The 66,348-nt window shown below is 43.8% G+C and overlaps 3 protein-coding genes across 4 annotated transcripts; 1 reads left to right on the top strand and 2 right to left on the bottom strand.

Annotated features, from left to right (window-relative positions):
* Positions 1-20,884: 20,884 nt before the first annotated feature.
* Positions 20,885-32,016, bottom strand: LOC138766023 (cytochrome P450 2C8-like). The gene is made up of 9 exons (XM_069943298.1): positions 31,763-32,016; positions 29,663-29,825; positions 29,193-29,342; positions 28,614-28,774; positions 25,508-25,684; positions 24,855-24,996; positions 23,668-23,855; positions 23,379-23,520; positions 20,885-21,959 (listed from the first exon to the last, which is right to left on the bottom strand). Exons 1-9 carry the CDS (start codon positions 31,940-31,942, stop codon positions 21,775-21,777), a joined length of 1,488 nt encoding a protein of 495 aa, XP_069799399.1. The 5' UTR covers positions 31,943-32,016; the 3' UTR covers positions 20,885-21,774.
* A 2,107-nt stretch (positions 32,017-34,123) lies between these two features.
* LOC138766022 (cytochrome P450 2A4-like) lies at positions 34,124-48,199 on the bottom strand. Its single transcript, XM_069943297.1, has 9 exons — positions 47,970-48,199; positions 45,043-45,205; positions 44,471-44,620; positions 42,686-42,846; positions 38,848-39,024; positions 37,817-37,958; positions 36,396-36,583; positions 35,604-35,745; positions 34,124-34,375 (listed from the first exon to the last, which is right to left on the bottom strand). The coding sequence occupies exons 1-9, from the start codon at positions 48,147-48,149 to the stop codon at positions 34,191-34,193; spliced, it is 1,488 nt and encodes a 495-aa protein (XP_069799398.1). The 5' UTR covers positions 48,150-48,199; the 3' UTR covers positions 34,124-34,190.
* A 4,104-nt stretch (positions 48,200-52,303) lies between these two features.
* Positions 52,304-63,535, top strand: ALKBH6 (alkB homolog 6). 2 transcript variants are annotated; one of them, XM_069986626.1, is made up of 7 exons: positions 52,304-52,367; positions 53,957-54,016; positions 56,163-56,231; positions 57,389-57,449; positions 61,644-61,795; positions 61,871-61,987; positions 62,858-63,535. In XM_069986626.1, the coding sequence occupies exons 2-7, from the start codon at positions 53,966-53,968 to the stop codon at positions 63,122-63,124; spliced, it is 717 nt and encodes a 238-aa protein (XP_069842727.1). In that variant the 5' UTR covers positions 52,304-52,367; positions 53,957-53,965; the 3' UTR covers positions 63,125-63,535. The 2 variants fall into 2 exon arrangements, with proteins under 2 accessions (XP_069842727.1, XP_069842728.1); XM_069986627.1 differs by lacking the exon at positions 52,304-52,367 and having other exon boundaries at positions 61,610-61,795.
* The last annotated feature ends 2,813 nt before the right edge of the window (positions 63,536-66,348 follow it).

Here is a 66,348-nt window from a genome sequence, read left to right as displayed (position 1 = left end):
CTTTTATACTCTGCTTCGCAAAAATATCTAAATATATAAACATACATCTTATTTATATTTCTACCATATACTTCTAATTATCACTAAGTAGCATCATTTTCTCTACGTTTACATGTTTATGGACCATAAATTCTTATCTCTTCTTCAAGGCGTCCAGTTGCCTCTAAAAAGGTGTCAGAATTGTACGTTAAGTCGTAAAACATATCATGTGAGGTCAGTGACCCTTGTCGAGCGATACACATTTTGGGTATAAACACACACACCGTATTTGCGATACACAGCAAATACACAACAAATACGCAGCAGATTAGATCTAAATAACTGAACACAGCATCAAATCTGCACCATCAAATCTGCTGTAGATCTGCTGCGTATTTGCTGCGTATCTGCTGCGTATACGGTGTGTGTGTTTGTACCCATAATTACGTTTTCATCATTTTTGTCTACTTCTACAAAAGTTTACTTTTCTATCTAAGATGTCCTAAAGAGACAACATGGCTGCCGAGGCCTATATAGTCTAACAATGCCTAAAATGGCTGAAAGAGACAACATGGCTGTCAAGGCCTAAATACAGTCTCTAGCAGTTCATAAGAAGGCTGAAAGAGACAACACGGCTGCCAAGGCCTAAATACAGTCTCTAGCGCTTTTGTAAGATGGCTGAAAGAGACAACATGGCTGCCGAGGCCTAAATACATGGGTACTACAAATTGACACTCTTTAATTTAGACTTACCCAATGCTAAAATGCAAATACTTAAAAGAATAAAGACAATTAGACCTGGATGGAGTTAACACTTGGCCACGGCCTCTTTATTAAAACACATCTTAAATTCATACAGCCATCCAAACCGCTGTAAAGCAGCTCCAGTTAAGTTATTAGTGTTAAAAGGTAACCATAAATATAACTAATACATAAAGTGTCCACTGAAAGAGCAACATTACGCCGCCATTAAGCCAGGCCTGTTTGGCCCCACTCCACTAACAGCAATTTCAATGGCGGCCTGCAGATTCAAATTAAACAGGTCCAGCCCTACAGCTGATAGATGTATGAAATCAGAATGATAAAAGCTGAGGAAACCTGCCCCCAGGTCCAGAGGCCGAAAGGCAAAACTCCCAATACAGGGCATAAATTTGGCAATGCTCCTATTTATCCTCTTATGAATTTTAAATCCTGAGAATGCAACCAGACTGAATGATCTCAGATGATCATTGCCCCCCAGATGAATTATTATAATGCCAGGAGAGAGGCAATGAACATCCATAAACATTATGTTGTCAAGCAATTGAGACCACCGCTGCCCTTTAACACCAAACCAGCAAACCTTTATGAGGGACGATATATCAGTGTCCTATAGGTCAATTTAATGACAAGGGATAAAACAAGGCTAGGTAACCATCCACATACAGCTGTTTCAGGGTGTTGCCCCTCATCAGTGTGGAGCAGGGTTCTGGCTAGGTGGGAGCAATGCCTAGTAGAGCCATAGGAGAAACAGATTGCTGAACTCAGGGAGACCAGCCAAATGACAACACTGCCACAACATTGACTTATAGGGCCACTTAATATGGTGGTTTTGGTGGTTTCCTAACAGGAGCTACCCCTTGGCTGGGTCCTTCCCGGAGGGATATCTGGCTAGTCCTGTGTTTTGAGACTCTTCAATGAGGCTCCATGGGCTCTTCTTTTGCATATTCATGTTTCCCAGGGGGCAATGCACCTAGGACTTCAGTGCATTGAGCGCTTTCACTAGCAGCCAGCAGTGTTGTCATTTGCCCCATGCATGGCTGCTTTCTGCAGGTCAGGCTAGGTTCACGCTTGTGTCGGTGCTCAGTTCGCCGTGCTCCATTGCAACATTCATTTACTTTGCAGGATCTAAGAGGACAAAAAAAATTCTGTAAGCTGTCAGCTCAAATCCTGCAGAATAAATGGACACCAGGTAGAAACCAAATCTGTTAGTGTCCATTCTTGAACAGACCTTCCAGCTCCATTTTGTGATGCTGAACAGGGCCCTGGTGCAAGTGTGAACCTAGCCTAGACTAACAAAATGGTGACCACTGTGCACAGAATAACTATCAGGCGGGGCATGGGTATAAATACTTTTGTTGGAATATTGCATGTTCATTCTGTTTATTACAACAACTAAATTACTGTGAAGTATTGTATGTATTCAGATATAGTGTTATGTTGTTGATAAAGCTTTGTTAATAAAAAAAAAAAGGTAATGGTGCAGAGAGAGAGAGAGAGAGAGAGACAGGAAGTGTGGCCGGGGTTTTCCTGCTGCTGGTCTTCAAGCATGGAGAAGAGACACAAGCTGACATGTTGAGATTCTGATAATGCTGACAGTTCATATGTATTCTCTTGTTGGATTCTTCCTTGAATAAATCTCTGTTGTTCATCATTCTGTGTCCTAGAACGCTGGGCGCTGAACACTGATCCACTGCCAACAACTTTTCTATCATTTGATTCCATATTTTCATGTAAAAAACTGCCATGATTAAGATGATTAAGGGTATATTCACACGGACGGGCTCGCAGCGAGAATCTCGCTGCGAGCCCGGCAGGTCCTGTCAGTTCCCATACACTACATACTTGCTGCGGTCTAAACGACCGCAGCGAGTATGTAATTCTGCCGCCCTTAACCCCTTCTGCTCCCGCCCGGCTCCCCAGCTGTAAGCATACATTACCTGTCCTTGCTGCACGGGTCCGGCGTCCTGCTCTCCCGTCCGGCCAATTAGTGTGTTTCCCAGCCGCAGCCACTGATTGGCCGGGCGGGAGAGCAGGACGCCGGACCCGTGCAGCAAGGACAGGTAAAGTATGCTTACAGCGGGGGAGCCGGGCGGGAGCAGAAGGGGTTAAGGGCGGTATAATTACATACTCGCTGCGGTCGTTTAGACCGCAGCAAGTATGTAGTGTATGGGAACTGCCAGGACCTGCCGGGCTCGCAGCGAGAATCTCGCTGCGAGCCCGTTCGTGTGAATATACCCTAAGAGTAAGCATGTGAGTCCTCTTGCCTTGTCCATAAATCTGTCAGTCACTTTGTTGGTTTTCTCTACAAAAACTGACTAAAATCATAGGAAAATCTATATGTCTGAGCTCAGCATTTCCTGGCATATCTGCTTTTAAATTGTCACTGCCATTTAATTTTTTTTTTAGTACAGGCGATTTAATTTAAAAAAACTTTAGAATTGGGTTTATTAGCCGAAAAATGCATTTTTATCATGAAAAAGCACTTTGAAGCTCTCCCCCCTGTCTTCATGGTTTTCGTATGGACAGGGGAGCGGTTCAGGGAGATAAGGCACCAAAACAGGACAACAAAGAGTTAATTTACAACTCCATCACCGGGCTATCTAAAGTCAGCACTGACTGTCTGACCTCTGAATACTGGCTTTCACACAGGTCCGCTGTGTAATCCTTTGTTCTCTGCTGGCGACTAATCTCCCTCCTCCCGTCTCCCATCTCCATAGATTAGACAGGGTTCGATTGATGTAAAAAAGTCGAGATTACCTGATAATGAGCAGTGAATGAGAGAGAGGGAGGGGGAAGGACCTGGGAAAAGGCTTTTTGAATGCAGATAATGGAATATTTGTCTAATAAACTAAATTACAAAGTTTCTTAAAGTGTCACTGTCGTGAAATTTTTTTTTGCAGAAATCAATAGTCCAGGCGATTTTAAGAAACTTTGTAATTGGGTTTATTATCAGAAAAATGCATTTTTATCATGAAAAAGCTGTTTGAAGCTCTCCCCCCTGTCTTCATTGTTCTCCTATGGAGAGAGCTAAACAAAAGACCAAAACAGGACAACAAAGAGTTAATCTACAAATATCTCACCCGTTATCTTCTTGGACAGTCATCAGTGACCTGTCTGAGCTCGGATTACAGCTGTCACCCAGCTCCGTGCCTGTAATCCTCTGTTATCTGCTTTCTGCTGCCGGCTAACTCCCTCCTTCCTCCTCCCCCCTCCCCTCTCCCTAGACCAGACAGGGTACGTCTCATGCAACAAGTCACAATTTTCAGATTTTTTGGAGTGGATGAAAAAGAGGAAGGAGGGGGGGACCTGGGAAAAGGCTTTTTACATGCAGATAATGGCAGATTTGGCTAATAAACCCAATTACAAAGTTTCTTAAAATCGCCTGGACTATTGATTTCTGCAAAAAAAAAAAAATACGACAGTGACTCTTTAACCCTTTAAGGACATGGCCCATTTTCGTTTTTACGTTTTCGGTTTTTCCTCCTTGTGTTTAAAAGGTCATAGCACTTGCATTTTTCCACCTAGAAACCCACATGACCCCTTATTTCTTGCGTCACTAATTGTACTTTGCAATTACAGGCTGAATTGTTGCATAAAGTACACTGCGAAACCAGAAAAAAATTCAAAGTGTGGTGAAATTTAAAAAAAAAACGCATTTCTTTTATTTGGGGGAAATGTGTTTTTACGCCATTCGCCCTGGGGTAAAACTGACTTGTTATGCATGTTCCTCAAGTCGTTACGATTAAAACGATATATAACATGTATAACTTATATTGTATCTAATGGCCTGTAAAAAATTCAAACCGTTGTTAACCAATATACATTCCTTAAAATCGCTCCATTCCCAGGCTTATAGCGCTTTTATCCTTTGGTCTATGGGGCTGTGCGAGGTGTCATTTTTTGCGCCATGATGTGATCTTTCTATCGGTACCTTGATTGCGCATATATGACTTTTTGATCGCTTTTTATTACATTTTTTCTGGATTTGATGCGACCAAAAATGCGCAATTTTGCACTTTGGGATTTTTTTGCGCTGACGCCGTTTACCGTACGAGATCAGGAATGTGATTAATTAATAGTTCGGGCGATTACGCACGCGGCGATACCAAACATGTTTATTTATTTATTTATTTGTTTACTTTTATTTAAAACCTGGGAAAAGGGGGGTGATTCAGACTTTTATTAGGGGAGGGGGATTTTTACTATTAACAACACTTTTTTTTTTTTTTTTACACATATACTAGAAGCCCCCATGGGGGACTTCTAGTATATACACTTTGATCTCTCATAGAGATCTCTGCAGCATAGATATGCTGCAGAGATCCATGAGATCGGCACTCGTTTGCTTTCGGCTGCTGCAGCCGGAAACAAACGAGTGCCGAGCCGAGGACGGCGCCATCTTGGACGCGTCCCCGGCCGGCATCAGTAACGGAGATCGCTCCTCCGGGACAAGGTCCCGGAGGAGCGATCTCCCCCACTAGACACCAGGGAAACGTTGCCTCCGGTAATCGGAGGCAGCTGTCAACTTTGACAGCTGCCTCCGATTAGCTAATTAGCGGGCACGGCGATCGGACCGTGCCCGCTAATAGCGGCGGTCCCGGGCTACACGCGGCACCCGGGATCGCGGCACTTCAAAGCGGGGCCGCCGCGCGGCCCCGCTTTGAAGTGCTAATGAGGACATAGGACGTACCGGTACGTCCTATGTCCTTAAGAGGTTAAAGTCACCTGTACTATTGATTTCTGCAAAACTAAACAAAAAAACTGTGACACTTTAAAGGAGATGAGCTTAAAAAGAATATACTAGGGAACACTCAAATAACACATCCTAGATCTGAATGAATGAAATATTCTCAGTGAATACTTTGTTCTGTACAAAATCACACAAAATCACACAAAAATCATCAATGGATTTGGAGTCCACACAAAATTAAAGTTAAAAACACACTCCAGGCTGATCCAACTTTGACGTAATGTCCTTAAAACAAGTCAAAATGAGGCTGAGTATTGTGTGTGGCCTCCACGTGCCTGTATAACCTCCCTACAATGCCTGGGCATGCACCTGATGAGGTGGTGGATGGTGTCCTGAGGGATCTCCTCCCAGACCTGGACTAAAGCATCCGCCAACCCCTGGACAGTCTGTGGTGCAACGTGATGTTGGTGGATGGAGAAAGACATGATGTCCCAGATGTGCTCAATCAGATTCAGGTCTGGGGAACCGGCGGCCAGTCCATAGCTTCACTGCCTTCATCTTGCAGAAACGTCTGACACACTCCAGCCACATAAGGTCTAGCATTGTCCTGCATTAGGAGGAGCCCAGGGCCAACCGCACCCAGGCCCGCTTCTGCCATGAGGCGGAATGAGCCTTCCGCCTCAGGCGGCAGATTTTGCGGTCTGGCAGGGGGCGGCATTATGTCCCCCCTGCTGTCATTTTTGTTAAGTATCGCTTAACAAAAATGACAGCGCCCGCTCACCTGTCCCGTCGCCCGTGCTCTCAGCTGTCTCCACATCCCGTCAGGTCTCGCGACGTCACCCTGCAGCTGTCATCGACCTCCAGGCTGTCATGAGTGCCCGGGGTCGGTGGGGGACACGCTGGCGCGACCTGATCACCCCACTCACTCACCACAGCCTGGAGGTCCGTGACAGCTGCAGGGTGACGTCGCCGGACCTGACGGGATGTGGAGACAGCGGAGAGCGCGGGCTGGCTGCAGCGTGGGACAGGTGAGCGGCTGGTTGGGGGGGGACGGGTGCGCAATGCCGGCCATCACTCAGGGGGCGGCCGTCTGAGGTTTGTCTCAGGCGGCAGAGACCGCACCAACATATGGTCTTACAAGGGGTCTGAGGATCTCATCTCAGTACCTTATGGCAGTCAGGCTACCTCTGGTGAGCACATGGAGGGCTGTGCGTCCCTTCAAAGAAATGCCACCCCAAACTAATACTGACCCACTGCCAAACCGGTCATACTGAAGGATGTTGCAGGCAGCAGATCGCTCTCCACGGCGTCTCCAGACTCTGTAACGTCTGTCACATGTGCTCAGTGTGAACCTACTTTCATCTGTGAAGAGCACAGGGTGCCAATGTTCTCTGGCAAATGCCAAGCATCCAGCACGGTGTTGGGCTGTGAGCACAACCCCCATCTGTGAACGTCGGGCCCTCATACCATCCTCATGGAGTTGGTTTCTAACCGTTTGTGCAGACACATGCACATTTGTGGCCTGCTGGAGGTCATTTTGCAGGGCTTTGGCAATGCTCCTCCTGTTCCTCCTTGCACAAAGGACGGAGGTAGCAGTCCTGCTGCTGGGTTTTTGCCCTCCTACAGCCTCCTCAACGTCTCCTGATGTATTGGCCTGTCTCCTGGTAGCGGCTTCAGCCTCTGGACACTACGCTGACAGACATAGCAATCCTTCTTGCCACAGTTCACACTGATGTGCCATCCAGGATGAGCTGCACTACCTGAGCCACTTGTTGGTTGTCTCATGCTACCATAAGTGTGAAAGCACCCCCAACATTCAAAAGTGACATCAGCCAGAAAGCATAGATACTGAGAAGTGGTCTATGGTCCCCACCTGCAGAACCACTTCTTTATTTAGTGTGTATAGCTAATTGCATTTGAAATTGATCGTCAATCAGTGTTGCTTCCTAAGTGGACAGTTTGATTTCACAGAAGTTTAATTTATTTATAGTTATAGTGAGTTGTTTATGTGTTCCCTTTATTTTTTTGAGCAGTGAATATCAAGATTCCATATAACTGAGACGTTATTTCTGATGTCACTAAAGTGTTACATAAGATGAGGTCACAATGCAATAGCTACATAGAACCAACATACTAGCTACTCTGATGATGTCACATTCAGATATGTGATGATGTCACAAAGAGCTCTTTCCTATAAAAGCAGGGGAGGCCCTAGCCTCAGTTCTTTCTATTGTGTGCTCAGGGCTGTTTCTGTCTCAGGCGGCAGATTCTGCGGTCCTGGAAGGGTCGGCATAATCAGGGCCGGGACAAAGGGTAGGCCAGGGTAGGCGATGGCCTAGGGCGCCATCTAGTGGTAAATTATAGGGGGCGCAATTGCAGTCTAATTTTTTTTTTCACTACAGGCTACTGTATTCTGCCTTCTGGTGGCTGCCCCCGCGCGCTCACATACCACCAGCGCCCTCATATCCCCCTCACCTGCAGCAGCATCAGCTCTGAAGCTACTGCAGGCTCCAGCCCTGCGCTTCCAGCAGCAACCCCCCCGTGGAACTCATATGCCGACGGGAGGGCCGGCCTCCGGCTGCTAGCAACGCCCTCTGCAGCCACAACATCCAAACCAGCCCCCTAACCTCACATGTCACTGGGCGGACCAGGCTCTAGTCCCGCGGCGGCAGTCATATCCGCTCCTCCTCCTGACTCCTATTCCGGATCAATGAGCTTCTCAGTACTGTCACATGATCTCTCCAGAGTCAAGTAGGTGAGGAGTGCAGCTGAGCAGTAAGGTAAGCTTAGCTGCCTCATGATCAGGATGTGGGGGCTACTATGATAGAGGGGGGTAAGCTGTCACCACCCAGGGCCGGAGTTAGGGGGGGAGCAAACAGGGCAATTGCCGAGGGCCCCCATCCTGTGTCACAGACAGGAGCACACAGACAGCGTCCTGCAGCGCCTGGCAGTGATCCCTGGCTACAGCTTATTGCTGCTATTAGGGGTCACACACACAGGCTGCAGGATGCCGGGCCCTGGAGTGTGCTGGATCCCCTCCCCCTCCCTCCTGCATCATGTGATTTCCTTGTCTTCCTGTTGAGACTGGTGTGGCAGTCGGGACGATGGAGGAGAAGGCTTCAGAGTGAGGATCCCAGCCTGCTGCTGCCATGGACCAGGACTACTACTCCCAGCATGCTGCTAGATGGAGTAAGTATACTGTACATGTAGTGTGTGTATAATGGATGAATGTAGTGTGTTACATGTCATGTGTGTAGTGTGTGGACTGGATGGTTTGGATTTGTATGTGTTTTCATGGATGTGTTATTGTGTGTGTGTGTATATATATATATATATATATATATATATATATAGTATGTGTATTAGCACTGCTGAGACTCCACTGTCCAGCAGAATTGTAGAGGTGAATAGACTGTGTATAGGAGCTGCAGCCATTCTCTGGCCTCATCAGTCCTATGTAATTGCTGCCGGTGACCGCTGATTGGCTGCAGCTCCTATGTATAGTGTATGATTATGTCACTATTGGGTAGTATTGAGTCCTTAGGTGGCCACTGTATGGCAGTAATATTGGTCTATATACAGTGTATATAGAGTCATTATGCGGCGGTCACTCTATGGCAGAAATATTGGTCTGTATATAATGTGTATAGTGTCATTATGCAGTGGTCACTCTTTGGCGGTAATATAGGTCAGTATATAGTGTATAGAGTCATTACCGCTATAGAGTGACCGCCATATAATGACTCTATATATACACTATATACAGACCAATATTATTGCCCTGGAGTGACTGCCACATAATATATGTCTGTATATAGTGTATATAAAGTTATTATGTGGTGGTCACTCTATGGCACTAATATTGGTCTGTTTATAGTGTATATAGTCATTATGTGGTGGTCAGTCTATGGCAGTAATATTAGTCTGTATATAGTATCATTATGCGGTGATCATTCTATTGCGGTAATATTGGTCTGTATATAGTGTATAAATAGAGTCATTATATGGTGGTCAGTCTATGGCGGTAATATTGGTCTGTATATAGTGTATATATAGAGTCATTATGTGGCGGTCATGGTGTGGTGCTAATATTGGCCTGTATATAATGTTATTATGCGGTGGTCACTCTGTGGCAGTAATATTGGCCTATACATAGTGTTTTCTTCAATAACAGTATGGAGGTAATATTTGATTTTTTTTTTTTTAAACTATGCATATAAATAGTTTAGTGTACAGTCTCCACACCCCACCCCACATAGTATAGCCCCCAGAGTGTATAGCCCCAGGCTATACACTGTGGGGGCTATACTATGTGGGGGAGGGGTTGAAGACTACACACTAAGGGCCCTATTACACCAACAGATTATCTGACTGATTTTTTTTTTTTTTTTTTTTAGCCAAAGCCAGGAATGGACTAAAAACAGGGAACAGGTATTAAAGGAAAGACTGAGATCTCGCCTCTTTTCACATCCATTCCTGGCTTTGGCTTAAAAATATCTGTCAGATAATTTGGTGTAATAGGGCCTATGTGGGGGCAGTCAGGAAGTTACACTGTGGAGGCTATAGTGATGCACGATGCACCGAAATATCGATACTACTATTGATATTCCGGGCAAGAAACCGGTTCGGTAACAGGATTTCCTTCCTAATAGTGCAGCTTAACATAAAGTATAGCACAGAGAACACGGCTGGCGGCTAGCTGAGCTTCAGTCATGTTCTCTGTCCTGCCCCAGCCCCCTAGTGTCACCTCCTCGGCCCTGCACACTGTCCGCTCCCAGCAGCGCCAAAATCAAATAGCCGGCACACAGCGATCGTTTGTGCCGGCTATTTTACAGTGTAGATGCTGTTGTCACACCTGACAGCGGCAATTAACCCACCCCCGGGTGGATGTTGTAATGCACAAGAAGTATCGAAATGGTATTTTAACAAAGAAAAAAAAAAATTCCGGGGGGGGGGGGGGGGGGGGGGCGCCATTTGGCTTCTCTGCCTAGGGCACCAAAACTCCTTGTCCCGCCCTGGGCATAATGTTCCCCCTGCTGTCATTTTAGTTAAGTTTCACGTAACAAAAATGACAACAGGCACTCACCTATTTGTTCTCCCGGGCTCCGTCTGCAATGTCAAGCGGCAGCTGTCATCACAGTGGTCAGGTTGCACAGTGGTCAGGGGGTTTGGAGTGGTTCCAGGCTGCACAAGGGGGCACGGCGCTAGTGATGGGGCAAACCTCAGGCGGCAGACAGCCCAGAATCGGCTTTCTGTGTGCTGTATTCACAACTTGTGTTGCAGAGCGATTGTTAGAGAGATTTTCTTGTGTTCGCAGGTTTTAGTCTGCCAACATGTCTTCAACTGCCCCATTGCTGGAGGAGATGAAGAAAGGAGCAATAGGGGATCCTCTATACTATCTGGATGATATAGAAGGGACATATACAGACCCAATCAGACAGTACATAGTAACATACTACCAATTTATACAAGAGAAGGCAGGGTCCTGATTACAAGAGCTTACAACCTATATTTAACTCTCCATTGACTTCACATGTATTTATACTAAATAACTTGTTTTTTGGTCCTGACAGGAGGGCTTCCATATATTCAGAGCACCTTCAAGATGAATGACAGCATATCTGGCTTATTAAATGCAGGTATATTACAACATCAAGTCATGTTCTGCATGGCACCTGAAATCGGCTATTGTGCGAACTAAGCCAATATCCCAGAGATGGCGGTCAGCATATTCAATGGAATCTGATGACATCACAGAGGCAGACAAATGTGACATCATCAGGTGCTGGTCTGACTGGATTCATCCGTGTTATAGTTCACAGAATGGCCAATGGTAAATCTTTACTGTTCATAAACATAAAAACAAGTGATAGGGATGGGAGGGGGGTTATATAATTCATCAGTAACAATGTCTGAGTAATAATTTGTTATAGTAACGCATCCTGTCACCTCTTATCTCCCCCTCTCCTTTACTGTTCATCGCCAGCTATCGCCTACAACAGGAAATACTTTCTATGTGCTGGAGTGACCCTCTGGGCAGGCTTGACCTTGGGCCTGTCATTTATTCCCAGTGAGGTAAATTCTATGAAAATTGTATTGGCAGAAACCTACATTTTAGTGAATGAGTCTTCTTCACATACAAACATAAACCCAGTAAATATAATGCATTAATGTGTCGTTCTCGATCATTGACAGCAGAAAATGTCACTAATTGTAAACTATGTTTGTTTTTTTACAGTATTTCTTGATGCTGCTCCTGACACGTGGGTCGGTTGGGGCTGGAGAAGCCATTTTCTGTACCATTGCCCCCACCATTATTGCCGACCTATTAGCATCAAATCTTCGGAGCATTGCACTTACAGTATTTTACCTGTAGATACCATTGGGCTGGTAAGTGTTCTCTGTATAGGTATTGGCTCTTTTTAGCACCTATGACAAGACATTATAGGGCTGGAGAGCCAACTATAGACATATAAGAAATTATAATCACTTCATTTCTCTTACAGCGGACTTGGAAACATTGTTGGGCCTAAAATAACAATTGCTGGAGGGGGGAATTACCAGGCACAGAGTCACTACCCCTGCTTTGGGCTAATCGCAACCCTCCTGATAATCTTTTTTATGAAAGAACCTAAAAAAGGAGCCTCTGATAGTAAGACCGACATCAGCCTCCCCAGCTCCAAGAACACAGCCAGTCATGCACACTTTTCCCCATTAACTGCATCGGGGATCGCCGAAGCTCTCCCGAACAGCTGAGCGTCTCATCGGAGAAGCTCGGAGACGCTTGGCTGCCGGGAAAGCTTCGGAAGAATGACAGAGGCTCCGAAAGTACCCGAAGGCTCTGTCATTCTTCCGAAGCTCTCTCGGCAGCCGAGCATCTCTGAGCTTCTCCAATGAGACGCTCGGCTGCTCGGGAGAGCTTTGGGGATCCCCGGAGCAGTCAGTGTACCTCACACTGTCTGCGCCGGGAACGGGACAGGAGGCACGCGGAGGCCAGGAACGGGCCCCAGGTGAGTTAACTTTGTTTTTTTTTTAAATTTAGCTGCAGTTAACCCCTGCCCGACTTTCAATCTTCTTGAGAGTATAAACCCACACACCGTATACGCAGCAAATACGCAACAAATACGCAGCAGATGTGATGGTGAAGATTTGATGCTGTGTTCAGTTATCTAGATCTAATCTGCTGCGTATTTGCTGCGTATTTGCTGCGTATCGCAGTAGTAAATACGCTGCATATACGGTGTGTGGGTTTATACCCTGAAAGTCAGGGGTCGTTTTATACGCCCAGTCGCCATATACGCCGGAAAATACGGTATATCCTGCGCCCTAACTGTCTGATCGCCCATAATTTACCCCTCCTATAACACCCGCCCCCCAGTAGGTGAAGAACCTCCACTTCACATATATTTTTTTCATATCATAGTGTGTGTATAGCACACGTAACACCATTTTATAAGTTATGTTGCAGCATAAACACTTTCATATGCTTGTCCTTGATGCTAAAAGTATTTTTTAATACTAAAAATGTCCAGCAGAACCTTCATAGCTAAGCAGGCATACGCCATGCTGTGCTTTAGCACTTCAGATAGCGAGACAAATACTGCATTTCCAGACTGTGACAACAGCAGTTCAGAGGAGTCAGTTAGTAGACCCCTGTGGAAGTGTCAGGCCCTGGCCTCCTTTTCTCATCAAATACCCCCATTTATTGCAACTCTAGGAATCAATAGGATTATCAAAAATTTTAATCCTATTGATTTGTTTTTTATTTGTTTTTGGGGGCGATCAAGTCCTGGAGTTAATTGTCCAGCAGACAAATCTGTATGCCCTTCATTTTATTACCCAAAACCCCACATCCACATATTCCACTTCGTGGAGGCCCACAAGTTACCCTGAATTCTAAAAATTTTAAGAATTGACACTTTTAATGGGGGTGGTAAAAACAAAACATCAATACGGTCATACTGGACTTGCCGGGCTGTCCATAGTACCCCTGTGCTTGCAGCAGTCATGTCACGAACCCGCTATGAGACATTAATGCGTTTCATGCATTTCATTGACCACATGCCGACCACAATTCATGCAGACACCTCAGTGGTGATAAGGTGTGTGTGTGGGGGGGGGGGGAGTCACCACTGAGAGAGGAAAACATGTCTTTGTCTGTGAATATAATCATTTCATAGGCGTTGTGGACCTTGTAGACCAGGTGTTGCAGTTATATAGACTGCAACCTACAATACCTTTGTTGTGTACCAGAATTCACAGGGGGCGCTCACATTTTTGCAGTTTTAGAAGGAGGGGATTGAGTGTTTCCTGCTTGACTCCCCTGCCCCTCAGCAGTGCTTTGAGTCTGAGGATGTGCTCAGACTCACAGAGCGCCACTTCCAACACCCCACCCTGTCACTGCGACCCAGTTATCACCAAAAAAGGTGCCGAGTTTGTTCCAAGCACGGAACGAGGAGCAATTCACGCTTTAATTGCCACATGTGCCCATCCTAACCCGGCCTCTGTACTTACCCCTGTTTCAAAACCTATCACACTTTGGCCCACTATTAAATTTATTTCAGAAATGCCAAAAAGGGTGGGAGGAAGGTTTCTTTTTAGGGAGTCAATTTCTTTATCATTTCTGTTTTATGTTGCGGTGTCTTCTTTCAGGAGAGGTATTATTTTTTTCTTTCACACTGGGAAAGGAAAGGGCCAAGAAAGGTGGAAGGGAGGGTTTCATTTTAGGGAGTCAATTTCTTTATCATTTCTGTTTTATTTTGTGGTGTATTCTTTCAGAAGAGGTATTATCTTCTTTGTCCAAATGGCATTTCATAATTTTAAATAATTATTGGGCTTTGTAAAAAAAAAAAACTATCCACTTCTACTAGACTACAAGTGCTGTCCACACAATCCTTGTACTGTCATCAGTAATCTGATCCCACTCTGCGTTTCATGTACTTCAGTAATAGCTCACAGTTGCCCCAAGAAGTGACCCAGGCTATGATTGCCTACATAATTGAAACCATTGATCACCCTCCTAAAGGAATATTTCCTAAATTCTTAGGGCCATATTCCACCGGACGATTATCGTTCAGATTATTGTTAAATCGTTCGAATCTAAACGATAATCGTTCGGTTGAAATGCAGTTAACGATTAACGACCGAACGAGAAATCGTTGATCGCTTTATAAGACCTGGACCTATTTTTATCATTGCTCGTTCGCAAAATGTGCATTGAATTTGCATTGACTAATGGCCCTATTCCACGGAACGATTATCGTTCGTTTTCGGACGATATCGACCGCTACGGACGATAATCGTTACGTGGAATAGAGTGCAACGATCAGCCGACATCGTTCATGTCGGCTGATCGTTGCAGTCGGTTGTTTTTCAACATGTTGAAAAACAAGCGACTGATATAGCAGCGATCTGCTGCCGTCGCTCCGTTGAATAGGAGCATCGGCAGCAGATGCTGCTATATCCTATGGGCTGCCCGGACGATCTAGCGATCCCCCGGGCAGCCCCCCCGCAGCTCCCCGCCGCCCCCTCCCGCACTCACCCGCTCGCTGCAGCCGCGATGAATAGCGGCGGCAGCGAGCGGCGAACGAGGAGCAAACGAGCGCTGACAGCGCTCGTTTGCTCCTCCAACGACCCGTGGAATACGGGCTTAAGACATTGTTTGGTCGTTCGCAATAGATACGAACGCAATAGCGAATAAATAGCGAAGAAAAAACGATCGCAATTACGATCATAAGTAACGATAATCGTTCAATGGAAATGAGTGAACGTTTTCAGGTCTTTCGCAATAGCGGTCGTTTGAGATCGTTAATCGTTAACGATTATGCAAACGATAATCGTCCGGTGGAATAGGGCCCTTACACCCCTAATGTCTGTGTACCTTTTTGATGGCAGCCAATTGTGCATATTTTAGTTTTACAATTAAAGGCAACTTTAGGCTATGTTCACACTGCGTATGAGTCCGTCCGTAGTTTGTACGCCGCCGTACATGTCCGGCTGAAACTACGGGCGTGGGAAAAATCGACATGCGGCCGGATGCGTACGAACCGCGAACATACGCCCGTAGTACAGTTATGCTTCCCTAGCTTGATTCGAAGCGATCTGAAACAGGTCATTTACTTGGAAATCTTCGCCCAGCCCAATAAAACTCACAGAACCTTTTGGATCGAAAAATCAAGTTCAATTTGGCTGAAATAAGTACTCCGTACGGGACCGCAAGGAAATCCATGGGCGTGAGTTGGAACATTTCCGTCCTCAAACAATGGTCTTGTTCATTTTTCACGGCGCCGTATACGATCCGGCCGTAAGCTCATACGTATTGCATACTCATATGCATAGTGCGGGCGTATATCGTATACTTTCAAGCGAACGCATCAACCTCAAAACTACGTGCGTATATTCGCGGTTCGCACTACGGACGGAAAGATACGTAGTGTGAACATAGCCTTACACTGGAAAAGTCTTTTAACTGTTCTTGTGACTATGTCCACCAATAGAAGCCTGTTATTTCCATTCCTATTACTGTACGTAGCTTTATTTTTGAAGGATATCTAATAATAAAGCTGTTCAATATCAATACACTATGGCCTTAACCTCGTAATGACTGCCCAAACGCCTTTTCACGGCTGTCATTAAGGGTCCTTTCTAAGGGTCATTAAAGGGGTAGTCCACCCAAAAAAATTTCTTTCAAATCAACTGGTGCCATAAAGTGCCAGAGATTTGTAATTCACTTCTATTAAAAAATCTTAAGTCTTCCAGTACTTATTAGCTGCTGTATGTCCAGCAGGAAGTGGTGTTTTCTTTCCTGTCTGACCCAGTGCTCTCTGTTGCCTCCTCTGTCCATGTCAGGAACTGTCCAAAGCAGGAGCAAATCCCCATAGAAAACCCCTCCTGCTCTCCAGACTGGAAATAATACAACTTCCTGTTGGGCATACAGCAGCTGATAAGTACTGGAAGGCTTGGAATTTTTAATAGAAGTAAATTACAAATCTCTGTCCCTTCATGGCAGCAGTTGATTTGAAAGAAATTTTTTTTGGGTGGACTACCCCTTTAAGGCTCCATTCTAAGCCGCCGCCTTTTTTACAGCGGGCCTAGAATAATTGATTGTGGGGGCCCTGTGCAGCGATCTCAGGAGCCCGGCTGTCAGTACGACATACTGTATAACTCTTCACATGCTGCGGTAACATTGTGATTGGTTGCTAGGGGCAACTGCTCTGCACAGGCTTTGATAAATCTCCCCCTGTACTGTAAAGATGAACAGTGTTAGGTCAGTGCTACTGCAGTGTGTAATATGGAGAGGAGAGAGGCTGCTTCACCTCATGTCAGTCACCATTCTATCTAATTCCTGCGGAGCTATACTTGCAACAATACTGAAGTGTGTATGTAATCCAGAACTACAACTCCTAACATGTACATGTATGCTTGCGTTTGTAGTCCTACAACAGATAAAAGATTTTAAAAAATAGTTTATTTGGTAATATACGTAATTGGCAGACACTGAGCCACCATGCTGCTAAAAAGACACTTGTAGGAAGACAGACATTTCCCTGTCTGTGGGTGGAGCTAAATTCAGAGAGGAGGTGGAGCTATAGGCTTGCAGAGCTGTGATGTCACTGCTGACCCCCATGACCTGGAAGTTCTTTATGTAAACAAATCCAAATCCAAAAAGCAGCAACAGAGGACGGACACAGAGGCGAAAAACAGAGAAAACAACTAATGGAAAAGTACAGATTACAAATATTCCCTTTTCCAATAAGAAAAAAATGTTGGACAACCTCTTTAACCAGGCCCAGACTGGTAATCTGGCAAGCTGGGCTGGCCGGATTACCAGTCCGTGGGCCGCCCGGGCTGCATAGTAAAAAAAAAAAACAATTAAAAAAATATCACCACAGCGGCCCGCTCCTGCCGCCCACCCGCTGCTGCAGCCGGCCCCAATTACCACAGGGGATTACTATATGGGGCTGCATATTGGGGGGGATTACTATATGGGACTGCATATTGGGGGGGATTACTATAGTGGGACTGCATATGGGGGAGGGATTACTATATGGGACTGCATATTGAGGGGGATTACTATATGGGACTGCATATGGGGGGATTACTATAGTGGGACTGCATATGGGGGGGGGGGGCTGTTACTACAGTGGGATTCCCTATACTTATACTATATCTACTATATGGTGGTACAAGAGGGCATATATTATATGGAGGCACAGAGGGGTCTATACTGTATGAAGCCACAGAGAGGGTCTGTACTATATGGCGGCACAGAGAAGACTTGTTTGCCATATGGGGACACAGGGCGGCCTGACTACTATGTGCAGGCACATACTGGGCGTAGCCGCTTATATGGGGGCATAGAGGGGGGCACTGTTACATTATGGAGCAATACATGGGGACTTTGTATGGAGATGAGGATGATTGTGGAGCAAGGACCTAAAATGTCTGTCTGGCAGATCCTGTGGATACGAGTCATGGCTGGAGAAGTCTTCATGACGTTTGGAGAAAGATGGAAGAAAAGAAAAAAAGGGAACAACTTTGACAATGAGAACCGTCACTTGCAGTTCTTACAGGGAAGACGCCTCCTGTGAGTCAGTGCACTGTAGTCAGTTATACGTCTGCAGAACCTCCTGTATACACCTGTATATACCGCTATTCAGTCACTGCACTATAGTCACTAATAAGTCTATGGAACCTGCATACAGCTGGATCTACCTCTGTATGGTCACTGCTCAGGGAGAATATTGCTCTTTATATAGTGACAGTATAGTGGTATAATCCACTCGCTGTATGCTGAGGGTAGTGCTCATGATGTGGGGGTATTACTTGTCCTATATATACACTGATATTATTGGTAATACAGTATCAGTATAGTGATCTTAGTTACTATAAAATGGCAATGGTGTGGTCATGGTGTGGAGATATAGTTACATGTATACTGGTAGTATCAGTCTCTGTATTCCGAGTTTGCTCACTAACAGTTTGGCGGTAACATGTATGGTGATATTTGCTTCCTGTATACTGGTGTGATCCATTGAGAATTTTAAGCTGCTCATTTAGTCATTTTAAATAAATACGTAAATATGCAACATCGAATCCACAGCAGATGACATTATATCTTTACTTTTAAGTGTTCACATATTTAAGAAAGTAGAGAGGGATATGGCTAGCTGAAGCAGAATTCACTACAGAATGAGTCACCGCTATCCATGATTTCTGGGAGAATGTTGTATGTGGGCTGCTGGGACTGGAGTGCCAGGGCTGATTTTAAGTTCCAGTCCGGCCCTGTCTTTAACCCCTTCCCTTCCGGACCATTTTTCTCCTTCGCACTTTTCTTTTGCCCTTCACTTGACTTTTTTTTACTCACAGATCCACACGAGCCCTTATTTTTTTGTACTGTGCAATGACAGACTTAATCTTTTCATAAAATATGGTGCAAAACCAGGAAAAAATTATTTGAGCAGTGAAATTGAAAAAAAAGCTAGTTTTTTTTTCTTCCCATTTTGGGGGGTTTCGTGTCTACGCCGTTCACCCTATGGTAAAACAGACTGACTGTTATATACGATTACAAGGATATGCAACTTGTATCACTTTCATTTTATCTGATGGCTTTTACACATTAAAACCTTATTAAAAAAAATAAATGTGCTGAAAATTGCTCTATTACCATCATTATAGCTCTTTCGTTTTTTGGTCGACGGGGCTGTGTGAGGTGTCATTTTTTTGTGCCATGATCTGTACTTTCCAACAGTACCTTGCTAGTATATATGTCACTTTTGATCATTTTTATTACAATTTATCCAAATTTGATGTGACAAAAAATGTGCATGTTTGCATTTGTTTGCGCTTACGTCGTTTACCGTGCTAGATCAGCTATGCAGTATACAGTATATATACTGCAATAATCAATGCGATCAGTGCTAGATTGCTCTGGGCTGTCAGAGCACTGAGCCGGGATCAGCAACATTGTGTCGCTGAGACCTGGCCAGGTAAGATGAAGGAATTGCCCCTCCGTGATCGCATCATAGGGTGGCGATCCCTCTTCCACCAGACACCATGGATAGCTTCTTGCAGCCATTTAAATGGAGCTGTCAGCTTTGACAGCTGCATCTAAATGGCTAATCAGCCAGGAATGGTGATCCTGATAGCAGCAGGGAACTATGCGCTGCAGAGCGAGGTCACTGCGTGACCCACCCCTCTCTGAACTCCCCCACCTGCTGCAGGACATGCCGGCATGTCCTTATGCAGGAAGGGGTTAACATGTCCCTGTCGTTATAACTTTTAAAATCTAAATCAACAGTAGATGTGATATAAAGCAAGTTTGCAATTTACATACTTTTTTTTTTTATCATGCTTTAAAACAAAGCTGTACTTATTTGTATCCAAGTCCAGTCTCCTGAAGGCAGCTGTTAAGCCTTGTGCTGGTGAAAAAAAGAGAGGCCAAACGTAGATAGTCCTTGCCAGTACAAAGTGTCACGGCTAAATGTGTCCATCAATCAAATGTGAACATGCAGATGACCTGGACTTGCTGTGTTTAGCCTCTTTTTTTCAAACAGCACAAGGCTAAAAATCTGCCTTTAGGAGACTGGACCTGGATACAAGTAAGTATAGCTTTGTTATGAAGTGTGATACCAAAAAATAAAAATGGAAAGAAAACTGGAAGAATTGATTTTAAAATAAATTGATTTTTAAATAAAAGTAATACACATATCTGTATAAATTTCTGGCATCAGTTCATTTGTACTAGAGTGGCCGTAAAATGAATCTGTGTGTGCACTATCTGCTGTCTTACTATTGATAGAATACCTTCAAAGATTACCACACACCAGTAATATGAAATAGCCTTTATTTATTCATAATACAAATGGACAATAAGAACTAAGAACAGTAAAATAGCGGTGAGGCTACATGCAATGATGCAACAAGGGAGGTACCTAAACTATGATTTAAAGTGACTCTGTACCCACAATCTGACCCCCCCCCCCCCCCAAACCACTTCTACCTTCAGATAGCTGCTTTTAATCCAAGATCTGTCCTGGGGTCCGATCAGCAGGGGATGCAGTTATTGTCATAAAAACACCTTTTAATCCGGCAGCGCTGTGTCTAACGGCCGGGGCTTACATTTGTATATGCATTAGGCTGGCACACCCTCTCTGTCCTTCCTCCCCACCCTCCTCATCATTTGGATTGCTCCAGGCAGATTGCTTCCTATTCCCCACCTGTGTGTCTAATGAACATGGGCTGGATCGTTAATACACCTGTGCAAAGCTCAAACAGGAGGGTGGGGAGGAAGGACGGAGAGGTGGTGCCAGCCTAATGCATATACAAATGTAAGCCCCGGCCATTAGACACAGCGATGTAGGCTGTAGGAATAAAAGTTGTTTTTAGGACAATAACTGCATCCCCTGCCGAACATAACCCAGGACAGATCTTGGATTAAAAGCAGCTATCCAAAGGTACAAGTGGTTTGGGGGGGGAAAGATTGTGGGTACAGAGTCGCTTTAAAAATACCTATATAATGGCAAAAACAGTACTTAAAGGGGTATTCATGTGGAAGAATCCCTGTCATCATAGGATCTTTAAAAAGAACCTCTCACCGGGGATGCAGGCACAGAGCCCACCCAACCCCTCCCAGTTTATATCACTGAGGTAATCTCTAATGTGATTAAAATTGGCTTTCCTAAAGTTTAGTCCTAAGCATTTTATTATAGCATAAATCAAAACTTATTACGTTGTGTTCACTATTACCTAAGTGACCCACCACCTCTACCTTTGATAATCTGTAAGGCCTATTGGGTAAAGGGGTTATCCAGCGCTACAAAAACATGGCCACTTTTCCCCCTACTCTGGTCTGAACTGAGTTTCAAACCCCCACCCAAACTGTTGACAACAGTAGGGGGAAAGTGGCCATGTTTTTGTAGCGCTGGATAACCCCTTTAAAATTAGGTCCAGAAGTGCCCCCATTCTTGTTGGTACCTGCACTAGTTCAAAAAAGGTAGTTATCTTTTTATTTTTCCAAAAATCTGCTTCCTTTGTTGGACCTGCAGGTTTCTGCTTTCCAGCCTAAAATGGGGTCGTTAAAATACCCCAAAATAATGACTTCATTCTGCTTTTTTGCCTCATCTATTTGTAATATTAGAAGATTTTCAGCTGCTTCCATTATGAAAATGAAAATGAAAGTAACACCTTAAACTGATACAGGCCAAACACATTAAAAAAAACCCTTAATTTTGTGTCTTTGTAGTCTGTTTTCAGTCATTGTCCTCCAACCATTAGAGCCTTCTTCTTATTTTGTAAGTTTTACAACTTCTCGGTTTTCTTTATGCAAAATGTTTGTCCTCAACTCAGATACGAGGAACAACATTCATCTGATATGAATAAGGTCTTCCAGCATTGGTCTTGGGCTCCGGCCTTATGCTCAGATTCTTTCTGTCTACGGTTGGCTCCAAGGTAAACTTTTGCAGTATAGTGGTTAAAAAAAGGAAGAGCTCCATGCGAGCCAGACCTTCTCCAATACACAAGCGCTTGCCTAAGAAGACAAAAGACAGGGCTCATTTATTGCGGGATGAGGTGATGTTTTAAGTCATACCATTATTGGTTATTTGCAGCATTTTGTTCACCTTTTGTGAATTATTTGTACTCAGTGTTCTAAGACTCCTTGATTAAGTGAACCACTGACTTGAGGAAACGCCATCTTATCAAGGTGGTATGAAAGTTATTTTGCATATCCTTTCTTCCCACAATTCCCAGTGGAGCAGGAATGGCCTTTAAGTCTCTACATGTCTTTATGATGCTCTCCTTAGGGAGAATTAGTGTCCCTTTGATTCTTTAATTCATGTTACTAATCATTCCAAACCCAGTCTAGATCCACCAGCCATATCAAATCAGAATGACCTCAAATATGTTCAGTCACCAAACCCTAGAAAGCCATGATTAAGGCTGCGGTGTAGCAGCCGAAACGCGTAGGCTTCAGTTGCATGCCGCACGTGTGTACGGTGACGGAGATACAATAAACAACGCACTTGATTCCACCTTGCCGGGAGCTGGACTCGTTTCTTTTCCGCATCTACTCAGGACACCTGTTGGAGTGTGAGCCCGTGCTGTGAAGCTCGGTGGATGGGGTAAGCTGGTTTTTTTCCGTTCATGAAAGCTCAACTACAGACATAGTTTACATATAAAGTTGACCAGTTAGGCTAGGTTCACACTGCGTTTTCAGCATCCGTTTAACGGATCCGGGTTTTTTTTACGTCCACAAAAATAGGGTCAGCAACGTTTTTTGGTCCGTTTTGGTCCGCCAAAAAAAAAACGGATCCGTTTTTTTTTATAATGGAAGTCAATGGAAAAACGGATGCACACAAATGAATCCGTTTTTTGCAATCCGTTTTTCATGCGTTTTTTGCAAAAAACGGATGTGTTAAAACGGATGCTGAAAACGCAGTGTGAACCTAGCCTAAGCAACAAAAAAATAACAACGAACAGATAGACACACATACAAAAAAACAGAGCCACACTATAGTGTAGTATCTTTAATGGATCAAGAGACAGGTGTAATTCATTAAATGAAAACTAACCTGGTTAGGTTGTGCTAAACTAGGCACAACTCTATGAAGCATTTGTATTGAGCAGAAGTACCGTAGCCCGGCTTGTGATCCCACAATTGTCATCCATCACAATGCAATTGCCCAGAATACCCCAACTTACATCCACCAGTTGGATCAACCTTTCAGCCTTGGCGCAGGAATACGGATTCTTGCTGCTAATAAAAGCACCCCTTTATTGCACACTCCAATAAAATGTACAGTAGAAAAGAGCGACGCGTTTCAATGTCGATCCAGCGTCTTTATCAAGCTTATCCAACAAGAGTCCCTATCCCTGCGTCAAGGCTGAAAGGTTGATCCAATTGGTGGATGTAAGCTGGTGCAACAATAAAATAATAATAATCTCTTACCTGCAGAGAACGGCATGAACGCATCACTTTTCTTAAAGGAACCCTTCTCATTAAGAAAGTGTCCAGGATCAAACTCATCTGGGTTTTTGAATTGTGCGGGATCTTTTAGGACAGAGGTCAGGACTGGAATAACCATGGTTCCCTACAAGTAAATGTAATAAAATACATAGATGTAGAAATTGGATAAGGATTAATCAACTTCAAATTAACAATTTTATTTACTCATCTCTAATAGGAATGCATGGAAACCTAAGACGGCCAACAGATTGAGAGGAGCAGCATACTGAACCTTAGGAATGTGATATCCTCTGAAGGTTGTGTCCTTGCTGGCGGCATGAGGGACTCCTCCAGGGACAATATCAGCAAATCTCTGGATCTCATGGATTACAGCTTCTGTATAGGGCATTTTAGTCTTGTCTTCTATTGATGGACAGAGATCTCGGCCTATCACATCGTCAATCTCTGCATGGATCTTTTCTGAAATGTAGTAAAACAAAACACAGAATATAAGTTTATCACTATAATATACAGTATATCAGAGATACTGTAGGTTTCAAATCTTACCACTGCCTTATATACCCTTCCCCTCTGCTAAGACCTGTGGGGAAGATTTACCATTATGATTATTTCCTTATTATAAAACTATATGCATTTGACCATAATTTTGAAGTATGTCACTGCCCCTTTTATGAGACTTCACATCTGAGTACCAGAATCATTACCGAAAACCTGCCAACAATAATGGCTGATATTTGGGGACAGAGAAGTAACTTCACATGCCTGGCTTTCAATGCAAAAATTGTGATGGGACCCCTTAGGGCCGTATTACACGGCCCGATGTCTAGTGTCAGCAAGCACTGATCTGCTAGATCGACACTCGCTCACTGAGCCTATTACACGGCTCAATAATTGTGCAGCAAGGGCTGAATATATATATGTATATATAGTTAGCGATGTCCGTGCAGCCCATATACATATACATACCTCTTCACACTCCTGGTGTTCTCATAGCTTCTGCCCACAGCCGCCGCTGGAAGTTCACAGTCGGTCTCTGAAGTGACAGGCCGCTCAGCCAATCACTGGCCATGACGTTGTCCCATCTCAGCTGGGTGATTGGCTGAGGGGCCTGTCATTGCAGAGACCAGCTCTGAAGTTCCAGCATTGGCTACGGGCAAAAGCAAGAAGAACACAGTGAGCATGGACAGGTATGTATTATTATTATTTTTTTTTACAGTTTTCAGCTCTTGGCCATGCATCGCCATTACATGTAGTGATGCGCAGTCAGTGGCCGATGATTGTTTCTTCAGCTGATCGCTGTCTTTATTACACAGCCTGATTTGGAAGAATATCGCTCAGAGTAATAGGGCCTTTACCTACTATCTACTATTTATAATACTGGCATCCCCTTATGTGTCAGAACTTTAGGACCCCTCTGATACTTTGACCCAGGTGTGACTGTTATCTTAGTCCTCTTACCTTGTATTTCAGGATACTTCATTAGTATAAGAAATCCATATCTCAGGGTTGTACTTGTAGTCTCTGTTCCAGCAAAGAATAAGTCTAATATTGTCGCTTCGAGGTTTATATCATGAAATTCTGTGTCTGGATTCTTTCTTTCCTGAAATATTTGAAGTTATTTATTTTAGCCCCATAGACAGTGTAGCTGTAAAGGAAGTTATCTAACCTAAAAGAAACTTTACAGAATTGGCAATCCATATTAGATTGAAGGGGGTCTGCCTCAATAAGAGGGGTCCGCCAATAAGCTGTAAGGCCCCCTTCACATGTCAGTTTTTACTGCCAGGAAAGCCTGATCAGGAGGCTTCAGGAAACCATTAGGATTTCCTGACAGTAATCAGTATTTTAGTTCAGGAAACCATCAGGAATGCCTTCAGTATTTCTTGACCGTCCAGAAGTGTGCGTGACTAATGTAACCCTATGGGTTCAAAAATCTAGAAACAGCCGTTCTTTTAAAAAATAGTATGTTGTGTGAACATAGCCTCAGTGTTGAGGAGTGTGGTGTGCAACCAATGAAATGATTGCTTTTAACATTGTATTTTCATAGATAGTTAAATACTGGCTGCTACAGATCATCTATACGTCTGCTAATCTAAGATTATGTACCAACCCACCTCTTCCATCTTGGTAAGAAAGCAATCTATGAAGTCACGAGGACAGTTCTCATCCAGGGTGGCTCTGTGAACGTTCACCATTTCTTTAATAAATTGTTTCAGGCTGTCCATAAGCTTAAACATCCTCTGATGAGGCCCGGGAACGTGCGTCATTACGTATGGGAACATGTTTAGGAGCTTATTAAAGAGAAAAGAATGGTAGAAAATATAACATTAATATACTTTGTTTGTAGAACGTTGGAGGTATGTATATTATGTACCTATTAGCAGGAAAACAGTGGTGTATATACGCCCATGGCTGGATAGGGCTAGTCAGCATGATTCTGGAGATAAATTCTATTATTTTAACAGTCTTCTTCATTTGTGTTAATACGTAAATGTGGCTCACTTGCCTAGATGTTCTTCAGCATGCCAGTAACTTAGAAAACTCCAGGCCATGTCTTCTTTATCACTGCTTGCATCCATCAACCCGATCTAACAGCCAGAAGATAACAAGAACATGGGTTGGACTATGCTGAGTCCAGCCAATGCAGAGGAACCATGCTAACTATGCTGAGGAACACCCCCTGGGCACTTGAGCCTTACGTACCACATCACAGCTGATTTTCTGCTGCGGATCTGCAGCAGATTTGATGGTGCAGATTTGATGCTGTGTTCAGTTATTTAGATCAAATCAGCTGCAAATCTGCTGCGGATCGGCAGCAGAGAATCTGCTGCGATACGGTGTGTGTGAAGCTACCCTTAAAGGGGTATTCCCCCCCAAGAGCTAAAAAAAATTAAATGCCTCCAAACCTAGCTGGTCTTACTCACCAAGTCCCCCTGAGTATTTTGAGCCGTCTCCCATCTTTCCAGAGTTACAAGTTTTTCTAAAAATAGGAAACTACATTTCCCATCATGCAATGCTTATGACTGATGATGGTGATGTAGTAGAGCTGAGATGGAGATGCAGCAGAGTTGAGATGGTGAAGATGCAGCAGAGCTGAAATGGTGAAGATGCAGCACAGCTGAGATGGTGAGTATACAGCAGAGCTGAGATGGTGAGTATACAGCAGAGCTGCACTGTGGGCGTCTAGGGGCTGCGGGGGGGCGCAGGTGAGTTCGCAGGGGGGGTGGAACTGGGGGGGGCCACATGCACAGGAGAGCCGTGAGCTGCGGGCAGCCACCGGGTGAACTTGGGGGTGGGATGGTTTGGGCGCACAGAGTTGGGGCTGCGTGGGGGGCGCAGGTGAGTTTGCAGGGGTGGGACTGGGGGGCCACACGCACAGGAGCGCCGTGAGCTGCGGGCGGCCACCGGGTGAACTTGGGGGGTGTTCAGGGCGCACAGAGTTTGGGCCGCGGGGGGGGGGGGTGAGGGTCGGGCTGCACTGGCCGGGGACACCATGTGAGCACAGGCCGCGACCAGCGCCGCATACTCCGCTCCCCAGCGGCTTCAGGTGAGCACAAGTAAACAGGGAGTGACAGGGGAGGGCTGTGGGCGGAGAGGGCAGGCTAGACCCGGCTGACTCCACTGCGGCTGAGTCAGGGACCTGTCTGCTGGAGCAGCCACTTCATCAAGTCCTCTACCTTGCTATGAATGAGACGGGGCGGCCGGGAGTTGCGGGCTAAGGAGGATGCAGGCCCTCGGCAGTGAGGTGCGGGACTGCTGCGGTTCCCAGGACAGCAGCACCGCTTCTGGCCTGCTCCGTATAATGTAATGGCCACATGGTGCGGCCACCGGGTGAGCTGCGGGGGGGCAGACACATGCTGCACTGAAAGGAGCAGGCGGCCACCGGGTCAGCTGCAGGGGGGGGATCGGTCTGCGCTATAAGGAGCATCGCGGGTGGGCTCTGGGTGAGCTGGGGGGGGGATAGGGGGCAAAGACTGTGGGTACGCTCTGGGTGGCGAGGATACTCAGTGCCGGTGAGCTCTAGGGTGAGGGGGATGCACAGTGGGGTGAGATCAGGGGGGTTGGGGGTGCTGCTATCAGAGAGGCAGACAGCTGCAGCTGTCAGCGTCTCACTGTTCTCCCTCTCTTCCGTGGACTGGGTTAGAAGCGCTAACCCAGCCCATTGAAGAGATGGAGGACATGTGATGCAGTCTCGGAGGGTGCGGGCCAGGAGCAGGGAGTGTGTCGGGTTGGACTGAGATCTGATGATTCTATGCAATCCGTGGGGGTGGATGCATCTAGATAACAGCAGAACTGTGCAGAATCCATATTAACTTTATATTGGAAACATGGAAAGCTACGTGTGGGCAACATATTAATGCAAAAATAATTTGGGGGGGAATACCCCTTTAAGCTTATATCTTAGTTCTCTGTCCTTCTGTTTTGTGTCTGCAGTCATAATCCTTGTCATCTGTCCCCTAGGTTTTGCTAATCTTCTAAATGAATGCTCCTAGGAACTAGAGGACACATAGTAGGTATATGTATGATCAGGCTATACAATGTCTGTTTGAAGACTGTAACCACAGAGTCATGTAGGTCTACATACAGAGCTATAACTATGAAACTAGTAGGCTTCAGTGGCAAATAAGTGACTATGATTTACTCCCATTCACTAAGGGGACAAGAATGATTTTTTCTTTTAAACGATAGGCATTTAGACAAGGGGATAAATCCCTATGAAAATGCTTAATGGGGTCGTAATTGCGTTTGTATATATTCAGTGAATATTTGTATTTGCGTCTGTATCTATATACTGTGAACTGTGAATCAGCGAACAAGCAAGCCTTTGCCCATTCTTTGGCCCTCTTACATTCCTAAGAACGCTCATTTGCCCAGTAATCTGCCCATATAAAAGGGTCTTTGTTTATTGGCCCCTCTGTTCTAACTCTGTGCCAAGGCTGAGAACATCTCTGATGTGAGTTAACGTGTCCAGACAATTTAGCAAATGTCCACCTTTACTATTAGGTTACGTTCATACTATGTAAAAATGACCTCCATCTTTCATACAAACGGCCATCATTGTGCAAATAACGTTCGCTATTTTTAAATGATGGACATTGTTATGAGAGACGGATGCCATTTTTACATAATGTGAACCTAGCCTTAATATGTTAGTGATACAAGTAATAAGTTTTAATGTTATTTTACCCATGTATATTATACAAATTCTGTAATATTTACCACCCCTGAAGCGGAGTTGAACAGCCGGGTGACATTGTGAATATTAGACAGGAGGGTCAAGAATTTTTGGTCTTCATAGTCAAATCTTTCACCAAACACAACGGAGCAAATGACATTGGAAACAGCAAGTCGCAGTATATACGTTGGGTCAATCGGAGTATCTGTTAATAAATATATGGAGGTGGTCAGTGATGATATAACGTACTATACAATATAATATAGACATTGAGGAAAATATGGCTCATGGTAAAGATCACTACACAGCGGGACTGCGGATGTACTGTATATTCTGGTTGGAATCCCAAGCTTACTAAATCTGGCCTTGCATATCAGATTAATGTTGGTTAGGCACAAATTTCTTTTAGGGAATGAGGTGATTCTTTGTTCTTCCTAGACTGAGGATAAGAAGCAGGGAGCTATCTTCTTCATCACCTAAAAGCATCTCTCATTGAAGAATATGGGCAGTTTGGGCAGCCATTGCCCCCCTCTGAGCTGTGGGGGCCGAACTGCCCAGTTTATATTCCACCATTGATGACTGGCTTGAATGTATGGAACATATAATTGTTTCATTAAAACCACCTTTATCCTTCATAAATTTCTCAGTTAGACATTGGGCTTCTTCTTGGATCCTTTCTTCGATGCTCCTCTTTCCCATTCCGAAATTTCTCAAAGTTGTCAGAGAGAATCGCCGAAGAATTTTCCACCTTTCTCCATTGCTTTGAATGACCCCTGTAAGTTCAAGTAATCAGTTAATGGGATTGTCCAGAATAAAAAAAAATATGGGTGGGTTGTTTTACAAAGTGTCACTTCAACCTGTACCCGACTGTTTGTTCGATTGCATCTCAGTCCTAATCACAAGTTGGCTGAGCAAGAATACTAAGCCCAATCCAAGCACAGATTTTTTTCATAGCCAAAAATCCTCTAAACTGATATTTATGTTATATGAACCATGAGAAAAATATGAATGGTAGTGACATTTATTTTATAGAATAATTTGCATAGAAATCAAAGACAGTTAGAAATTCTTGTTATTTTCTTTATTCACTTACCAAAATCCTTATAAAACAATCCTTCTGCTACTGAGGATCCCCTATCACTAAATGCATCGCTGTGGTCCACCAATGCTTCCTTCATGGCATCGTACCCGATCAGTATTATCACATGAAAGTGCGCTATGGAGAGGGTATAGACTGGTCCGTATGTCTTACCCAGCTAGGAATAGAAAACATAAAAATTGCTGTATTTAACAGACCTGAAAAGGAGCCATATACTCAGCCCTCATTCACATGCCCTTATTTCTTGTCTGGGACTAAGTATGGTCCCATAGGTTTCTATGGCCCTATTCTCACATAAATTATTTTAAGGGTGCACAATATGGCCGTGAGTCGTGCCTTACAAAATAATGACATGTCCTAGTGCATACCGTCATGGCAGTATTCAGGCTTGTCTGTAATTTGCGGGCATTGATGTCCGTAATTCTAGCTAGTGACATTATTTTGACTATTCCACCTTTTTTTTCAACAAAAAATACGGATCCATTAGGGATGGATCATGGACCAAAAATTGCGGACAAAATATATGTTCTACACACCCAAAACAAAATAGCTGTACCCTCAAAATGTTTCATCATTCAGAGTGTTAAGACCCAAATCAATAAATCAATAATAAAATATACGTTCCACAAAAAAAAGAGAATCTGTGAATGTAGCCTTAAAGATGAGGATCTTGTCCAACATTTTTATTTTTACCCAGAAGGCTCAGGAAAGGCTTCCGACTTTATAAGATGTGACACTTATCTCACACAGGCCTAAAATACACTCAGGAAATTCCAAGATACTAGTAAGAAAGGAAATGCAAAATAGCCCTCACACCTCTTGAGCAAAGAGATGTTCCTTCCAGTCGAAGTCTCGCTCAATCAAGGAGCCTTAGAACATTGACTGGGTATTTTATGCCAAGCCAAACAATCTCTCCAAAAGGAAAGATTTCCCATCTGCAGATAGCTATTTTGCATATATTTTCTTCCCAGAATTCTTAGTGGAGCAGCAATGGTCTGTAAATCTCCACACGTCTTTATGACGGGCTCTCCTTAAAGGCCCTATTCCATGGAGTGATAATCGTCTGATTATAGCTCGGTGGAATAGAGAAAACGATCAGCCGATGATCGTGTCATCGGCTGATCGTTTATTTAGGCCCAGACCTAAAATCATCGGTCACCCGCCGCGCATCGCTTCGTGGAATAGCGGTGTGCGGTGGCAACCGACGATTTGAGAAACAGCAGCATACATTACCTGGCAGGGCTTCTCCTGCGCTCCGTCTTCCTTCCGGTCCCGCGGCACAGCATCAACTCCGGAGCGGCCTGACTGAGCTGTCAGACTGCTCAGCCAATCACTGGCCAGGACCGCCGCGCCGAAGCAGATGCTTTGCCGCGGGACCCGGGGAGGAAGACGGAGCGCAGGAGAAGCCCTGCTAGGTAATGTATGCTGCAAGGGCTGCAAGGACATCGGTAACGATGTCCCTGCAGCCCTCGCATAACGATCATCGGGCCGTGGAATAGGCCCAGTAAACGAGCGCCGATCTAGCAGATCGTTTATATAGTTGATTGGCCCGTGGAATAGGGCCCTAAGAAGAGTCACAACCCCTTTGACCCAAGATACTAATAATAAATTTGCAGGAACCTAAAAAAAAGAAGAACCCTGGAACCTGCACTCACAACAAAGGAAAATCTATTCCTATACGTGGACAATAAATCACTGATACTTTTTATTATATGCATGCGCCTTATGTTGTTTGCCTTTGGGGTCAGTGCAGTTATTAGTCTGAAAGATGATTGACTACCAAGAGCAACAGTCTTGAGGACCCAACACATGCAAACTGTACAATACATTCTGCTTATCAGTTGCTTTCTTTTGGGTTCCCAACAGCTATGAACGTATCATGTAGGTATCTGCTCACCTACAGGGGTTCTTCAGTCTTGCCATCTATACTAATAATTCCAGATGGCATCTTCAGCAATGGTACAGACCCATCAATGCCAACAGAGTAGATGATGGAAACAAAGGCTGATAATAGGAGCACCGCTCATTGGTGTCTTAAGTAAATGTATCTTCCCTACAAACAACATGTTTCAAAATTGGATCAGCTGTACATACCTTAACTAAAGACTGTGGAAGTTCTGAGGGGCTGATTTGAAATATGTTCCCCAGCAGGGGTAGAGGTGTAGGTCCTGGGGGTAGGTTACTGTATTTCACCCTGCCCCACCATTTTATGAGATAGATTAGGACAGTGACCACCGCAGCCAGGAGAAGTGTTGCTGTAATAGTTAGAGCCATCCTGCTTCCTTCTGCACTCTGCACAATGTCCTTCTGTGTTTATTCCTGAAAAACCAACACGTGATCCTGGGAACAGGCTGGGCGTGCGCTCGAGTTACAGCTGTATTGTCAATGAGAATAATTAACCCCTTAAGGACATGGCCTATTTTGTCCTTCAGGATGTGACGGTATTTAGAATTTATTTCGTCCTAATCTTCTCTGCTCACCATGATTTAATTTCATTCATCGTCATAGCCATATAGTGACTAGGTGTTTTATTTATTCAGTACAGGTCATTTTTTTTAAGACTATCTACCTCTGGGTGAGTATCTATCCACCCTGGGGGAAATCCCATAATGACACTATTGGTACCCCCCACCCCTTGAAAAGACACCAGATTTACTGGAACTTCTGAAAGAGAGTTGGGAAACTAAAAAAAAAATAAAAACAAAAAAAAGTTGTTTTCTTCCCCCCTGCTGCCCCCCTGAAAGGTGCTGCCCTAGGCACCAGACCTCTGGTTCATAGTGGTAATTATTGCCCTGGCCGGACACCTCAGTCTACCTTTTTACAACATGCACTTCATGACATAAACAGTGATGGAGAGACACTGCAGCTGTATCTTTACTCGTCTCTGGTAAATGCACAGATTTGTTAGTGACTGGGGACATTCAATAACACACCTAGCATGAGGAAAGATGAGAAGATTGCCTCAGGCTGCAATCTTCTGAAGGTTGTTATACTCACACATCGTTATGTACTGCTTGTTCTTCTTAAGGTAGGCCACACAAAAAGGACAAAAAGATACATACTGGCTACAGAACAAGAGACAATAGACAAGTCAATGTTTTTGATTTAAACTTTTTTTTTAAATTCAAGTCAATGTTTTTATTCAAAATAATTACATAGGCTGAGAATTATAATACATATGTGTCCTTTCTTACCATATGTCTAAACTCAATATATTGTGAGATGCGTGGCGTGAGATTGACACCTTGGGGGACATTTATTAAGTCCAGCGTTTTTTACGTCGGGCGTAAAAATGTCCCCGCAGCTCAGAGGATTTGTGTAGAGGCACATTGCCTCTACATAAATCCCGATTTCACGGAGCCTCTCCATGCGAAAATTTTGAAACCTACGGCAGCTCAGAGCTGGTGTAGGTTTTGGAATAATTTTTAGTTGCGAAAAATTATAAATGCAGCAAACCCAGAGTCTGCGCCCCACCCCCCGTCCCGCCCCCTCCACGCCCCACTGGCGAAGGTGGCGTAAAATGGCGAGATGCGAATATTATATTTGCAAAACGGCCATATTATATTTGCAAAACGGCAACTTAAGTCGCATCTGGCCGCTTTACACCAAAAAATACAACTTTTTTGCTTGACAGCTTTCCCCCCTTGAGTAATGAATTTGTGATATCCTAATTGTAAACTCTATGGGAGAGACTTATCAAATATGGTGTAAAGTGAAACTGGCTCAGTTGCCCCTAGCAACCAATCAGATTCCACCTTTCATTTTTCAAAGAGTCTGTGTGGAATAAAAAGTGGAATCTGATTGGTTGCCAGGGGCAACTGATCCGGTTTCACTTTACACCATGTTTGATAAATCTCCCACTCTATATCTATGTATGGCACCCAGCAATTGTTAAATATTGTTCCCTCTCCTCATATGCACTGTACATTCTTATTAGATTATACAGTACCCAGGGGGGAGGGTGCCTGTCACTATAGCATGGTGCAGCAGCCTCCTCACAGCGAGTAGTGATTGGTACAGGAGCCACTAGCAGAGCTGCTGTCTGAGGACACATCCAATTATACTGCAAATGACAGTAACACTTCAAATTGATACAGAGATTATCAATGCAAAAAAATAAAATATATATTTTTTGGATGGAAAAAGTCTTTGAAGAACATTTATCATTCTCTTGCACTATTATTTTGGCTAATTTGTTGTTTTTGTGCACAGTGTAATTGTTTAAGCAACATTTATGAAGGCGTTTGTGCTATTTTTGAGCAGTTTATGCTGGCTGTGACATTATTTACTAGGAGGGGGGCATGGTTTACTTTTTTGCCAGATTTATCGTGTTTGATTTTTATTTTTTTATTTTTTTTTAGCACGGCAGTACTTCAGTCAGAAAGATTTATTTAGGCCTGTATTCCATATGATAACTTTTGCACCAGTTTGTTTTCAGTCATTGTTCTCCAACCATTAGAGCTGTCTTATTATTTATTAAATTCTACAAGTTCTTAGTTTTCTTTGTGAAAAATGTTTTCCCTCAGAAACGAGGGACAACCTTCATCTGGTATGAATAAGGTCTTGAGCCATTGGTGTTGGGCTCTGGTCTTATGCTCAGATTTTTTCTGTCTATGGTTGGCTCCAAGGTAAACCTTTGCAGTACAGTAGTTAAAAAAAGGAAGAGCTCCATGCGGGCCAGGCCTTCTCCTATACATATGCGCTTTCCTGGGGAGAGAGAATAAGCATAGACAATAAGAATAAGTCATGCAAAATCTAAACTTGGTTGTTCAGTTCTCCCATCTACATGCCAGAGAGAAGAGCGATTGCAATGGGCACCATTTTATGATTCATTTGTGATAAAAGGTTGTAAATAATGAGCATTTTCAACACTTTGATAGCGGTAATCAATTATGTATTATTATACATTATGGAAGCACAGATGTATACATGAAAGGTACCATGTGTCTCCTCATCAGTTTGGAATGGGAGCTGCAGCTGACAGCAGCACTTTATCGCTGGGTTAGGGCCAGTTCACATGGAGTAAAAGCAACGGAATTCCTGCCTGCCTCAGTGTCATACAGTATGTCTATGGGAGGGCTCGCACGCCTTCACTCTCCAAACCTCTCCTCTCAAAGAATTGACATGTCTCTGTGTGAACTGGCCCTAAATGTTTATCAATGTGTACGATGATTTCTCTAATCTGATGTACTGTTGTCTACGGTTATAATGTCCTTCATTCCTTTGGCTATGTTCACACAATGTTTTTTCAGCTCCCTTTAAAATGACCTCCGTTATTTTGAGTGTCATTTAGCAGCCTGGCCTCCCCTTAGTGCAATGACTGGTGTTAGCACATTATTCTAGTTTGGGGTTACTAATTGGCCTTTGGGTGTGTCTAAATTGAAAAGTCCATTGAATTTAATAGTAAAAACGGAGAAAGAACAGTGACAAAAGAAAACCTGTGTATGAACAACTAATAAAAAACGTCCGCTGTTCGCAAAAGACATCCGAAAGTAATGATCATGTTCATTATTTTGATGTCCGCGGCAAAAACGTTTGTTATTCAATGCATTTTGTGCATTGGACGTCAGTCTTCCCATTGACTTCAATGCATTGCCATTGCAGTCAGTTAAATCGCAGCAAAAACGCGGTTGTGTACGCTAAAATAAAGGATGAGTTTTGATCAGTTTTCTTTTTTTTAAAAATGAAGTCAATGGAAAAAAATAGATCAAAACGGATGCACACAAATGCATAATGCATAAATGTAAATATTTTCATAATTCTATCAATTCATTTTACTAGTCAGTCCAAACTCAGTCTAGATCCACCAGCCATATCAAATTAGGATGACCTCAAATAATGTTATTCACCAAACAGGAAGCTTGACTACAGGCAAAATATATTGATAAAGTTGACCAGTTAGCAAATAATAATAATAATAATAATAATCTCTTACCTGCAGAGAACGGCATGAACGCATCACTTTTCTTAAAGGAACCCTTCTCATTAAGAAAGTGTTCAGGATCAAACTCATCTGAGTTTTTAAATTGTGTGGGGTCTTTCAGGACAGAGGTCAGGACTGGGAAAACCATGGTTCCCTATAAGTAAAGGTAACAAAATATATGGATCTAGAAAACCAGAAATGTGAACTGAGCGGCGAGGCATGCAGTGTACACCTCTCTATTTTAAATACTGGACCAGGGACTCCTGCATTTAAATCTAGAATGATTCCGGTTCAAAAAAACTATTGAATTCACTCATCTCTAATAGGAACATGTCAAAACCTAAAGTGACTTTTACACAGGCCGTGTATCGTGTCTTCTGAGCCTGCTTTAAAATTTATTGTTATCAGCAACGAATCTCTCAATGTAAACAGGAAATGTAATGCCAATAACGATAAAGGGAAATGTGCATATCTGCACTGTCAGTTTCCAGATCACACAGCAGCCTACATACTTACCTAGTGCACTGCTGCTGTGATTCGACATTCTGTTTTTCAGGAATCCCATCCAGCCTCGGATCACAGCAGCAGCGCACTAGGTAAGTATGTACTGCTGTGTGATCTGGAAACTGACAGCACACATATATGTATATCCATGCTGTCAGTTTCCACGGCTGCATGAACAATGCAAAAATCGTTCATGCAGCCTGGCTGCTTGATTTTTTGTGCTATGTAAAGGCACTGTAAATGGCCAAGAAATTGTTTGATGTAAAAGGACCCTAAATAATCAACAGATTGATAATATACCTTTGGAATGTGATATCCTCTGAAGGTTGTGTCCTTGCTAACAGCATGAGGCAATCCTGAAGGGACAATGTCAGCAAATCTTTGGATCTCATGGATTGTAGCTTCTGTATAAGGCATTTTAGTCTTGTCTTCTATTGATGGACAGCGATCTCGGCCTATCACATTGTCAATCTCTTCGTGGATCTTTTCTGAAATTAAAAGTGAAATTGAAATTAGTAAAATAGAACACAGAATATAAGTCTATTACTATAATGTATACATACACCTCTGCTGCTCAGGACATTTCCTTTCATGGACAAGCAGCACTGTGTGCTATACCACTTCCTGAAGGACATACAGCAGTTTATAAGTACTGGAAGACAGATTTTTTTAAAGGAAAAGTCCAGCAGATTATAAAATCCTGCAAAAATTGATTACAAGTACGAACTTACCTCTCCATGTGCCCGCAGTGAGCGGCAACACCAGCTAAGGAACCCCTGCCGGAAAGTATTGTTTCCCGAGTTGTGATGACATCACGACTTGGGGGAAAAAGCCTGTCCCGGCTGATGTACTGGATGCTCAATCAATCAGTGACTAGAGCGGCATGTCCATTCACACCTTGTCCGCGTCGAAGATCACAGAGCCTGGCGGGGGTCCCGCGGACGGTCCTGATGCTCACCGCGAGCACAGGGAGAGGTAAGTTACTAATTTCCCTCTTGCAGGGTTTTATAGTCTGCTGCACTTCTCCTTTCAGAGAATTAAGTTTGACACCAGTAGACTTGAAAAAAAATCCTTCGGAGTACCCCTTTAAGCAGCAGTAATATGGTCAGTATGTGGCTGTATTATTTTTCCCTTTGTAGTGGTAATATTGGTGATAGTGTTTAGTGACTATTTGGTGGTAATATGAGGTCATTGTGTGGTAGTAATATTTGGTGTTTATATGATGTTGATCTCAATACAGTGAGCTTTGTACAGTCGCAGTATGATGGCAATATGTTTGGTTATAATATGTGTTCCTTGTATAATGGTAATATTTGGTAACTGTGTGACTATTATATAGAGGTATCATTGTAACTATTGTATACTAATTTTCCCCTTTGCTCAGACCTGTATGGAAGATTTAGTCTTATGGGTATTTTCCTATTGTACTGAACAATCCAATGGTCCCTTCTAGAGACTCCAGATCTGAGAACCAGAATCATTACAGAGAACCTGATGACATTGCTGACTGATATTTGGGGGCAGAGGCGTAACTTTCCTGTGTCCCAACGCAAAAATGGTGACAGGACTCCTTACTGTACTATTTATAATAGCAGGAATAGTCAGGACTTTAGGCCCCCCTAATACCAGGGCCCAGATGTTACCTGTTATCCTAGCACCCCTTATACCTACTGCTATGAGGGGAGCATGATGTATTATTTACACATAAAACATATCATTACCTTGTATATCAGGATATTTCATGAGTATAAGAAATCCGTATCTCAGAGTTGTACTTGTAGTCTCTGTTCCAGCAAAGAATAAGTCTAATATTGTCGCCTCTAGGTTTACCTCATGAAATTCTGTGTCTGGATTCTTTCTCTCCTGAAATATTTAAATGTATTTATTTGTGCCCCATACACACTATGGCTATAAAAACGTGCTGTTATTTGGTGAGAAAAGGCGGACGTCTATTGATATCGATGGCCACAAATAATGGTCATGATCATTACGTCATTTTCAATAGACGGCCTCCTTTCCCACTAAATAACCTCACATTCCCGTAGTGGGCACATAGCCTGTAGATGTAAAGGGGGCTAGCCTAAAAAACAGAATTGTTAATATATATTAGAATGGTGAGTGTCTGCCTCATGGCAATCTCACCAATAAGTTGTAAGAGGGTAATGGGCGTATGTGTGCAGCCTATTCAGTAGTTACAGTGGCTCATATATGCAATCACCATACTACTTGTAGCGTAGATTTTGCAGTGCTGTCCCATTCATTGTAGTGGCGGCAGCTCTTGCATAAGCATTGGTACGATGAGCGCACGGACTGTGAACTGCAATATAGTATATATCATGACTCCATAGAACCTAAGACCCCTGAAGAAGTCAGTGTTGTCTGGCGTAAAACATGTGGGTTCAGCGGACCTCAACTCGACGTCATTCTTTGCCTTTACCCTATGTCTTGGTTTTTTTTGTGCATTACTTGTTATATTTGGTGCTGCCCAGCACAAAGCATTAGCAGTTTATATTTATATTCATATATCACTTTGGATATATATTCATTGGGTATAGTGCAATATTATATCTTCTATGGAGTGATGATATATAGTATATAGCAGTTCCAGGCCGTATAATGTTCTTGCATGTTGAGGGGTGTAAATGTGCAACCAATGAAATGATTGCTTTAAACATTGCATTTAAAGATAGCGGAATACTGGCTGCTACAAATCTATATACGTCTGCAAATCTAAGATTGTCTACAAACCCACCTCTTCCATCTTGGTAAGGAAGCAATCTATGAAGTCACGAGGGCAGTTCTCATCCACGGTGGCTCTGTGGGCGCTTATCATCTCCTTATTGAATTGTTTCAAGCTGTGCATAAGTGTAAACATCCTCTGGTGAGGACCGGGAACGTGCGTCATTATGTTTGGGAACATGTTTAGGAGCTTATTAAAGAGAGGAGAATGGTAGAAAATATAACATTAATATACTTATATTGGATGAATGTTAAATATATATACGGGGGAGATTTATCAAACATGGTGTAAAGTGAAACTGGCTCAGTTGCCACCTTTCATTTTCCAAAGAGTGAGCAATGAAAGGTGGAATCTGATTGGTTGCTAGGGGCAACTGAGCCACTTTCACTTTACACCATGTTTGACAAATCTCCCCCATTATATACTTTCATATTTTATTAAAGTGGTAGTGCGGTGTTAGACATTCATTCACTAAATAACACACATTACAAAGTTATACAACTTTGTAATGTGTGTAATTTAAGTGAATGGTCCCCTTCCTGTGTTCCCCCCACCCCTGGAAGTGTGGTGCATTATACTCACCGCATTACTGTCGACTCCGGCCGCCATCTTGGGGCAACGACCTAATCTTCAGGAGGCCGGCCGGACCTCTCCAGCCGTCCCTTATGCCTGCCCCCCTCCTGCGCGTCATCAGCTGCGATTGGTTGAGCATAACTATGCTCAGCCAATCGGGGCTGAGCAGCTGATGACGCGCCAGAGGGGCGCCGGCATGAGGGATGGCTGGAGAGGTCCGACCGGCCTCCTAAAGATTAGGTCGTTGCCCCAAGATGGCGGCCGGGGTCGACAGTAATGCGGTGAGTATAATGCACCACACTTCCGGGGGTGGGGGGAACACAGGAAGGGGACTACTCACTTAAATAACACACATTACAAAGTTGTATAACTTTGTAATGTGTGTTATTTAGTGAATAAATGTCTAACACCGCACTACCACTTTAACTTTAAAGAAGGCCTATCGGCAGGAAAACAGTGGTGTATATACGCCCATGGCTAGATAAGGCTAGTCATCGTGATTCTTGACATAGCTTTTATTATTTCACTAGTCCTCTTCATCTGTGTTCATATGCAAAGGAGGTTTATGTACAGTACCTAAGAGGTGTTACTCAACAGATTAGAAAAACCAGGCCATGTCCTCTTTATCACTGCCCCATGACATACTTGCATCTGCCGACCCCATCTGACTGACAGCTAGAAGATAACAAGAACATGGACTGGACTTACCTGGGTTCTTGCTATGCTGGGGAACGCCCCCTGGACACTTAAGCCTCATTTACATATTAACAATAATGCTTCTCTCTCCTTCTGTTTTGTTTGTGCAACTTTCTTTCAGTTTCCTCAAGACTCCACACAAACTGATCCTGCAGTCATAATCTTTGTCATCCCCCCTTTTGATTTTGATATCCTACTAAACATGTAGTCATAAGATTTAAAGCAAATGTACAATCAAGACCTATGAAAAAAAAATTTTTGCAGTACCTTATTGGCCAAGCTCTATGCACTGGAGATAGACTCGAGGCCCCCAGTGTGATGATATCCCCTTTCCTTGGTGCAGCGACTCCATTAGGCCCCATTCCCACTGAGCAAAACTAGCGGAATTCCGCGGCGGAATTGTCCACCACGGAATGCCGTTAGCCTCCCGCTCATAATGGGAGTCTATGGGAGGTGTGCGCTCCTGCTCTGTCCGCGCTGAAGAATGAACATGTTCATTCTTCAGCGCGGACAGGGCAGGAGCGCGCGCCTCCTGTAGACTCCCATTATGAGCGGGAGGCTAACGGCATTCCGTGGCGGACAATTCCGCCGCGGAATTTCGCTAGTTTTGCTCAGTAGGAACGGGGCCTTAGAATCAAGCAGGGCCGTCACCGAGGGGAGTGGAAATTGTCACACAGGGGACACTGGGCCCGCCTCCAGTGCATATTACCTTGCCAGTGCACAAGAACAAAAAACAGAGCAGAATGTGGGAATCGGTGGCATTTTTAAATAAGGACCACACCACTGCAATCCCCATGTCGACGCCAATAAGGTACTGCAAATATTTACTGTATTTTCCTGCGTATAAGACTACTTTTTAACCCAGGAAAATCTTCTCAAAAGTCAGAGGTCGTCTTATACGCCGGGTGTCGTCTTATAGGCAAGGTGCTGAAAAACTTTGGAACCAGACTTGAGAATCTGCGGTCGCCGTATGGAGGGCAGAGCAAGCTGCAGGCATCTGGGGTATAGAAAAAAGAGATACAGTAGAGCGGGGCTGAGCCTTGAAAAACACACCTCTATCACCCGTCTGGCCGCCACTGTATCTTACCAATATTCCTGTACCCCTTTCTCTGCCTCTCAGATCTTGCTGCTGTCAGATGTTTTTTATTAATTTTTATTTGGTGTGTGTTGAAAGTGGGGTAGTGTTATATGATATCCCAAACTCTATATTTGAACTGGAAAAGTTCAAATTGTCGTATACGCCCATTCGTCGTATACGCCCATTCGTCGTATACGCCCATTCGTCTTATACACCGGAAAATACAGTATTTTTTTAACCTAGGTCTGATGATGCATTCGCTTTAAGGGACCCGTAGTCGGTATGAGTATGATCATTCTATATAGTGTCTGTTTGGAGACTATAACCATAGTCATGTAGGTCTACCTACAAAGCTATAACGTGAAACTCCTATGCCTCAGTGCTCTCATTTACTAAGTCTTTACACAGCTTGAACACTCATGCTGCCCCTAAACGTCATCACTGTTGGCCACAAAACCACTGTTTACACACGGCAATGTGTGGTTAATAAGAGCGAGTTTGGGTCCATTAACACAGAAAGGTTATCTGACAGATTATCTGCCAAAGATTTGAAGCCAAAGCCAGCAACAGACAATAAACAGAGATCAGGTCATAAAGGAAAGCCTGAGATTTCTTCTCTTTTCAAATCCATTCCTGGCTTCGGCTTCAAATCTTTGGTAGGTAATCTGTCAGATAATCTTTCTGTGTAAATGGACCCTTTAGGGCCCTATTACACCAACAGATTATCTGACAGATTTCTTTAAGCCAAAACCCAGAATGGATTTGAAAAGAGGAGAAATCTCAGTCTTTCCTTTGTTACCTGCTCTCTGTTTATAGTCCATTCCGGGCTTTGGCTCAAAGAAATCTGTCAGATAATCTGTTGGTCCTTAGTGGCCACATAAAAGAACCAATCAGCCAACAAACATGCATTTGCTTGTTCTTTGGCTCATTTCTGGCCCCTCTTGCATTCCTAAGAACACTCATTTGCCAATGAATCTGCCTATGAAGCCTTTGCTTGAAGGGGTTGTTCACAAAAAATCAGCTGGTGCCAGAAAGTGCCAGAAATTAGTAATTTACTTCTATTAAAAAAATGTCCAGTCTTCCAGTACTTATCAGCTGCTGTATGTCCTGACGGAAGTGGTGTATTCTTTCCAGTCTGACATAGTGCTCTCTGCTGTCACCTTGTCAGAAACTGTCTAGAGCAGTCGCAAATCCCCATAGAAAACCTCTTCCACTCTCCAGACTGGAAAGAATAACACTTACTGCAGGACATACAGCAGCTGATAAGTACTGGAAGACTTGTGATTTTATAATAGAAGTAAATTAAAAAATCTCTGCCACCAGTTGAATTTAAATAAATATTTTCTTAATAAACAATAAACTACCACTTTGATGGCTCCAATTCTGTACCAAGTCTAAGAACATCTCGAATGGGAGTCAAGGTGCCCAGATCTACAGTATACTGGTAAATTCATGTAAATGAAATTTTACCCAAATATATTATAGACACTTTGTAATATTTACCACCCCTGAAGCAGAGTTGAACAGCTGGGTAACATCGTGAATATTTGACAGGAGGGTCAAGAATTTTTGATCTTCATAGTCAAATCTTTCACCAAACACAACGGAGCAAATGACATTGGAAGAAGCGAGTCGCATTATATACGTTGGGTCAATCGGAGTATCTGTTAATAAATAGGAAGTGGTCAGTGATTATGCTACATACTACATTACCAATATACACTACTCTCAAAAACTAAGGGATATTTGGCTTGTGGGTTAAATATATGGAAAATATAAAAAGTTCCCGCTCCAGTGATATTATATCAAGAAAGTAGGGCATTTAAAGGGAATGTGTCATCAAAAAATGACTTACTCTTAAAATAATGTTTTTATGTTTAATATATTTTTAAAGAATTATTGGTGACCTTTTTAATATCTATATTTTAAAATAATCCTGAAATCTTGCAGTTATTTTCTGTCTGTGGTGATAAGAAGAGGCTGCAGTACAGCATTACAGCGACATGTGAAACCAGTAGATAGATAGCACTAGTATAAGACAACATCAGCTCCCTGTGGAATGACCTCTTTAAAGGTCACAGAGCGTGCTCAGTAATGTTTCACATTAATTTCAAGGGGACAAACTCTGCCTATTGTTGTCTATGTCTATGAGGCTTGCTGTAAAGCATGTCACTAAATGCTGTTAAAAACATCTTAGGAAAAATGGCAGCCCCCATAACAATGTACAAAAAAGTGAAATAAAAAAATTACAGACAGAAAATAGAAACAGATTAGATAAAAGAACAAGTTTTAGTATCTGACTCTTATCAGTAGGTTAGGTAATTCATGCCTTTTAATTGGTTTGTCCAGGATAGAATGATATTCAACAATGGGGCTGTCCGCTCTAAGCCATTTTCCCGCTGTTCCCGCTGGAAAAGGAAGCTCAGGATAAACAGTATGGATCCATTCCCGTGGGGGGAACACAGATGTTTTGAAATTGCTGACAGTGGCGTAGAGTGGGCAGTCCAAGACCCGGCAAAGGCAGTGAAGCAGGACAAGTAAGTATACCTCACTGACATGTCCCCCGCAGCATAGTTAAACATCATTTTATCCTGAACAACCCCTTTAAGAAGAAGCATGTAATGGTAATTTCGTCATCCCCAACAATTGAAACAAAAGCCAACAACAGTGGTGGGTTTACCCCAACAAAAAGTTTCAATATATCAATAACATGTCATGTGTCCTATAGCAACAAATGCAGGTTCTGGGGTACAGAGTTACGAGCTAATGGCGACTTTGCTGATCCCATAGGTTTTCTATGGGATTCAAGTCTGGAGGCCACTCTATTTGAGGTAACCCAGCCGCTCACTAATAATGCAACCAGTCCCGTATTGACTAGACACACCTGCCTAGAATGTAACACCTCCATTATCTGGAGACAATAGTGGCTGATACATAACGCTCTCCTTGACGTCTCCAATATCCTTGACACCCATAATTTCTGCTTAACATGAATGAAATGTAATCAGTGAACAGCAACAAGGACCACTGGTCCCTCCTCCATGCTAGATGTTCCCTTCTAGGGAATAGTCCTAAAGATGCCACTGGCTTAGAATAGAGGATAAGGAGCGGGGAGCTTTCTGCTCCATCATCTTAAGGTTGTTCTCATTGGGAAATATGGTCAGTTTAGGTAGCCATAGGCTGACTGAGAGCTGTGGGGCCCAGGCAGCTACCTAAGCTGCCCATATCATAATCCACCACTGATGGTCAGCCTGAGTGTATGGAACTATTTTTTTTATCTTAAACCACCTTTGTCCTTCATAAATTTCTCAGTTAGACACCGGGCTTCTTCTTGGATCCTTTCTTCAATGCTCCTCTTTCCCATTCCAAAATTTCTTAACGTTGTCAGAGAGAATCGCCGAAGAACTTTCCACCTCTCTCCATTGCTTGCAATGACCCCTGCAAGTTCAAACAAACAATTAACGGGATTGTCCAGAATTTAAAAAATATGGGTGATTTGTTCCATTGCATCTCAGTCCTAATCGCAAGGTGGCCGAGCAGCAATACTAGACACAATCCAAGCACAGATGGAGCTGGGTATTTTTTATTTTTTTTTATTTTTTTTTTACTTAAGGTGCAAGAATCATAAATTCTTTAAACTGATATTTATTTTATATATACTGTGAGAACAATTACTGTTATTCACTGTAAATAATACCCCATCCCATATTTCTCAAATATTAAAGACATAATTAGAAATGTATAACCTGTATGTGTCATCATAGAATAATTTGAAAGAAATAAGAGACAATTAAAAAAAAATAAGAAATAAGAGACAATTATCCATTATTGTTATTTTAGTGATTTTTTTATAGGCTTACCAAAATCCTTATAAAACAATCCATTTGCTACCGACATTCCCCTATCAGCAAATGCATCGCTGTGGTCCACCAATGCTTCCTTCACTGCATCGTACCCAATCAGTATTATCGTCCGAATGTTCGCTAAGTAAAAGGTATACACCGGTCCGTATGTCTTACCAAGCTGGAGATGAAAATGGAAAAAAAAAATATATAAAAATTGCTTTATGTGACAGGCTGTATTACAGACCGACCTGGGAAGGAGCCCCAAAGGATTTTATCCACCAGGATCAAGAACGCTTCATCCAGAAGGCTAAGGGCTGTAATACATGGATGAGTGGAGTAAGCGACTGCCGATCTCCTAGATCACCGCTTGCTTACAGAGACTGTTAGATGGCATAATAATTGTGCAACAAGAGCTACACGGAGATCGTTAGCTCTTGGGGTACCTCAGTGTCGGTATATAGAACATAATAAAGATGCCTATCTCACCATGTCCCCCCCCCCCCACCCCACCCCGCCAATGTCACTTTCACAGCCAATTCAGCCAATCACTGACTGAGTCGACACAGCACCACGGCCATTGATTGGCTTAGCGGCCTGTCACTTCCCTTTCAGGAAATTCTAAGATACTAAAGAATGGTTCACATATCAGAACTTCCCCTTATTAATCAAAAATAAACGTAGAAGGAACGAAAAAGAGGCCTTTATAGGTGACATCTGTGTAAACCAACACAAAAAAAAAAATATATTGTACAAAGAGCCCAATGTCAGACTGCAACTAAACTCGCCCTACAGGTGTGGTCTGATTCCACACTGGGTGCTGCCTCAGGAGGGTGTAGAATGTGTCCGCAGCTGCCATATGCAAAACTCTCAGAGGCTTCTTTTGGGTATTGCGCCTCTTGGTGAGAGATTGTTAGCTGCTAGATAGGCGCTTGAAGACATTTTGGCCAATGATAAACTTTGAGGGGGGACCAATCTTGCCTTTCCTGTGGAGTGACACAAGGCCCAAAGTGCCCACTGCAGTAGCTAATCCCTATTAAAAAAAAAAAAAAAGAAAAACTGCTCTGGACAGTTCCAGTCATGGACAGAGGTGGCAGCAGAGAGCACTGTGTCAAACGAGAAAGAATACACCACTTCCTGTAGGACATAAAGCAGCTGATAAGTACTGCAAGGCTTGAGATTTTTAAATAGAAGTAATTTACAAACCTGCATAACTTTCTGACACTAGTTGATTTAAAGAAAAAAAAAATTCTTGAGTTGCCCTTTATGTGTTCATAATCTCTCTAACAATAACTGTATTATCAGAATGTATTATCTCCCATGTTAGGTATCATCAAACAGCGCACCATGGAGCAATAGCTGATGGGTAGGTAGATGCATATGGGTCCATTTACATAGAAAGATTATCTGACAGATTATCTGCTAAAGATTTGAAGCCAAAGCCAGGAATGGATTTGAGAAGAGGAGAAATCTCAGACTTTCCTTTATGATCTGATCTCTCTTTATACTCTGTTCCAGGCTTTGGCTTCAAATCTTTGGCAGATAATCTGTCAAATAATTTTTCTGTGAAAAAAGACCCTTAGACAGACAGGACATCTGCTCACCTCCTGGGGGTCTCGCCATCTATACTAATCAGGCTCACTTTGGGTGAGTGCAGCATCTTCAGCAATGGTACTTAACCATCCAACATCAATGCCAGTAGATGGAGGAAACAAAGGCTGATGATAGAAGCGCTGCTCTTAAAGGAGAAGTCAGGCAAAAATTTTTATTAAAGTCTTGTATTGCCCCCAAAAGCTATACAAATCACTGATATACACTTATCGGAAATGCACATTAAGTCCTTTTTCCCTACACTTACTACTGCATCAAGGCTTCACTTCCTGGATAACATGGTGATGTCACTTCCTGGATAATATGGTGATGTCACGACCAGGGCCGATTCAAGGGTTTCTGCCGCCTGAGGCAAACCTCAGGCGGCCGCCCCGAGTGATAGCCGGCATCCCCCTGGACCCAGCCCCCCCCCCCCGCCGCAGCAGCAGCCATCTACTCACCTGTCCCACACCGCAGCCGGCCCGCGATCTCTGCTGTCTCCACATCCCGTCAGGTCCCGCGATGTCACCCTGCAGCTGTCACAGACCTCCAGGCTGTGGTGAGTGAGTGGGGTGATCGGGTCGCGCGGGGCGGTCCCGCGCGACCCGATCACCCCAGCGCGTCCCCCACCGACCCCGGGCACTCACCACAGCCTGGAGGTCCGTGACAGCTGCAGGGTGACATCGCGGGACCTGACGGGATGTGGAGAGCGCGGGCGACGGGACAGGTGAGCGGCCGCTGTCATTTTTGTTAAGTGATACTTAACAAAAATGACAGCAGGGGGGACATAATGCCGCCCCCTGCCGGACTGCAAAATCTGCCGCCTGAGGCGGAAGGCTCATTCCGCCTCATGGCAGAAGCGGGCCTGGTCACGACCCGACTCCCAGAGCTGTGCGGGCTGTGGCTGCTGGAGAGGATGATGGCAGGGGGACACTAAGGGGCACAGGGCACTGGAGGGACACTGAGCATCCCTCTACCATCATCCTGTCCAGCAGCCACAGCCCGCCCAGCTCTGGGAGTCGGGTCGTGACATCATCATTTTATCCAGGAAGTGACATCACCATGTTATCCAGGAAGTGACATCACCATGTTATCCAGGAAGTGAAGCCTTGATGCAGTAGTAAGTTCAGGAAAAAAGCACTTTATAAGCATTTCCCTTAATAAGTGTATATCGGGGACTTTTATAACTTTTGGGGGGCAATACAATACTTTAATAAAAAATTTTGCCGGACTTTCTCCTCTTTATTGTACAAACAACGCATTTAGAGATTAGGTTGTAACATACAGAACACTTAGCAACATAAGAAAAGTATAAGTATACAAACAAAAAACCAAGATGTTTTAAGCGTACATACCTTAACTAACGACAGTGGTAGTTCAGAGGGGCTGATCTGAAAGAGGTTCCCCAGCAGGGGTAGAGGTGTAGGTCCTGGGGGTAGGTTACTGTGTTTGACCCTACCCCACCATTTTATGAGATAGATTAGGACAGTGACCACCGCAGCCAGGAGAAGTGTTGCTGTAATAGTTAGAGCCATCCTGCTTCCTTCTGCGCTCTGTACTAGATGCCTTTCTGTGTTTATTACTCACCAGCGAGATAGTAACAAACCCCCATGTGATCCTGGGAACAGGCTGGGCGTGCTCCGAGTGTAGAGTTACAGCTGTATTGTATTGTAAATTAGAATAATTAACCCCTTAAGGACATGGCCTATTTTGTGCTACAGGACGTGGCGATATTTACAATTTATTTCATCTCCGCCTTTTGTGACCACCATAACTTTTTATCTTACTCTGGGGAGATCTCAAGCGTGCAGTTCATGCAAGACAGACCGGGAATTTACAGGAATCGGAAGCTTTTTGCCAAGAAGAATGGGCAGCTTTTCCATCTGAATAATGCTACGTTTACACGGAACGATTATCGGGCGAATTTTCGAGATAACGAATTCGAACGATAATCGTACGTGTAAACGCGGCGAACAATCGATAAATCGTTCATTTTGATCTTTTAACAAGTTCTTAAATCGTCGTTCGCAAAAAATTCGCCGATCGTTTCGTGTAGTCGTTTACTGATTTTACCTATGTGTGAGATAGGCTTAAGCGATCGCAAAACTATCCCAAAATGAATTTTTTGTATGATATATCGTTCCATCTAAACGCTGATTGTTATAAAAAAAAAAAATTGTTACTTCAAAATCGTTAATCATACGATCGGGCCAATAATCGCCTCGTGTAAACGTAGCATAAGGAGCCTCTTCCACAGCTACCACAAAAGACTTAATTGGTGCTAGAAGGGGCAATATACGGTATGAAGAACTGGGGTATGTAAACTTTTGATCAGGGTCATTTGGATGTTTTTGGTTGTCATTATTATTTAAAAAGAAAAAACACAGTAGTCTGACAATAAATGGATTCACTCAACCACTAATGGTGGTTTTACACGGAGCGATAATTCGCCCGATCGCACGATTAACGATTTTGAATGAACAATGTTTTTTTTATATTGATCAGCGTTTAGACGGAACGATACATCGTACAGAAAAATCGTTTTGCGATCGCTTAAGCCTATCTCACACATAGGTGAAATCGTTCAAAGAATGTTTACATGAAACGATCTGCGAATTTTTTGCGAACGATCAACGACGATTTCAGAAGTTGTTGAAAGATCAAAACGAATGATTTCTCGCTCGTCGCTTGATCGTTCGCTGCGTTTACACGTACGATTATTGTTCGAATTTGATCGTTATCGTGCAAATTCGAACGATAAATCGTTCCGTGTAAAACCACCATAACCATGAGTGGGAAAAAAAAGGTTTTGTGTTACCATTCATATTCTGTAAAGAAAAAAACCAAGAAAGCAAAAATTCTGCCGGGGTAAGTAAACTGTAGTTATGATGCTGGCAATAACTGTGCTATAAACCGGCACTTAATCTTTAGAGCTTGGACAGCTTTTATCACTGAGGAGAACACATCATATAGGAAACTCAGATGACTTTTGTAAATGTGTGAAAACCTATTGATTAAAATTATTATTAACTTATATTAAATTAATATTAACTTAAATTAAACTAATATTAAGGGTATGTTCACACGAACAGACTTGCAGCGAGATTCTCGCTGCGAGTCCGGCAGGTCCTGGCAGTTCCCACACACTATATACTCGCTGCGGTCTGAACGACCGCAGCGAGTATGTAATTCTACCGCCCTTAACCCCTTCTGATCCCCAGCTGTAGGTATACATTACCTGTCCTCGCAGCATGGGTCCGGTGTCCTGCTCTCCCGTCCGGCCAATCAGTGGCTGCGGCTGGGCAACACACTGATTGGCCGGACGGGAGAGCAGGACGCCGGACCCGTGCAGCGGGAAGAGGGGTAATGTATGCTTACAGCGGGGGAGCCGGGCGGGAGCAGGAGGGGTTAAGGGCGGTAGAATTACATACTAGCTGCGGTCGTTCAGACCGCAGCGAGTATATAGTGTGTGGGAACTGCCAGGACCTGCCGGACTCGCAGCGAGAATCTCGCTGCGAGTCCGTTCGTGTGAATATACCCTAACTCATATCTTTGCAAAGTGAAATGATTTTGGAATAAAGTAATGCTGCATTTACACGGAACGATTATCGTGCGAATCTGCCCGATAACGATCGAATTCGAACGATAATCGTACGTGTAAACGCAGCGAACGATCAAGCGAACAGAAAGAAATCGTTCATTTTGATCTTACAACATTTTCTAAAATCGTCGTTTGTCGTTCGCAAAAAGTTCACAGATCGTTCCGTGTGAACAGTGGTTTACCGTTTTTTCCTATGTACGAGATAAGCTTAAACAATCGCAAAACGAATTTTTCGTACGATATATCAATCCGTCTATACGCTGATTGTTTTAAAAAAACAAAAACGTTACTTCGAAATCGTTAATCGTACGATCGGGCGAATTATCGTTCCGTGTAAAAGCAGCATGAGTTTTATCAGTCGTTGATACCTTTTATTACCTACCTGAAAAATATGATGACAATATGTGAGGCTACAGTACTGGCCATCAGACAGAGTAAGAGAATAACTGAAGAATCACATATTTATACACAGAAGGACATAGCGATAGAGGTAAATTAGACAAGTGATAGATATAGCTGTGGTGTTTTACAAGACTTCTATAGGTGAAGGAAATACCAGAACAAAATGCTGTGTGCCCACACATGCTGGTGTTTTCCCCCCAATACTTTATTTATGCCTGAGGGTCCATTTACACTGAAAGATTATCTGACAGATTATCTGCCAAAGATTTGAAGCCAAAGCCAGGAATGGATTTGAAAACAGGAGAAATCTCAGGCTTTCCTTTATGACCTGATCTCTGTTTATAGTCTGTTTTTGGCTTTGGCTTTAAATCTTTGGCAGATAATCAGTCAGATAATCTTTCTGTGTAAATGGACCCTAAGGGTCCTATTCCACGGGCCGAGCTAGATTGGCGCTCGTTTACTGGGCCTATTCCACGGCCCGACAATCGTTAGCGAGGGCTTCAGGGACATCGTTACCGATGTCCTTGCAGCCCTTGCAGCATACATTACCTGGCAGGGCTTCTACTCCGCTCTGTCTCCCTCCTCGGGTCCCGTGTGCAGCATCAACTCCGGAACGGCCTGACTGAGCTGTCAGACCGCTGATGCTGCACGCGGGACCCACGGAGGAAGACGGAGTGGAGGAGAAGCCCTGCTAGGTAATGTATGCTGCTTCTCAAATCGTCGGTCGCGCTCTGCGCAACGCTATTCCACGAAGCAATGCGCGGTAGGGGACCGATGATCTTAGATTTGGGCCTAAATAAACGATCAGCCGATGACACGATCTTCGTCTGATCGTTTTCTCTATTCCACCGAGCGATAATCGGACGAATTGGGCCAATTATCGCTATGTGGAATAGGCCCCTAAATCACCTGATGAAGGAATCACATGACTTGTAATGAGAAAACTGCAGGGGGTAAAACACCAAACAAGAAACACTACAACTAGTGCACAATATCTTAGGGATAAAAGGGCTATAAACCCTGCATCATGGAGGTGAATGAGAAACCCCATATAAAGCCCCAAATGTAGCCTTATAACTGCATGAGGGAGGGCATCTCCTTACAGTAGGAGACACACCACATAGAGGAGTTATCATGGGGTCAGGGTGTTCCTTCATTTCACAGGAATCCCATAGAGCACTGTTACATTGTCCTGAGCAATGGCTGACCCTCAAAGGGTTAATAGCAGGAAACAACAGCAAATTATGAAGTCCATGGTCTCCCTAATCTCACAAATAACTGCGCATGCCCAGACTGTAAATCAGGGATGGGGGAACCTTCTTTCCCTCCAGCTGTTGCAAAACTACAATTCCCATCGTGCCTGGACAGCCGAAGCGTTAGTTTCGGCTGTCCAGGCATGATGGGAATTGTAGTTTTAAACAGCTGAAGGCCCGAAGGCTCCCCGTCCCTGCTGTATACACCAGAAATATGCTTCCCAGCTGTAGAAAGAGTACATATCCCATCATGCAGTGCGGGGATGATGAGAATCGTCAGATTCTGCAGGAGCTTGTGAGCCGCAGACTGATAAACAGAACACTAGAAATGCCCGAGCGCCCTGCTTAGCCCCGCCCCCTTCCCAGTACCTGCCCGTTTATTGGCTCAAACGGGGGGGGGGATTCCATCTGTGTTCCTGATTGGCGGAGTCGGCTGCCACTCATCTACACAGACCCCTACACCCGGTAGTGAATATTATAAAAGGATTCTGGGAAAGGTAATGTTTTCAGATCCAAGCGCCTGTGTGTTCATGGTTTTAATACAATCGCTGCGTTTCTTTTTCTCCTTTTTTGCAGTCTATTCTATGGCTCCCCAGTGTTTGCAAAACTACCATCCCCAGCATCCCCCCAAGGCATGCAAAGAGTTGTAGTTTTGCATCAGTTGAATGGTCACATGAATGGTTAAATATTATATCTATGTATTGTAAAGATGTGTTGTTTTCTGTCAGGTGCTTATAAGTTTTTAGGGTCAGTTTCTGGGAGAGATGGGTGACAACAAATATGGCCGCCATTGTGATGGCATCTTAGCAACTTGGGCTGTTGGGTTGCAGAGGCAGCTCCCCACCCTGCTCAGTTAACCCCTTAAGGACGGGGCCAATTTCAATTTTTGCATTTTCGTTTTTTCCTCCTTGTGCTTAAAAGGCCATAGCACTTGCATTTTTTCACCTAGAAACCCACATGAGCCCTTATTTTTTGCGCCACTAATTGTACTTTGCAATGACAGGCTGAATTTTTGCATAAAGTACACTGCGAAACCAGAAAAAAATTCAATGTGTGGTGAAATTGAAAAAAAAAATAAAAAAAATGCATTTCTTTTATTTGGGAGGGGGGGGTCGTTTTTACGCCATTCACCCTGGGGGAAAACTGACTTGTTATATATGTTCCTCAAGTTGTTACGATTACAACGATATATAACATGTATAACTTTTATTGTATCAGATGGCCTGTAAAAAAATGAAACCATTGTTAACAAATATATGTTCCTTAAAATCGCTCCATTCCCAGGCTTATAACGCTTTTATCCTTTGGTCTATGGGGCTGTGTCAGGTGTCAATTTTTGCGCCATGATGTGTTCTTTCTATCGGTACCTTGATTGCGCATATGCAATTTTTAATTTTTCTGGATTTGATGCGACCAAAAATTAGCAATTTTGCACTTTGAGATTTTTTGGCGCTTACGCCGTTTACCGTGTGAGATCAAGAATGTGATTAATTATTAGTTTGATCTCTCATACAGATCTATGCTGCATAGATATGCAGCATAGATCGATGAGATAGGCACATTGATTGCTTCCGGCTGCTGCAGCTGGAAGCAATCGAGTGCCGAGCTGGGATCAGCGCCATTACGGCGCAGAACCCGGATGGGGTGAGATGTGTGGATCGCGCCTCCAGGACAACGTCATCAACAACAGCTGCATCTGATTACTTTATAAGCGGGCACAGCTATCTGACCGTGCCCGCTAATAGCCGTGGTCCCGGGCTACGAGCAGCACCCAGGAGCGCGGCCGCCACAAGGCCCTGCTCTGAACGCATGGAGGCAGTGTCTCCAGTGTTAACCATTACAAACTCATACACCTGGGGTGAGATTTATCAGACCTGGTGTATGGGATTAGAGGGGCAGTTGCCCATAACAACCAATCAGATTGCTTCTTTCATTTTTAAATAGGCGCCTGGAGACCAAACACTGGAATCTGATTGGTTGCTATGGGCAACGACTTCTCTGCATATTTTTTGATGAATCTCTCCCTTGTACTGTTTAGCTGTTTTAGTAACTTAATCCTTTCTGTTCATTTTTGTTTTCTAAACAGGCTGCAGAAATGCAGGCCAATATATCTGCGGCTGACCTGGAAAGCTTCCTTATAGACAAGGTAGTGTCACATTCAGGATCTGGTCTTACACAGCTGCTTCTTCACAATCTTTGCACACATATATTTTTGTAATTGAATGTTAATAGCCATGCAGTTTTGCAAGTAATACCGCTGTTTACATCATGCAGTGACTAATCTGCTGACCACTTAAAAGTCCCCATAAAAAAAATTGTTACTTAAAGTAACACTGTCCCCCCCTTTTTGCATTATGACTTATCTACACAGGTGTAATGGGTAAATTTAGCAGTTTTCATACTTTATTTTATATCATACATCATGGGGCTTGTTCAAGTAAAAAGTCATCTTTAAAGGAGACCTGTCACCCCCCGTGCCGGGGTGACAGGCTCCCGACCCCCAGTTTAATCCCCTTATACGTACCTCATTCCGCCACTGCCGGAGCCGGTCCCGGGACGGAGACATCCCGGTCAGAAGCCGGCGCGCGCGCTCCGGAGAGAGGTCCGGCGTCCATAGAGAATGAATGGAGCCGTGCGTGCGCTGCAGAGATGAGTCCGACTCCATTCATTCTCTATGGACTCCGGACCTCTCTCCAGAGCGCACGCGCCGGCTTCTGACCGGGATATTTCCGTCCCGGGACCGGCAACGGGACTCGGCGGGATGAGATACGTATAAGGGGATCTAACTTGCGGTCGGGAGCCTGTCACCCCGGCACGGGGGGTGACAGGTCCTCTTTAATCATCTGCAGATTGTGTTAAGCCATTGCCACATAGGCCCAGCCCCCTCGAGGCCCATTGGAACAGGCTGGCCTAAAGGTCTAGGCCCCGCCCCCTCTAGGTCGGCCCATACCAATGGGCGTTGAGGGGACGGGGCCTATGTGCCAATGACGTTACAGAGGGTGGGGCCTGTTGTGATGCTGTGGGTGGGGCTAAATGGCAATTTTGCCGTGAAGCCCACTGAACACAATCTGCGGATGATAAAAGATCACTTTTTAGTGGAACAAGCACCATGATGTATGATATAAATAAGGTATGAAAACTGCTAAGTTTACCCATTACAACTGTGTAGAGAAGTCAGAATGCAAAAAGGGGATGACAGTGTCACTTTAACTCTTATCCACAGGATAGATTGTGGGGGGACCAGCAATCAATAGAGCAAAATGTTCCTTGTCCACTAAGTGAATAGAGTAGTGGTTCACATTTCATGGCCACTGCTCCCCTCACTCACTATGGGGCATCTGAAGATAGCCAGGTGGTGTTCTAGGTCCCATAGTGAGTGAATGGAGCAGCGGGCGAGCATGTGCATTGCCAATGCATTCGGGGGACAAGGGACTTCTATTATCCTGATCGGTGGGGTCCCAGCAGTTGGACCCATACCAGTGAGCTAGTCCAGTAGAGAGGGAGTGAAGCAGCAGCCAAGTATTCAATTGGGGTACAAGGAACTCCTGTTGTGATTGGTGCGGTCCCTGCTATTGTCCATCACTGATCAGATATTTTTTACCTATTCTAAGGGCCCTATTCAACCGGACGATTGTCGTTCGCATAATCGTTAACAATTAACGATCACAAACGACTGCTATTGCAAAAGACCTGAAAACGTTCACTCATTTCCATGGAACGATAATCGTTACTTATGATCGTATTTGCAATCGTTTTTTTCTTCGCTATTGCGTTCGTATCTACTGCGAACGACCGAACGACGTCTTATTCAATGCGAACGATTTGCGAACGAGCAACGATAAAAATAGGTCCAGGTCTTATAAAGCGTTCAACGATTTCTCGTTCGGTCGTTAATCGTTAACTGCATTTCAACCGAGCGATTATCGGTTAATAAGTTATAATTGGTTGATATGATAATCCCTTTTAATTTTCATGACTGTATTTTCTTCTCCACTCATACCCAAGGCTGCCAGCGGGTGGCGCTAAACTGCTGTCTCCAAGGGCAGCTATGAACTAAAATGTATGAATAAGACAATACCTCATTCATGTGATGTTGTCTGTTTTGTAGCAGTCATATAGGGGTACATGGAAGCATTGACAGATAGTCCAAGCATATGGTCATCATTTATAAATTTGGGTTGTGGGGTGTTACGTAAACTTCTACATTAGGATTGATGTGGTAAGTCTTAATAACACAGTTGTGGACAAGTAGATTGCTGGCCTAATACAGAATATCAACTTTTTCCCCCTAGGCTCCTCGTGCTGCCTATTATATCCCGGACTATATTAGTGATGTGGAGGAGGAGTACTTGCTGCGCCAGGTACAGTGCCCTTATCTTCACAATGTCTTTTGCAGGGAACTCTGCATAGACAACAATAGCAATGTGCTGGTGTGGCCTATGTTACTTGTATTGAGAAATTATTATTCAGAAGCCCTGGTGTCCTGGTGGTTATTGTATTCAGTCAGTTTTTAAGTAATTTCACCATCTCGTTAAGTCATGACATATCAGTATGATAGGCCTTTGCCTATTAGGATTGGTGGTGGTCAGACCTCTGAGGTCCCCATGGATCCTAAAGGACCCCATACACTTTCAAAAACTGATGGCGGTACAATCATTCAGTCATCAGTTATATCTCCTGTCTGCTGCCTGTTCATCCCACACACTGGAACATTCAGCACAGCCTAGCATTCCTGTGTTTTCTATAGGGAGGAGTAAGCCACAGCAAGAGAGCTCTTGCTGAGGCTTATCTCTCCAGAAACAAAGGTGACAGCCGTGATTTTCCTTAGCGTTAGTGTTAAATTTGTGCTACTTCTCCATGTAGGACCCCCCCCCCCCCCCCCAATATAATAAGCAATATACCATGAGTTAACGGGATGCAAATAATCTTTTAATGACCGAATAAGGTGTTCTTGTATATATCTGGTTATGTTTTGTGTTCCTGTCACCCAAAAAAACCTTTGACATGTCACACGTGACATGAGACATACCAAAAGAGTGTCCAACAGCAATAAAATGTCAGTATAGTGAGCTATAGTTAGAAAGTGGATGCACGCCAAGAGCATATGTTAGTGTTGATCCTTGGTTACGTTTTTTCAGGAAGCCATACACACGTGAGCAACATTTACACACCAGCAGGGTCTTTATCAAGCTTTGACAAAGACCCTGCTGGGGTTGAAACGTTGTGGGATTTGTACAGTTTTTGGGGGAGATTTATCAAACATGGTGTAAAGTGAAACTGGCTCAGTTGCCCCTAGCAACCAGATTCCACCTTTCTTTCCTCACAGACTCTTTTGAAAGTGAAAGGTGGAATCTGATTGGTTGCTAGGGGCAACTGAGCCAGTTTCACTTTACACCATGTTTGATAAATCTCCCTCTTTGTGTTTAATTCACAGAGGATTTTCCAGGCTAATACACTGTATCACAACCTCAGCTGCGTAATTCACCATCACATCTTACCACATCCATCTTTTCCTCAGGTCTACAATGCCCCAAAGCCAAAATGGACTCAGCTGTCTGGGAGGAAGTTGCAGAACTGGGGTTAGTAGGAATTGCCTATAAATGCTGTTCCCTCAAGGAGCTGATCGTAGATGGGAGGAGTTACCTCTGATCCCAACCACTTTCTGTATCATTATATCAAAATATTTACCGATTTTATTCTATACTATTCTTCCATTTTACATTAGAAACATAGAGAGGCAATTTCCAGGAATCTATACCCTGTTAAAAATTCTTGTCAGAATGTGACTGACTGATGTAGACAACATTGTTTCTATGTCCGCTAATTTTTATTCATAACCCTGAAAACCTACAAACTTGTCTATCAGTTCATGTTGATTTTCATCCCTTTTCGTCTCTGGTCCAGAGTAGAATTCCCATATTTGCAGTTGACATTAACTGGGTAAAGTAATCACCACAGAGGAGGGTAATATCATATTACAGAGGGATTTTGAGAAGCTGGAGACTTGGGCAGAGCAATGGCAATTTGGACTTTTTGTGGATAAATGTAAGGTTATGCACTTGGGCTGCAGTAATAATAAGTACAGTTATGTGCTAAATAATAAAACACTGGGTAACACTGCTTATAAAATACCTGGAGGTATTGGTGGACAGTGATCAGTGCCAGGCAGCAGCTGCCAGGGCTTATAACATCATGGGATACATCAAAAGAAGCATACTAAAGATGAGAACATAGCTTTGTCACTGTTCAGACCACATATGGAATGCTGTGTACAGTTTTGGGCACCAGTGTATAAGAAGGACACAGCTGAACTGGAGCGGGTACAGAGGAGGGCAACAGAGGTCACTAAGGGAATGGGTAGGTTACAGGACCAGGACAGGTTATCAAGCTTGGGGCTATTTCGTTTCGAAAAATGATGTCTTAGGCTATGTTCAGACGCTGGTCTCAGAAAAGTTCATCCCGGACGGTACTACAGTACCGGCCAGATGATTTTTAGCGCCGCTGAGTTCTGATGCGGGCGGGAGCCACACGCTCCTAAGTGTGCACTGACAGGGATTTCTGCGCCCACTATTCACTGAATGTCAGTTTCTCGCGGTGCCGCTAGAGATCCTGGCCGGAGCGTATTCTATGTGTATACACTCCGTTCGGGATTCCCTCAGCCTGCTGCACAACGCAAGTTCCGTACTAATCATGGCCGTTGCAACAACAGCTGTGATTACTCTGGAACTTACTTTGTGTGAACATGGCCTCAGTTTGCAAAAAAGATGTCTGTAGCTAGTCTGTAGATGTCTAGAGACTATGGAACTCTATTAAATGCACTCAAGGGAGGCCTGGATGCTTTTCTTAATAAATATTATATTACAAGTTATGGCATTACATTTCATGTAATAGGACGTTGGGCCAGGAATTATTCTGATGGCCATTTTGGAGTCAGGAAAAATTTTTTCTCCCTGTGATAGGGCAATTAGCATCTGCCAGTTTTTTTGCCTTCCTCTGGATCAACACAGTAGGGTTATAGGCTGAACTTGGAGGGACTCTTGCCTTTTTTGTATTAACTATGTAACTCATGTAGATGAATGGATCCATTCAAAACTGATGACACAGAGGTGAACATAGACTTAAGGGGTTCCCATGTTAACTGACACAGACTTTTGCAAATGAATAAAAGAGTTTTTATTTTTAAATTTCTAAAATAATTTCTCATTTTCCTAAAACCTGTAATGAAACTTTGTAAAATCACATTTTTATAAGGCCCACTTCTCTCAGCGGGTGACGGGATGCCAGTTTTTATTCTTCCTCCTCTTCTGCAGATGTCACATACACTGCACCCAGCATGCATTGCAACCCAGTTTACAGGTATTTCAGATCCAGCTTATGTAGACATGGGTGTACTTCGTTCTTCTCCTAGCCTTCCCGATATCAGAAAATTGAGGTAAAGCCGATTACTACTAATATCAGAGCTGACATCCCTATAAATTGTACTGCAATGCATGCTGGGCGCAGTGTACGTGACATTTGCAGAAGAGGAGGAAATAAAACGATCTGTTTAGAAAAGTTAAGTGATTTGCTTCATTTCAGTTTTTTATAGCAAAATTAAAAACTTAGAAAACGTCTTTTAAGGGCCCTATTACATGTGGTGATTATGGGCCTTACAGGCTGATATCACTTGGTGTAATAGGACTAGCGATCAGGGTACCCTGCACACTGTCATCAGATGTTACCCTCACATAATATACTCCACTTCCATCCAGCATCACAGCAATACATTGCACTCATAAGAACTAGCTGCCATTTTAGCATCAGGGTCTGTGTAGGCTAATGCTCATGATTGGCATCTCCACCTCCTGTAAGCTGGCAGCCAAGAAACTGTCTCCTAATGAGCATTGACACTAGCAAGGTCTGATGGTGCTGCTGTGGGTAGCGACGGTCCAGCCATTAATTACCCCTAAGGGTATCTTCACATCTCGTTTGTGGCCCCACGTCGGGCTACACGTCAGGAATCAGTGAAAAAGGATGCTGACGTGCAGCCCGGTGTGCGGTTGACGGCCACATTGACTTGAATGAGCAGGACGTAGTCATTATGTGACTACGTTCTGCTCATTTGCTGGACGTACACTGCTTTTGTGCAGGACTCAAATGCGTGGTCGACCACGCTTTTGAGTCCTGCACAAAAGCAGTGTACATCCGATGTGTAGCACGACGTGGGGCCAAAAAGGAGTTGTGAACAAACCCTAACACTGCAGCTCACAATACAGTGTTGGGATTACATGATGGCCTACAATAAACATTTAAAGGTGAAGTCATACAATTTTATAAATCCAAAAATGAAAGCCGCCTCCCCCCTCCATTGCATATGTCTTCTTTTATGAACAACAGAATTTTGAAAGCAGCTCTGGATGTGAATAAAGGAGACGTGCGAATTGTTCTGGAAGGGTTGTATGAGAGTAAGACAACATGGCTGTTTTATTCCTAGGAAAAATGCCACACCGTTGGTTGGTTGTACATAATAGCGTCGCTCATTTCCATTATGCAGAGCTGCAATGCCAGACTTAACCTTTGGGAAGACATGGAACCATGTGAACACATAGAACCTGAATACTCATTGTTGTGTCAGAGCTCAGTTAAAAAAGAAAAATCATTTTTTATAGGATTGGCTTGGGATTGAACTATTAATGCCATGTCTGAGTCTAGCCCTGGCTTGTCCAACCGTACCCTTAAGCGACTGGCAGAGGCCACGACATTGTAGGAGATGAAAGGAAGCTTTGAGCAGTGATTGTTTAGCAGCTGGCACATTGATCCCTTTCTTATTATTAAACACATAGAATAACACAGCCGCCAATATAAAGACAAACGCATCAACTACTGACAAGAGCGATAGGATCTATATGAATATTGTGTATGCTATAGGCCTTTACTTGTCTGGTTAGCGCTCTGCCCTCTTTCCATAGGTATGGTAGTGAAAATCATGTAGCGACGCAGGGAACACTGTGATAAAACAGCCTAAACAGAATTGCACCCCTGTGCTTCGTATCACAAACAATAGCTTAGTTAGTTTTCATGGGTATGGGCAATACAAAAAATGTATCCATATTAAATAGCTACATTTAGAGAGCGTAAGCTTGGTAATATAAATATTTTAGGTGTTTGCTGCTTAAAGGGGTATTTCCATCTCAGCATGCTATGCCCTATAGAAAATAACTTGCAGATTAGTGGGGGTCCAACCAATGGGACCTCCACCAATCACAAAACTAGAGGTGAAATGTCCCCTAGAATGAATGAAGCTCACCTCGACAATGTTTGGAAGTCCTATAAGGAATGAACCAGAGCATCGTCCACCCATGCTTTTTCTGCTGCAGAGCTCCAAATTCTATTTACATACACTAAGTAAAATGATATAATTCTGGCTGTCTGCAACCACCACTAGGGGGAGCCTAGGAAAAGACTGCATACTATTATAGGGGTCAATGTATACAAAGTATGCAGTGAGCTCCCTAGAAGTCTATCATTTAACTGTATGGCTACAGAGGGTATTTTAGACTTTATAACAAAATATGGAGCTCTGACCCCTATATTTTTTTAAAGTAGTCACCATATTTGAACAGCCTTATGTTTAGCATAGTAAATTGGGGTGTATGGTCACTGAAAGCAATTTACGGATAAATTCAATCTTCACATTTTTAACCATATATCTGCCTGGTAAGCTACGCCTATATTACCTAGAACCCATGTGGACTCTTAGCTCCTAGGTTACCAGTTATATCGACTTCTTACAGGAGGTCTCCCCCACCCCCGGGGCATGGTGCCTGAGAAGCTTCCCACCTGGCTCCAGACATATACAGATAGGATTTCCTCTCTGGAAGTGTTTGGAGGGAACCGTGCTAACCACGTGCTGGTGAATGAATACAATCCTGGAGAGGGAATAATGGTAAGTGCAGTGATATAGGCAGTAACATGGAGTATATAAAATACATTACATCACGGCCTTCTATTCATCCTACAGCCACATGAGGACGGGCCCCTGTACTATCCTACTGTCACCACCATCAGCTTGGGGTCACATACACTTCTAGATTTCTATGTTCCTGTCAACAGACAAAGTTCAGAAGAGGAAGACCAGGTAAATGGCTTATCTTATTCTGTCTGTAAGGGATCTGTCACTAGGTTTATTACGGCTTTAATCAGGGCAGCATAAACTAGTGATATAAATCCTAAACAGATCGGTGTATTACTTACATCATTGTGTTCAACTATTCTCCTAATGTGCAGGAGAATAGGATTCTGGCCACAACCCTTCCCCACCCTCCAGCTGCTGATTAACAGTTGTCTGGCTATACACAGCATGGATAGATAACTGCCAATCAGAAGCTGGTGGGCGGAGATTTCTGCTTCTCATGAATATTGAGGACTACTGGGCTCATGCACATAATGGAGAGGACTACTTATTGTCCATGTTATTCAGGAGGTTTTCTCTGGATCAGCTGCACAGAAATATGTAAGTGATACAGCATTCTGTTCAGCTTCATATACAACTACTGAGTACACAAGTAGACTGCAGTGAATAACAGCGATTTTGTCAGATGTATAGGACCTACGAAGAAAAGTAAGATAGTGTTCAGATTCCCAATGAACTTTACATATAGCTGGGAGAAGCACTCGGTTAAGCGTTTCTCTCTCTAGATCAATGTGATCTATAGACTTATAATGGAGCCCATCTCTATGCCACAGAAATGTAAAATGCAGCGAGCCAGAGAGAGAAGTGCTCAGTTGAGTGCTTCACCGGGCCATATCTAAAGATCTGTGGGGGTCTGAAAACCCAGCCCTATTGATATGTTTATGTGACATATCAAAAGTTATTTAAGTGACAGGCACACTTTAAAACAAACACTTGGCCGGAGGTGAATAGTCAGTGTACAGTCATGCTGTCGGCCTATGTATGAATATTTTGGCATATGCTCTTGTTTTTAGAGGTTTCCACTCTATATTCCAGGTCCCTATGACAGAAGAGCAGCGCAATGTTCTCTCCCTCCTGCTGGAGCCACGGAGTCTTTTTATCCTACGTGAGGACTTGTATAAAACTTACCTCCATGGCATTCGCCCATTGACTCAGGACACACTAGACCACAAAGTGGCCAATCTGGATCAGTGCAGGGCACAAGTGGGGGAAACATTGACCCGGAGGACACGAGTCTCGCTGACTATCAGACATGTTCCCAAAGTACTGAAAGCAGCCCTTTTTCTAGGGAAGAGGAAGTAAGAGAGATGTCTGCCTGATGTGGCACTGCTACGTTCATCACTGGGGAGATATCCTTGGGTCTTACTAATGCCCCATGCTGCATCCCCTCCAATGTATGCCTGTGTACGCCAGTACCCTGCATTACAGGAAGCTGCATTACATGGAGCCTTAGCTCAGCGCCGCCTCTCAGACTGTTTACCTGCAGAGCTGACTCCCCAGAAGGCCTATATACCTGACAAAGAAATGGACAGGCTTAAATGCAAACAAGCACGTGTGCACGCTAATCCCTAAATTGGTGAAATGACTAAAGGATTGGCGAGAAAACACTCGTGGATCTTGTTAATATTTGTGTGAACATTAGTCATCACAGTACGCGCACATATATCATGTGATCGGTAACTGACATGTCACATAGTAAAATAGAACAATGAACGTAGAATGATTATTTACCCAATAACGTATGTAAATGCTTGTGTGTTATCGCTATTAGGCATGGTCCACGTTTCATGAAGGTATTTTTTTTTGGGGGGGGGGGGGGGGAGGAAATTTTTACCGATAACACAGTTTCAAGGTAAAATTACTATTTTTGCCTTTGCCTTACCCAGACCTGAAAATGCTTCCGTCGTCACCATCGCCCCGTGATGTTCTAGGTTGTTAAGGGAAACAGTAAGGGGGGTGTTAGCGGAGGAGGTGAGTATGCAGGTCTTTAATATTTATGCACAGGAAGCATATGCAAAGATAGGATTTTTTTCCAGGCAGAATGACTATCACAGACACGTCAAAAATTTTGATCGGTCAGGGTCTGAGTGTTCAGGAGAACGAGCTGGGAGAAGTCCGCATTCGGCGTGTTCTCTCCTCATGTCATGTGAGCATAATGTAAGCCTATAGAGCCAGTCAGCTTCCACATATACAGAGCAGGAAGAGGAACACAGGGCAGCACCATTATCTCCTCATCGGTTACACCACTGTGACTTGTCAAAAGTCTTTTCTGATAACAAATACATTTTAAGGACAGGATGCAACATGACACAAAAATTATGCAGGTTCCTTCACGCTATCCTACTTAAGAACAGGATCCAGGACGGACGTTAAAGTAAGTGGCAGCAGGATAGGCCTCCTTCTGTGTCCTAGCTAGAGATGAGCGAACCTCAAGCATGTTCGAGTCCATCCGAACCCGATCGTTCGGCATTTGATTAGCGGTGGCTGCTGAAGTTGGATAAAGCCCTAAGGCTATGTAGAAAACATTGATATAGTCATTGGCTGAATCCATGTTTTCCAGACAACCTTAGGGTGGTATTACACGGGCCGAGCAGGGCCCGATAATACCTGTAAACGAGCAGCGATCTGCTAGATCGGCGCTCGTTTACTGGGCCTATTACACGGCCCGATAATCGTTAAACAAGGGCTGCAAGAACATCGTTACCGATGTCCTTGCAGCCCTTGCATAACTATATACATTACCTATCCACGCTCCAGGGCTGCTGCTGCGGTCTTCTCCCCGGGTCCCGCGTGCTCTTACGTCAGAGTGGCCTGTCAGCTGACAGGCAACTCAGCCAATCACAGGCCGGGACCGCCGCAGCCTGTCAGCTGACAGGCCACTCTGACGTTACAGCGCGCGGGACCCTGGAGAAGAAGACCGCAGCAGCAGCCCTGGAACGTGGATGGGTAATGTATATCGTTAGTCGCCGGCCGCGCACCGCTATTACACGTAGCAGTGCGCGGTCGGCGCCCGACAAAAATAGGTCAGAACCTATATCAACGATCAGCCGATGATCGTTGTCATCAGCTGATCGTTGCATTTATTACATGGAACGATAATCGGCCGAATCGAGACAATTATCGTTCCGTGTAATAGTACCCTTAGAGCTTTATCCAACTTCAGCAGCCACCGCTAATCAAATGCCGAACGCTCTGGTTTGGATGGACTTGAGGATGCTCAAGGTTCGCTCACCTCTAGTCCTAGCTTATCGCTGCTGATTTCACTCTGTGAGCTTCTTGCTGTAATACTGATTATCATTAAAGCCTATGACACTCCATTATCTTAGAGGATTTTCATTCCTCGGTACTACGCTACATGTGAAGGCACCCTAATAGAATATCTCCTCTTGTAAATTGGTCTTCAGACTGTACATCCCTATTAACAGGATAATGTCAGTAGGTAACACCCAGGTAGCATTTCCAGGAAGAATAACAAAGGAATTGTACAGTGCAGCATTTTGATAAAAGATGCTCCAGAATTGTTATTTTTTTGAGTAAGACAAGTAGTAGCTAAAACAGACAGATAAGAGATGTTGTGCTCGGCTTAGCAGAAACAAAGGGCCAAAGCACTCAGGTGAGCGTTTCTGCTTCTTTATTCTGGTGATCACAACGTCTAATTTCTGATTTTTTTTTCTCTTTTAGCATAGGCAAGCAGCGTTCAGCTCCCAACATCCTGGCTGATTGAACGAGAGATGGCATGATGTGAATGAGACCTTACAGGGTTTCTTACACCTCTATGTATTGTACCACTCACTCTGCCATACATACATGTGTGGCTCTGCCTGATACTGCTGTGTAGCCCCATTCAGATGGACAGGACTGAGCGGCAGTACCAGGCACAGCCTTAACTGTATGTAAGCTACAAGACATAGGGGTACATAAGGCTGTAAGGCCTTGTTCACATCATAATTTGGCCCTCATCTGCTTACATACTATGTTTGAGCCATATGGATAAGTAAATGGGGTCTGTGTCTCTCCGGGCTATCCATATATATTGGCAGCCAATATTGACATATACAGTACATGGAACAGATGGCCAAATCGTGATACAAACGGTCCTCAATAGGCTGCTACTAAGTAAAGGTTGTTCATATTGTTCTTTATAGCATAGTGTTTCTATGTGTCACTATAAACTGTAATAGGAGAAGTCGCAGATTACGACTCGTGCAAGTTGCACTTTTGTTCTAGGAAATAAAAAAAATGAAAGATAAGAGGCATTAGCCTAGTGTCAGATCAATAGAGCACACCTATTGGCTGGACCCATAGTACAAGGGCCGGTAGTTACTCTGGTTTCCTTCAACTCTCCATCCTGCTATTTTCTATCTATACTGAAATATTTGGCCAAGTGCATTAGAAAAAGTCTCTTTGCCTATAGTCTAAAATTAACCCCTTAGAACTCAGAGCTCATGTTCTATACAGATGCTAGTACTTGCAGCAGAGGGGTTAATTCCACATATGTGGTCCATCTTCCACTCATGGTCTGTATT

The sequence above is a fragment of the Dendropsophus ebraccatus genome, chromosome 10 (genome assembly GCF_027789765.1).
Source record: "Dendropsophus ebraccatus isolate aDenEbr1 chromosome 10, aDenEbr1.pat, whole genome shotgun sequence".
Taxonomy (NCBI): domain Eukaryota; kingdom Metazoa; phylum Chordata; class Amphibia; order Anura; family Hylidae; genus Dendropsophus; species Dendropsophus ebraccatus.
Note: the sequence above shows the minus strand (reverse complement) of the source record. Positions and strands in the feature narration are given on the sequence as shown.

What these genes read in the sequence shown, in the direction of transcription:
- ALKBH6 (XM_069986626.1), top strand. Translation starts at nt 53,966, where the DNA reads ATGCAGGCCAATATATCTGCGGCTGACCTGGAAAGCTTCCTTATAGAC. An exon ending in AAAGCTTCCTTATAGACAAG is followed by an intron (nt 54,017 to 56,162) that starts GTAGTGTCACAT and finishes TTTTCCCCCTAG; the next exon opens with GCTCCTCGTGCTGCCTATTA. An exon ending in AGGAGTACTTGCTGCGCCAG is followed by an intron (nt 56,232 to 57,388) that starts GTACAGTGCCCT and finishes TCTTTTCCTCAG; the next exon opens with GTCTACAATGCCCCAAAGCC.
- LOC138766022 (XM_069943297.1), bottom strand. Translation starts at nt 48,149, where the DNA reads ATGGCTCTAACTATTACAGCAACACTTCTCCTGGCTGCGGTGGTCACT. An exon ending in TACCACTGTCGTTAGTTAAG is followed by an intron (nt 45,206 to 47,969) that starts GTATGTACGCTT and finishes TTTCATCTCCAG; the next exon opens with CTTGGTAAGACATACGGACC. An exon ending in TCCTTACCAAGATGGAAGAG is followed by an intron (nt 37,959 to 38,847) that starts GTGGGTTTGTAG and finishes TAAATATTTCAG; the next exon opens with GAGAGAAAGAATCCAGACAC.
- LOC138766023 (XM_069943298.1), bottom strand. Translation starts at nt 31,942, where the DNA reads ATGGCTCTAACTATTACAGCAACACTTCTCCTGGCTGCGGTGGTCACT. An exon ending in TTCTTACCAAGATGGAAGAG is followed by an intron (nt 24,997 to 25,507) that starts GTGGGTTGGTAC and finishes CAAATATTTCAG; the next exon opens with GAAAGAAAGAATCCAGACAC. An exon ending in GAGGATATCACATTCCTAAG is followed by an intron (nt 23,521 to 23,667) that starts GTTCAGTATGCT and finishes ATTTACTTGTAG; the next exon opens with GGAACCATGGTTATTCCAGT.